Raw genomic sequence first — 72,089 nt, 5'->3', positions numbered from 1 at the left:
GACTCTCCTTGCTCTTTGACTCTAACTTGCTGAAGGGAATGGAAATTGACTCTTGTAGAGTCAGGACCGAGGGAACAGGAATTGAAATGTAGCTTCCTGCATCTCAGTAGTCAGATCTTAGAAGAGGCAAAGATCCACATGTTATGATCAGGGAATATTAATCAGATTATTATCCTGTGTAGAACCTCCTTTTTTCCTCACCTCTCTGTATGTACTCAGTTGACAGGTTATACTAAGATGGATTCACCTGGAATAAGATAAATGTGGGTTCACTGGCAAGAGCTGCAGGGATGCCTCTCTCTGTTTCAGAACATTTTCTCCTGAGAGTACTTCAAAGGAAACGTATCAGAGGACCTAAACCCTTGAGAAAATCTTCACACTCTCAAATACAGCCCATTGCCATTCAGTTGAGCTTCATGGAAAAGGCTGAGTATGGATCACTAGTTAGAAAGATGGGTAGCTCCAGGGCCATGTGAAGCTGCTGCTTTCTGCATGTGCCCTTAGATATCTGGTACAGGATCAGACCTCTAGAAAGCTGAGAAGTTGTAACTAGATACTAACAGCCCTTGGGTGCCACTTCATTTTACTTATTCCTCCTGGATTCTATGCAAGGTGTAATATATGGTCCAGAAGGCAGACTCCTATTATGAATGAAGCACTGTTTTCCCTGAGGCTATGGATGGGTTAAATAATCTCTCAAGCTCACTTCCAAATTTTACTCCAGGCTGACTACAGTTTTGCTAAACTCTAGATTGTGTTTGTGATAACATTTTTTTAAAAAAATAAGAATGTCCAGATAATATAATCTGACATATTTAATCAAGTATTTGCAGAGGTCTCAATATCCAATAACTTTAGAGGTCAAGTAAATAAAGTATGTGGATAAAGCAGCCAGGCAAAAACAATAGAGTGTAGGAAGAACTGCAGAGTGCACACCCTGCTTAACAAATGCTATTCTGCCCAAACAACATATTGACAGGCCATGTTTATAATGGTGTGCAATTCCTGGTTTAAGGTAATTGTTGAATATCATTTATAGCATATATTCATTAGTTCAACACCTAAATATATATTGAAGGGTCATGTGCCAAGTGCTGGGCTAGACACCGGATAGACAATAATGAAGTATACAGGTCTGGAGTTTAAACTATTTATGCATATTTACCAGTTACTTCTTTCAAAGCAATATCAATTTGTTGTTGTTGTTGTTGTTGTTTTTTGAGACGAAGTCTCGCTCTTGTCCCCCAGGTTGGAGTGCAATGGTGCGATCTCGGCTCACTGCAACCTCCGCCTCCCAGGTTCAAGCGATTATCCTGCCTCAGCCTCCCGAGTAGCTGGGATTACGGGCGCCTGCCACCCCGCCCGGCTAATTTTTGTATTTTTGGTAGAGACAGGGTTTCACCATGTTGGCCAGGCTGGTCTCAAACTCCTGACCTCAGGTGATCCACCCACCTCGGCCTCCCAAAGTGCTGGGATTACAGGCGTGAGCCAAAGCGCCCGGCTCAATTTTTTTTTTAATGTAAAAGAAATAATGTAATATTTATTGTGTAAGATATTCAAACATTTCCAGTTTAAAGATGCAACACAAATGAGCATTTTCTCCTTTTCTTTTCAGAGATTATCTAAAAGCAGCTGAGGAGCAAGCTAAATTCCTACAGGCAATAGTGGGACCAGAACTCATAGGCTGGCACCAATAGTACAGTCTGGTCCCAGGGAGAAGCAGCAAGGCCATGCAGGGAATCATATAAACAGGCCAGATTTGTTTGAAGTAGTTTGACAGAGGAACAGACTATAAATTGTGGAAAACTGCACACCTTTGTTTATTCTTTGACTGTGGGGAAACCAAGGATAAATAATTTGCATACCAGCTCCTGGGAATAAGGAAAATTCTGGCTAGCCTGAGACACGGTCCTGACTTCTCCCAGCAGAAACCTCCAGCAATTGCTGGTTTAGGTAAAAAACAAAAACAAACAAGCAAAAACAAACAAACAAAATCCTCCTTTAAAGATGAGTGTCCCAAAGGAACTGATAGAGGACCTAAAAATGATGATAAAGTATTTTGCCCAAGTAATAATAATAATAAAAAAAAGCAATCATCTTGGTGAAATAACACAAAAAAGTTATACAAGAACTCAAGGCAACAGGAGGATCTGAGACATGATCTATAGAACACAACAAAAAACTAAATGGCAGAGAAAATCCATCACAGCAAGGAAGTTCAAACTGAAAGGAAGGCAAATACATTCAAAAGCTGATTTTAAAATAAAATAAAATATATAAACAGTTTTAAAAGGAAGCACAAACGCACAAAGTAAGAATTGATTGATAAGAAGTAGCACCAAAGGCACAGAGGAAATTTAAATAAATTACCTAGCTCAGTTTTATACAAACTTGGAAACATAGATGAAATGGAAAGTATACTAGACAATATACTAGAAATATTAAACAGACCAGTTCCTATAAATTAAATAAGAAAGCTATTAATATCTTCCCTCTCCCACACACCAAAGGCATAAAATCCAGTTTCAGAAATTCTACTACACCTTTACAGAACAGAATTAAACTAATTTAAACTATTCCAGAGCGTGGGCAGAGTGGTGACGGTGGAAGGAAAGAAAACTACCAAACTCTTGGGATAATCTTTATATAAAACTGTACGTCAAAACTTGATAAAGATTGCACAGAAACATAAAACTACAGATGAATTCCATATGCTAATATGATGCAAAAGTCCTAAATAAATTAAAACTATAAACCATTCTGACAAAATGGGGTTTATTCTGGGAATAAAAAGATGATCCTTAGGAAACATACTACCATATTTCACTATATTTAAGGAGGAAAAGAGACTATCAGATAGGTTTCTCCATAGGTACTGAAGACAGGCACTTTACATTTTAGATTTGCTTTTTTAAAAAAGAAAATAAAAAGAGAAAAGTCCATAAAATAGAAATAAATTAAATTTCTTTAATATAATGTATTGCAACTGCAAAGTCAGCATTATGCTTATTAAGAAAACACTAGAAGCATTAATAGTCAGAAAGTGTTAAAATTAGGAATAGAGCAAGAATGGCCTACATCACCAGTGCTATTCAACATCATCTGGAAGTACTAGCAAATGGGATCATACGAAAGGCAGGAATTAGAGGCATGTAACTTAGAAGTTGTAGTTACCTATTTGCACATCATATAACTAAAAAACTGTTACAAACGAAATTCAATGAGGTGAAAGGGAAAGGAAGAAAATAGCTTTCTTATGTAAAAACAGTAAACAGCTAAAGCTCTACTAGAAGGAAACACACCATTTACAGTTGATTTTCAAAATATAAAATCATTGTTTCTCAGCCTTTTGGCTAAGATCAAGTGTAAAATATAAAATATCTTGTAATAAACTTAAGAAGTTGTGTATGTATGCACACGCTCATAAAATACTCTACTGAGGAAATGTTGCAACCTACACAAATCGCTAGACATACCATATGGTGAGATAAAAGGACTCAACAACATAAGACTATATCAATTATTCCTGAGTTGAACTTTTATATTTAACATGATTCCAATACAAGTGTCAATAAGATTTGTTTCTGGAAGCATACAAGCCTATTCTGAAATTCAAATGGAAAAACAAAGAAAAGGAACAAAATTTAAAAATATGTAAAATGGAGTGAGAAATACATTATCAGATATTAAAATATCGTTCTGCAATAATAAAATTTTGGTTCTGGTACATGAATAAACTGGCAGCCAATGGGACAGAATTGAAAGTCTAGAAATAGGCCAAAAGACTTATGTGACTTTAGTATATGATAAATTTTCATTTCATATTAGTGAGAAAAGATGGATTATTCAATAAATTTTGTTGGAAAACTGGGTCACCATCTGGAAAAAAATTTAAGTTGAATTCATACTTTAAGTTTCATACCAGAATAAATTAAAACTGGATCAAAAGAATTAGGGGTAAAAAGTGAAACCATAGAGTTACCAGAAGAAACCAAGAGAACAAATTATAATCTCGTAGTATAGAAAGCAGGCCTTTTTAACCATTTCACAAATCTCGGAGTTAAAAAAAACTTAATACACCAAACTACAGTAAATTAGAAAACACACATTTAAAGCAAAATAATTATAATCGGTCAAAAGCTTGTGATAAACTCTGAAAAAATACTTTAAAATCTTATGGACAGAAGACCAATTTCTGTAATATAAAAAGAATTCACATAAGCCTTTAACAAAAAGACAAACATTCCAAAAGAAACAAAAAAAAGGATGAAAGACGTGAACATACAGTTCAGAGAAAAAGAGATACAATTGGCTATTAGTCATGTAAAAAGGTCCTTGACTTCATTCACATTAAGAAAACAAAAATCAAGCTACAAGGAGAGATACTATTTTTCACCTCTCTTTGTCAAAGATACAAAAGTTTATTATAAAAAAGACATGGGGAAATAGGATCTCCTAGGGAGAATATAAATTGGAGCTACATCAAAGGAGGGCATTTTGTCAGTATTGAACATACCTTTATACCGATCAAGTTCACTGCTGGAAATGTCTTCTAAAGATATATTGCACATGAATAAGATGGTGAATACACAAGATCATTTAGCAAAGATGGTTTGCAATAGCAAATGAGTGGTAACACCCTAAATGTCTGTCAGCAGGAATCTATCCAAATGTCTATCAGCAGGTATGTAAGCAGAGCATCCATACCGTAGAATACCATGCTGCCATGAATAAGACCAGGAAACTCTCTACAAGCTGATATGGAGAAATCTCAAAATGTATTAAGTGAAGAAAGCGAGGCGAATAAAAATTTGTATGGCATGCTATCATTTGTATAGTGAAGACTAACACACACCTACACAAAAGTACACACAAACACGGAAAGATTTGTGTGTGCATAAAAGTTCTAGAAGTATACACAAAAAAAATGATAAACAATTGCCTGTGAGAAAGGGAGCTGAGCAGATGAGTGACCAAAATGGGAAAACTTTGGACAGAACCTTCTTTTGTACCTTTTAAGTGTTAGAACCACATTGAATATATCATTTATTAAAAATACAATTCAAAATATCAATTAAAACAAAGTTATTAATCAAAAGAAGGAATTTTCCATGAATTTAATCTTCATTTATTTCAAAGGTTCTTGCTTTTAGAATATGATGGTGATAGTTAATAGTAGATATTGTTTTTTAGTTAATAGTAGATATTCTTTTTCATTTTTGTTTAACGTATTTAGTTTTCAAAACGGAAAGAAAAAAATCCATTGAAAAGATAGTACATTCTGATTTATGAGTCTGGAACACCTACCTACACATGATCTTGATATTTTAAAGCACTGGAATAAATAATCAAAGCATACACATTACAAATAGAAAAATTTGAATAAGGAACAAAAGTGACTTCTCACATCTTCATATCATAGAGAGTATTTAAAAGCATCAATATATTCCTTGGTGATGAAGATGGGGACATCCAATTATTGCAAAAAAAGCATAAAATATGAGGAAAACTCAAATACCTCAGAAGAACTATGGAAACAGCTGTTGCTGAATAGTCAAGGAATGTAAAATCCTGAAAGTTAATTATATGCTTTTTATAGCAATTTGAAATGGACCCAGTGATCTGATTCCATCGTTTTAAAAACATTGACATACTCTTTTTTTCCAGCTCTGCAGGGTTGGGCCGTTAGCATTTGACAGGGGCTGTGGTAAAATTAGCTTGTAACTCTCTCACACATTTCACTTTACAGTTTACAAATCACTTTCATTTACATGATTTTATTTGATGCTTCATTCCAATATAAAAGTTATTCAAAGCAACTATTTTTATTTCATTTTTACAGATCAGAAACTGAGGTTTGGCTTGCTTACGTGACTTGCTCAAGGTCACATAGCTACGAATTGTAGACCTAGAACTAAAAACATCCTGGCTCCTTGTCTAGTTCTTATTGCTCTATCCCAGGTTGTCTAGCTTAACTATCTCTTGCTTCGTGGAGCTTGTAGGAAAGGCTGCCCTGCAAATGCAGGACGTCAGCATCTGGGGAACACATCCAATAATTGTTGCACTAAACCCCAATAGATTTCTCAAACACAATCTTCCTCTAATCGTGTCATCTATGTGAGCAGTCATTTCTTTGGTGTGCAAGAGTGTGTGTGTGTGTGTGTAATGATGTTATCTATATGCCATCGGGGCACCTGCACATTTGCATGTGGGGAAATAACTGAATAAAACATGAAGTGTTTTATTCCAATGGGATGCAAGATCCTCAAAGGGTATTTACAAATGTACTCAAGTGCCTCAGAATCAATCAATCTCTGAATCAACAAATGTTCTTTGATTCCTTAGTATGTGCCTAGCACTATGATAAATGCTGTAGGGGAAACAATGAAGCAAAGAAAGAGGCACCTCCACCACCACCTTAGAAGCCTCAATTTAGATAAGAGAAAATAATTAGATACATGGTTGTCTCTAGCCAGTGCCCACAGAGCACAACATTCCCTGAGTCTCCTCCAAAGGGCTCCAGCTGGACAGAGAAGAGGGCAGGAAAAGCTGCCGAAGTTCAGTGAACTACATCCTAGTGACCATTCATCAGGAGGTTATTTGAAGGGGAATTTTGGACTTCCTTGATATTGGCTGAAATCTGGAACACTACCAGCAGGGAGAGCTACTCATAGGACTTTTTCTACGCAGAACCCTTAAGGCTATTGCCTGTTCTGCTCCTGCCTCTGTATGCTATTCTTTACCCAGCAGATAGAATGTTTTTAAAAGTGAATGATTGTGTCTTTCTTTTGCTTATAATCCTATGTGATTCCTCTTGCTCTTAGAATAAAATTCAAATGCCACCATGAAAGACCTTTATTGGGCCCCTGCTTCTTTCAGACCTCTGCGCCACCCTCTCTTTTCACTCATGATGCTTCCAAACATCCTTCCGATTTTCCCCCTGTCCTTAGCTGTTGTTTATGCAGTCCTTTGTGCTTGCTGTGCCTTCTCCATGGAGCATCTGATCCCCAGATCTTTCCATTTCTGGTTCTTTCTCACTATTCAGTTTCACTTCAGATATTGATGTTAAGAAAGACCTTCCTTACCCAACCAGTCTAAAGTAGCTGCCCCACCTCTTCACTACACTCTATAGATCCTCAATGTGTTCTTTTCTTAGTTAGCCCTATATGTAATTCATTACCTTATACGTTTGTTTTCTTGTTCATTGTTTGTCTCTCCCAACTAGAGTATAAAAGCTTTATGAAAGCAGCAGCCTTGTCTGCCTTGTTTATTGCTGTTTATGCAGCTCCTTAAACAGCGTGTAGTCAGTGTTTAACAAATATTTATTGAATGAATGAATGAGAAGCCTCAGAAATTGAGCGTTTATGGCTTTCACTATCAACTGCATCCCTTTATTGCTTGATGACTATTCTGAGATATTACCCAAGAATCTCCCCACCTCCTGTGCCTTCCTCACCTCCACAAGTTATCCTGCCATCCTTCTCCTATTAAATCAGAGGCACCCTGTGCCCCAGGGGAGATTAAGATTATTAGAGCAGTAATGAAAAGGGAGGGAAAACCCAGTAAGTTCTGGGCTTTTTGAGTTTCTAAATAGATCTTTTAAAATTATTGCTTCTGATTTGTAAGAGCCAGGCCCTTTTCAGTATCAGAGGTAAAGCCCTGAAGGAATCATGGCATAAAGTGCATGACATAAGCAAGTGACTTAAAAAAGAATAGAAGAGCCATTTTATTTAGCCCCGGAGACAAGATAAAAATGGAGCCCTAGCAGGGGGAGGGAGAGGAGAAGCATGTAGGCAAGGATCAGAGGGGACGTGACGAGACACCAGATGATAGCTGACAAGGGGCCCAGTGTCCTGCCAGCTACCCAGTGGGGCAGGTCCTGAAGGAACAAGGGGTCTCAGATTAGAGATGATGTAGGCTTCACTGTGCTGGTAAAACCTGAAGAATCAGGAGAGAATTCCCACATGCCAGCATGGGGCAGCAGTACTGAAATAGTAAAGTGGCATTGTGTGTCTAGCAAAGTTGAATTGAAACAGCCTCCTAGGTTTCTTTAGGAGTAGCAAAGGGAAGCATACAGAATTTTCTGAGCTTCCAGGAGAGAAGTGGAAATGGTTGAGGGATACCTTATATATTTAAAGGGGCCTGATAGCATTAGGACACAGAGATAGCCATGAGTTCTGGTACTGAGAGGTAACTGCAGGACTACGGACAAGGGCAGTACATGCCCTAGGGATCAAAGCTAATGGTCAAAGAGTAAACGGCATCCTAGGCCAACAAAGGGCGAGAGCAGGGAATGGCAAATGCAATGTCTCTAGCCATTTTTCCCTCATCACCCCTTGGTTGCTTGTAAGACCCTCCTTCAAACATTAGATGGGACCTGGCCAGAAAGGAGACAGGAATGAACTCTTAATATGGCTGAGTTTATGCCAAAAATGTTTCATTTCAATTTTGTAAGACTATACGAAAATATGCACATTTCTTTTGTCATCAGGTGGAAATGGTATTTTTTTCACACTTGAGTTTTTGATATGAAATTATTACACATTACACATATTTGAAAGATGTCCAGAAGCGTCAGAGATAATACACAGTCAGTGGCTGTATGGTGTAGCAATAAAAGGTACAGTTACCTCACAGGGCACCTGTCTTGTACCTGACTTGGGCTGAGAGCTCTGAGGCAAGTAGCAACCCTATCTGAAGCACAAGCTTCAGGTCAGGAGTCAGATAGTCCTGGGTTCAAATATCTGCTTCTAGTTTTTGCAAGGTGGTTATCTGAGACAGGGCATTTAAACTTTTAGGGTTTCAGGTACCTCATCTAGAAAAATAAAACAATCTTCAAAAAACTATTTTGGAAATTAAATGAGGTAATATATGTAATGGTTTAGAACATTTATTGTTAATAGGAGGTCAAAGTGGAAATTACCATTGTTCTCATAAGTGAGAATAATTTTTATTTTGATCAAATTTGAAGTGAGCTTTTAACCACAATCATTTTATATTTTGTTTATGAATTTCCTATTGCATAAAGCAATATTTCTATTAAGTGTAGCAATTCACTGAGGAGCAAATTAACAACCAATGTGGTAAATACATTGGTTTTATACTTTGAATTAGCAAAATATACACCAATTATCATAAGCTATAAATTATAACATTTGTAGTCTTACATTTAATTTAATCTTATCCATGAGGAAGAGAAAACAATAATAACAAGCAAAAATTCACTGTTTAGTTCAGTTCTCCTTAGTAACCAGCAGCATCCATTTACCAGAAGTTTTCCTAGCAATTTATGCCATACATTGCAGACACTAATTTATAGAATTTGAAGAGATTTTGAAGAGGATTTAGAAATTACCTGGTTTAACTCTTGCCTTTTACAGAGGAGAAAACAGAGGCCTTGAGCAGAAATGACTTGATTAGTGTTAACTAGTTATTGACAGGATTTAGATAAAGCCTAGAGTAGTCAGTCTTTGCTGTGTAACAAACCACCCCAAAAGTTAGTAGCTTCTAACCAGTATTTATTTTTTGCTCACAGACCTGCATGTCAATTGTGGCAGCTGGGCTCTGCTGGTCTTGGCTCCAGGCTTCTCCTTGGATCTAGTTCTGCTCCACGAGTCTCTTACCCTTTTGGATCAGTCACTGCCAGGGGCATGTTTGTGTTATAGTGGAGCTTAGGTGTGAAGGAGGACAGGCAGAAAAATAAGATGCCTAAGACCTCAGCTCAGAACTGAAACATTCTCTCTTCCATCTACATTCTATTGGCTAAATAAAGTTAGATGAGCTAAATCAAAGAAGCAGTGGGACAGGAAAACAAATTGCATTCATTCTCGTGGAAGTACTTCTAGGTCACTTAGGCCAAAGATATAAATACATAATTCTAATGAAGCAACTGTGGTGACTCAGTTTACTGTAAGATCTCATTCTTCAGATTCCCAGGTAAGCATTTTTTCCCCCTCCACCATGTTCTAAGCAGGCCTCTAACCTAGCAAGCTAACTAATCAGTTAAAACTCTTTGGCGCTGAGTCACATAGGATTAATAACCTAGGCAGTAAGTTATCAACATTGCATTTAGAGAAAACAACTGGAAAATCTGGGATCAGTTACACAGAGATGAAGAATAAAAGAATAATAATAATAATCAGCCAAGAATGTTTTCTACCTCCCTTCTGCAAAACTGAAACTCTTAGAAAGTTTTCTCTTTAGCAAAAGGGGATTTACAGTTTCAGTCCTTTCAATTGTTTTTTAATTAAAAATGTATTGAGGTCCTCACGATGGTAGCATATAAACCAGACATGCCAATGCTTGGCACAGGTGGCCCAGTATGTGTGTATAAATTATATCCACGGTGACTTGGGTCTGGCTGAGACATACTGCAGTAACTCTAAGTTATATTTTCTCTTAATTAGAACTACTAAAACAGACATTCTTAGAATATTTAAAACACTGATCATAGGCCTGCAAATGGATGACTTCTCCACCTCATCAGGGCTTCTTCTGCCTTCAGCAATTTCAGTTGATGATCTTATCTGCGTAAATTGTGTTCGCTTCCATCAGCCCAGCAGACCCCAAGCTGGTCCAAGAAGAGATGACCCAGATGCCCTTCAGTGCCTTGTACTAAAACCCAAATTAGCAGTCAAGCTCTGGCTATAAATGCCTTCATTACCTTTGGTGATGTTAAGGACATCAAGGATAAGACCTGATTACTGGTCTTCTAAGACACACAGGTGCAGCCCAGTGACTTGTAATTCTCCATTTATCTATTCATTGACATCAACATGGACTGGGAGCTTGTGATGGACAGCAATTGTGAAGGAGTTGAAACTTGAGCCCAGCTATGAGGTTCATCTCCTAGCAAGAAGGGAGAGTGGGCAGCCAAGGAAGACAGCTGAGAGTGAATCTGAGGAGTATGGCAGTCTATCTTCAAATACGATGAAGAAATATGTCAAATTTTTCTTGTTCCTATTTGCAAAACCTGATGAGAAAGGAGTAAATATTTACAATTTGCCTGTGCCTAGGATTGATATTGATGACTCTTGGTATACAAACTTTGCGGTCCTTTGTCTAAATGTTAACAATTGTCAGTAGGTAAAGAGGGGATTGCCTTTCTGGCTTCTCCAAAAGAGTGCCGGAAGTTGTTGGCTCCAATAAAGAACAGGTTATAAGACAATCTTGAATGTGAGAAAGAAGAACCTGCAGGATCACAGAACAAGAAATGAGCTCATATAGTGAAAAATGTCCTATACTGGAAGTCACAGCACTGTGACCTTAGGCAACTTTCTTCCCTTCTCTGGACATCTGTTTCCCAATATGCAAAATGAGGGGGCTGGATCTGATGAACTCTAAGTTGTCTTCCAAATGTAATAATCTCTGGATCTAAATTTTTTCTTGACAGCCTCCCTACAGAATGGTCCTTACAACATCGACTTAATGCCATGCTATGTAGTATGCAGAAATAGCACATAATTTGGAGATATAGCCTTCAAATTTGGAACAAAGTTTATGGCAAATAGGAAGCAAACTTGGGCAAATCAAATCAAAGCATCTCTGAAGTCCACTTGGAGTCAGAGGTCATAAATTTAAAAGAAGGGAGCTGAAGATAACTTCTATTGGATCAACTCATGAGTACTCAAGAACTGATGAAATAAGAGCTAACCAGCTCAAAATTGCCATGCATTTTTTGGACACTTGATTTCATGGTTATCTTTTAGGATAGCATGGTTAATCACTTGAAGCAGGAAATGAACCAAATGCCTTTTGGACATGGTACTTGGCCCTGTTTGGGATCTTAAGTGTCCCTTCCTTCACCCCCAGCAAGAGTTTCGGGCAATAAGGAATAGATACAGGGAGCTGCAATGGCAACAGCTTGGATTTGGCTGTCAAATCCACATGGTTTCAAATCTCAGCTTCACCATTACCGAGGAGTGTGATTCAGCTAAGTCCTTTTCTTCTTTTCTTCCTTCCTTTCTTTCTTTCTCTTTCTGTCTTTCCCTCTTTTTCTTCCTTTCTCTCTCTCTCTTTTTTTCTTTCTTTCCACAATTATTTACTGAGTGGCTGCTGTGCTCCAGATGTTGCTAACCAGACACTGGAGTGGCAGTGGCAAATAAAAATAGAGTTTCTATCTTCTGGCGATTACCATTGAATAGGAGAGGCAGGTGGGTTTACGCTTATATTACAATGTGATCAGTGCCAATTTTGAAGTCAGCACAAGATGCTGTGGCCTAATAGAGTGGTGTCTCTTTCTTTCAAAATTAAAAAAAAAAAACACCTAAAAATGAAAACAACAGAAAGAAAACCCCCAAGAATCCCTTTACTATAATGTTAGAAAGCCACTCAGCAAATAACATTTTGTAATGCCTATTGTGCCTAGTAAGTTACATACAATGTCACTAATCCTCACAAGTTTTTAAAAAATCATTGCCCCATTTTATGCATGCAGTAACTGAGGTACAGATAAATTATATAGTTTTCTACAGGTTACACAGCCATAGTGGAAGAACTGGGGTATGAAGCCAGTTCTATGTGACTATAACACCCATACTTGCTCTTCATAAAATGTCACAATGCCTTCTCTTCTAAGTATGGGCCCTCCTCTTTGTTACCCAGCATATATGACACAGAGGTCACCAAAAGACAGTTGAGATAATGTGGTCAAACCATGTGAAAAGCCAGTCTCTTTGGTTGCCTTCTTTTTCCTGAGAGTTCACTCAGATTAGGGGTGAGAGGCATCTGTAGGGAAAGAAGGTGAGGAGACTTGGCTGCAATTTAATGTAGGTTTTGATGGCTGGGCTTCCCACTCCAGGAAGCCCCCGTTCACATTTCTCAGTGTTCTCTAGTTTGCAAGAAGTGCTTCTCCATGTTGTGTGTCCAGTGCACTCACAGTGACTGAGCTGCTGTGTTTTATCCCTTTCCTGATGCAGAAACTCTAACAAAATGAAAGAGTATGTAGAGAAAGCCAAGTACAAAACATAACTCAGAAATGGTAATGTAACAGGGCCCACCACGGCTGCTGACTAGTCGTATTCGTAATGATTTTCTCCAAATAATGCAAACACTATTTTTTCCCGAGAAAATGAAATATGTGAGCGCCACATTCCACATATGAAGGGGGAGAACTCATAAAAGATTTTAATCTTTCCTTGTCAAGCTTCAGAAATGCATACGGCCTCGTCCTCATTTTCTTTATGCCCTGGACTTCTAATTGAGGAAGCTGGCATCAATTATGCATGTGGGCACGGCTGGGGAGGGAACCAGAATAAATATTTGGGGGGTATCGTTAGGCAGAACATCACTTCATCTTTGTGTCACCATAATTTCCCATATCGTAGTAGTTTAGATTAGAACATATGGCAATAAGGTAGGTAATGAGAACAACAATTTTCTGAAACAACATTATAACTTTTCCCTCTTTATGATCACATTTAGTTACAGTACATGCTGCCATTTAGGTATAGAGCTTTATAAAAGCAAATCTCAGAGAGAAGGGAATTCAGGAACTAGGGCCTAGGAAGTCTCAACCCCTGGGACCAGAGCAGACACTGCAGATGAGAATTCAAGGTTGTGGACTAGTGAACTTTTGCTGCAGTAACAATCCCAATTTCGAAGGGGCTTATACCAACAATGTTTCTTGCATTTTCATGTTCTATGAGGACGGTGAGTAACATGAGCTGGCTGAGCTCTTATTCAGAAACCAAGTCTGAATTCAGTGTCCACAGTCTGAGATATACTTGTCATCTATGAAAGAGTTTGAGACCAATCACCCAAGTGCATTTACCACTTCTGTTTGAGAGTGCACATTTCATATTCACCCCCGATTCACTATCCAAAGCAAGTCACAGGAAAAGCCTGTAAATAAAACAGGAAGGCTTTGCAAAGATGGAGATGTATATTACACACTTATGGGAGGAAGCTGACAGTGTGAACAATATAATCAACCACAGGGTGATTCCATAGCTTCAACCCATCATCACTGGGGAAACTGCATTGGGGAAATTCAGTAAATCAGCAAGTGAGCAAAGAAAATCATCACCAGTGGTGCTAATGTGGATTTAGAGTTCATATAAATACAAATTTACAAGTATCTTTAAAATACCACTCTAAATGCCAGGCACCGTACAAGGCATTTAGGGGAAATAATGCTAAATATGATGACTTCTGCCATTCAGGAACTCTCCATTTTGAAGGGATAATAGCCAGGCTAAGAGTTAAGCAAATGAGTGTGCAGAGTTAAAAAATACTATAGAGGAATAAAAAAGAGGGAGGATGGAGAGCATAACTGCACTGTTAGGTGTGTTGGACATATTATCTCATTTCATCAGCATAGTAACGTGAATGAGACAAGAATTGTGCAAAGGACCTAACCTGAGTATCAGACAAGTTTAATGATGTGCCCACCTACAAGCTAGTAAGAAGAGAAGCTGGGTGTCAAAACAGCACGAGTGGGAATGGAAAGGTAAGGACAATCTATTCTGCCTGAGAGAGATCAGGAAAGGAACAATGCCACAAAGGTGGCATTTCAGATGGGCTTGCTGAGCGAACAGCATTTCAGTAGACAGAAGAAGACAGGCAGACAGAACATGCAGCCTTAGGGAACAGCATGAGCAAAGCCCAGGAAGCATGAAAGAGCCAAGATTCTGGGGAATGGACAGAACATTGATCTTATGTGGTTGCTGCATGAAGTAAAATGAAGAATCAGATTGTGCAGGTGTGTGCAATGTATGTCATGTTAAAGTATTTTGAACTTTACTGTGCAGATAGTGGAACCATTAAAAACGTCTAAGCAAGGATATGCTCTCACCTGGATCTTTTAAAAGTTCATTCAGCACTTTTAGAGACCAAGGTGGGTGGATCGCTTGAGCCCAGCAGTTTGAGACTGCAGTGAGCTATGATCGCACCACTGCACTCCAGCTTAGACAACAGAGTGAGAACCTGCTTTAAAAAAATCATTCAGACTGGGCGCGGTGGCTCAAGCCTGTAATCCCAGCACTTTGGGAGGCCGAGACGGGCGGATCACGAGGTCAGGAGGTGGAGACCATCCTGGCTAACACGGTGAAACCCCGTCTCTACTAAAAAATACAAAAAACTAGCTGGGCGAGGTGGCGGGCGCCTGTAGTCCCAGCTACTCGGGAGGCTGAGGCAGGAGAATGGCATGAACCCATGAGGCGGAACTTGCAGTGAGCTGAGATCCGGCCACTGCACTCCAGCCTGGGCGACAGAGCGAGACTCCGTCTCAAAAAACAAACAAACAAACAAACAAACAAAAATCATTCAGTAAAAAGTTCTCAGGGCACACTCCTAGGACAGGCTGCCTGACCCCTCATAGGATATTAGATAACCCTTAAAGCTGCCAGCCTCTCGGTGAAGTCTTTACCCCTTCAAGGCTTCAAGGAAGAGGGAGACTTATTGCATGTGTGTTTGCTGGGGGCGGGGGGTGTACACACACTTCTGAATTTATGGCTATATTTGATATGATTTTAATCAGATATTTAAATTGTTAATATATGAGGTGATACTGCCCACGTAAGTGAGTTTAAGCTCCACTGCCCAAATTTCTTAAAGTTGCATTGTCTGGGTTTTCATTCTTGTTTTATTAATGATTTTCACTTTCCAGACCCAGACTAGCTGCTAAGAAGCAGGGCCCACTGTGAAAATAAAGCACAAACATGGGCATTTCCCCAACCACCCTGCAAAATGCACATGTGCATGTGTGTGCACACACGCATGCACACACACGCACACACGCACGCACATGCACGCACACACACATGCACGCACACACGCACGTACGAACGTGCACGCACCCCCACACACACGTGCACACACATGCACACACCTGCGTGCGCACACACACGCACACGCGCGCACACACGCACGTGCACACACGTACACACACCCACACGCATGCATGCACACACACACCCGCACACACGTGCACACGCACGCACAGGCACGCACACACACGCACGCACGCACACACACGCATTCATCACAGGGATACAATATGAAGAGAGAAAAACTAGTGGAAAGAAGCTCCATATGAAAAGAGGCAGGATTCTAGGGGTTCCTCATTCTGGTTCAGGCAACTGTCTTTATGCCAGGCACTCAGGGATCTTGTGTTTATAATCAACACCCAGTCCAAAGGTAGGCAAAGCCTTTTCACTTAACTCCCTTTACTGGAAAGATAAAGCTGGCATTTGAAAGGTAACTTTATTTTACATTAAGGAAGAAAAGACTTGGGGGACAGGAGGGAAGCAAAACCACTTTTCTGATTCTGAGAATCCCATAGGATTCTGACCAGCTTTCCTCTGTCCAATGCCTCTTATGCTAAGAAAACCACTAAAGCTCTTGATGATTGAATGTAATCTTCCCTAGTGCCTCCTCTCTGAGTTTTCTGCTCATGAGGGTGGGAGCCACCATTCTTCACACCATGGTCAACCTCAACATTTTTCCTCTGCCAGGACAAATCTCAGGAACTCCAGTTCAAATTTCTAAATGACCTACAGTCTGCCCACCCAGTTCCAATTTTCAGAGAGGAAGTTTTCTATTTCTCTTTTTTTATGCAAAGAATGATGATTCGTTGAGCTTCAAAGACTGAATAAGTCAATGGTTTTCAAACATTAGCCTGCCTAGAGGACTTAATAAATCTGGATCTCTGATCCCCACTGGCTGGAGTTTCTGCTTCGGGTGTTCTGAGAAGGGACTCAAGAATTTGCATTTCTAGCAAGTTCCCAGGTGATGCTAATGGCTGCTTCCCCACATTTTGAGAACTACAAATGTGGCCACTTGGGCCTATGACACCAGCCCTACCCTCTTCTGGCATGTGTGGGTGAACAAGGGGTGCACTGGTGGGGGAAGTTCAGAGCTTTTTAGACCTGGCTTTTTTTTATTTGACCTAGTGATCTTGTTATCATTATTATTATTCCAATAGGTTTTTAGGGAATAACCCAGTGATCTTGGACAAACTGCTCGCCTCACTGGGTGTCAGTTTTCAAATTAAAAAAAAAAAAATAGCAACAATAATCTCTCTCAAGTGTTTTGTAAGGAATAAAGAAGATAACATTATAAAGTCCTTAGCACAGGATCTGATACATCAATAAAACTTATCTCATTCCCCACCTACTGCTTGACCTGATTCAAGTTAGAGTCTTCCACACTCTCATATAGGAAGGTGGTCCTGCACTAGTTCTTCCATTAAGACTGTCAATGGGGCAGTCTAGTGACCAAGTGACCATAACATGGAATCAAAAATGATTTACATGTAATGTTGATATATTCTGTTTGAATATAGCATCTGCCAGTCACCATTTTCTTGCTCAGTCCAAAGAAATTATACTTCCATATGGAAGATGCAAAAAAGAAAGCCATAAACCATGCTAATAGAAGTCTAAATTCTGGTTTAATGACTGCTGTATCTGCAACATTAAGTACAGAATGGCAAGGAAGGGTGGCTCTGTTTTAGAGAGCGGGGGTTGGAGTTTGTTTACTATTGAGTAAATCCTAGATGAGCTCTACACATTGAGGACTTGTGAGTTGGGGTACAGCACTGAGAAGGGTCGTCGATGGCCGCAACACCAAAGGTAGCCTGGGAAAGCTGTGCAGAGCTATGACGTAAAGAGCTGTGGGTGGTTCGGAGGCTGAAGTTTCTCAACCTTAGCTTTGGAGATGGAAGAGACTAAGGTAGATATGTTAACATTAAAATTCAAGCACATACAAAAAATATATAAAATATCCAAGTGATTGCGAGTGCAGCATATGACTGAAAAAGTTTTAACTATGTCTCATCTTCTCATTTAGGATAGAATTTCTGGAGAAAAGATTAAAGAATTAAAGAAAGATTAAACCTAATTCATAGCATTTTGTAAAGGTTAATAAGATCATGCATTAAAGGTGCTCACCAAAATTCCTGATGCATAGTAGCCTCTCAATACATGTAATTATTGGTTACTATCATCCTGAAAAGCATTTCTATTATAATTAATCAATGGTCAGCTGGGCGCAGTGGCTCACACCTGTAATCCCATCACTTTGGAAGGCTGAGGTGGGCAGACCACGAGGTCAAGAGATCGAGACCATCCTGGCCAATATGGTGAAACTCTGCCTCTACTAAAAACACACACAAGGGGGCGGAGCAAGATGGCCGAATAGGAACAGCTCCAGTCTCCAACTCCCGGTGCGAGCGACACAGAAGACCGGTAATTTCTGCATTTTCAACTGTGGTACTGGGGTCATCTCACTGGGGAGTGCTGGACAATTGGTGCTGGTCAGCTGCTGCAGCCCGACCAGCGAGAGCTGAAGCAGGGCGAGGCATTGCTTCACCTGGGAAGCGCAAGGGGGAAGGGAATTCCTTTTCCTAGCCAGGCGAACTGAGACACACAACACCTGGAAAATCGGGTAATTCCCACCCCAATACTGCTCTTTAAGCAAACGGGCACACCAGGAGATTATACCCACACCTGGCCGGGAGGGTCCCACGGCCACGGAGCCTCCCTCATTGCTAGCACAGCAGTCTGCGATCTAACCGCAAGGCAGCAGCGAGGCTGGGGGAGGGGCGCCCGCCATTGCTGAGGCTTAAGTAGGTAAACAAAGCCGCTGGGAAGCTCGAACTGGGTGGAGCTCACAGCAGCTCAAGGAAACCTGCCTGTTTCTGAAGACTCCACCTCTGAGGACAGGGCACAGCTAAAAAAACAACAGGGGAAGCAGCAGAGGCCTGTGCAGACCCGAACGACTGTCTGACAGCTTTGAAGAGAGCAGTGGATCTCCCAACACGGAGGTTGAGATCTGAGAATGGACAGACTGCCTGCTCAAGTGGATCCCTGACCCCTGAGTAGCCTAACTGGGAGACATCCCCCACTAGGGGCAGTCTGACACCCCACACCTCACAGGGTGGAGTACACCCCTGAGAAGAAGCTTCCAAAGTAAGAATCAGACAGGTACACTCGCTGTTCAGCAATATTCTATCTTCTGCAACCTCTGTTGCTGATACCCAGGCAAACAGGGTCTGGAGTGGACCTTAAGCAATCTCCAACAGACCTACAGCTGAGGGTCCTGACTATTAGAAGGAAAACTATCAAACAGGAAGAACACCTATACTAAAACTCCATCAGTACGTCACCATCATCAAAGACCAGAGGCAGATAAAACCACAAAGATGGGGAAGAAGCAGGGCAGAAAAGCTGGAAATTCAAAAAATAAGAGCACATCTCCCCCTGCAAAGGAGCGCAGCTCATCGCCAGCAACGGATCAAAGCTGGTCAGAGAATGACTTTGACGAGATGAGAGAAGAAGGCTTCAGTCCATCAAACTTCTCAGAGCTAAAGGAGGAATTACGTACCCAGCGCAAAGAAACTAAAAATCTTGAAAAAAGAGTGGAAGAATTGATAGCTAGAATAATTAATGCAGAGAAGGTCATAAACGAAATGACAGAGATGAAAACCATGACAGGAGAAATACATGACAAATCCACAAGCTTCAGTAACCGACTCGATCAACTGGAAGAAACAGTATCAGCGATTGAAGATCAAATGAATGAAATGAAGTGAGAAGAGAAACCAAAAGAAAAAAGAAAAAGAAATGAACAAAGCCTGCAAGAAGTATGGGATTATGTAAAAAGACCAAATCTACGTCTGATTGGGGTGCCTGAAAGTGAGGGGGAAAATGGAACCAAGTTGGAAAATACTCTTCAGGATATCATCCAGGAGAACTTCCCCAACCTAGTAGGGCAGGCCAACATTCAAATTCAGGAAATACAGAGAACGCCACAAAGATACTCCTCCAGAAGAGCAACTCCAAGACACATAATTGCCAGATTCACCAAAGTTGAAATGAAGGAAAAAATCTTAAGGGCAGCCAGAGAGAAAGGTCGGGTTACCCACAAAGGGAAGCCATCAGACTAACAGCAGACCTCTCGGCAGAAACTCTACAAGCCAGAAGAGAGTGGGGGCCAATATTCAACATTCTTAAAGAAAAGAATTTTCAACCCAGAATTTCATATCCAGCCAAACTAAGTTTCATCAGTGAAGGAGAAATAAAATCCTTTACAGATAAGCAAATGCTTAGAGATTTTGTCACCACCAGGCCTGCCTTACAAGAGACCCTGAAGGAAGCCCTAAACGTGGAAAGGAACAAGCGGTACCAGCCATTGCAAAAACATGCCAAAATGTAAAGACCATCGAGGCTAGGAAGAAACTGCATCAACTAACGAGCAAAATAACCAGTTAATATCACAATGGCAGGATCAAGTTCACACATAACAATATTAACCTTAAATGTTAGTGGACTAAATGCTCCAATTAAAAGACACAGACTGGCAAACTGGATAAAGAGTCAAGACCCATCAGTCTGCTGTATTCAAGAGACCCATCTCACATGCAGAGACATACATAGGCTCAAAATAAAGGGATGGAGGAAGATCTACCAAGCAAATGGAAAACAAAAAAAAGCAGGGGTTGCAATCCTAGTCTCTGATAAAATAGACTTTAAACCATCAAAGATCAAAAGAGACAAAGAAGGCCATTACATGATGGTAAAGGGATGAATTCAACAGGAAGAGCTAACTCTCCTAAATATATATGTACCCAATACAGGAGCACCCAAATTCATAAAGCAAGTCCTTAGAGACTTACAAAGAGACTTAGACTCCCATACAATAATAATGGGAGACTTCAACACTCCACTGTCAACATTAGACAGATCAACGAGACAGAAAGTTAACAAGGATTTCCAGGAATTGAACTCATCTCTGCACCAAGCGACCTAATAGACATCTATAGAACTCTCCACCCCAAATCAACAGAATATACATTCTTCTCAGCACCACATCGCACTTATTCCAAATTGACCACATAATTGGAAGTAAAGCACTCCTTAGCAAATGTAAAAGAACAGAAATTATAACAAACTGTCTCTCAGACCACAGTGCAATCACACTAGAACTCAGGACTAAGAAACTCAATCAAAACCGCTCAACTACATGGAAACTGAACAACCTGCTCCTGAATGACTACTGGGTACATAACGAAATGAAGGCAGAAATAAAGATGTTCTTTGAAACCAATGAGAACAAAGATACAACATACCAGAATCTCTGGGACACATTTAAAGCAGTGTATAGAGGGAAATTTATAGCAGTAAATGCCCACAAGAGGAAGCTGGAAAGATCTAAAATGGACACTCTAACATCACAATTAAAAGAACTGGAGAAGCAAGAGCAAACACATTCAAAAGCTAGCAGAAGGCAAGAAATCACTAAGATCAGAGCAGAACTGAAGGAGATAGAGACACAAAAAACCCTCCAAAAAATCAATGAATCCAGGAGTTGGTTTTTTGAAAAAAATCAACAAAATTGACAGACCACTAGCAAGACTAATAAAAAAGAAAAGAGAGAAGAATCAAATAGACGCAATAAAAAATGATAAAGGGGACATCACCACGGGCCCCACAGAAATACCAACTACCATCAGAGAATACTATAAACACCTCTACGCAAATCAACTAGAAAATCTAGAAGAAATGGATAATTTCCTGGACACTTACACTCTTCCAAGACTAAACCAGGAAGAAGTTGAATCCCTGAATAGGCCAATAGCAGGCTCTGAAATTGAGGCAATAATTAAGAGCCTACCAACCAAAAAAAGTCCAGGACCAGATGGATTCACAGCTGAATTCTACCAGAGGTACAAGGAGGAGCTGGTCCAATTCCTTCTGAAACTATTCCAATCAATTGAAAAAGAGGGAATCCTCCCTAACTCATTTTATGAGGCGAACATCATTCTGATACCAAAGCCTGGCAGAGACACAACAAAAAAAGAAAATTTTAGACCAATATCCCTGATGAACATCAATGCAAAAATCCTCAATAAAATACTGGCAAAGCGGATTCAGCAGCACATCAAAAAGCTTATCCACCATGATCAAGTGGGCTTCATCCCTGGGATGCAAGGCTGGTTCAACATTCACAAATCAATAAACGTAATCCAGCATATAAACACAACCAAAGACAAGAACCACATGATTATCTCAATAGATGCAGAAAAGGCTTTTCACAGAATTCAACAGCCCTTCATGCTAAAAACGCTCAATAAATTCGGTATTGATGGAACGTACCTCAAAATAATAAGAGCTATTTATGACAAACCCACAGCCAATATCATACTGAATGGGCAAAAACTGGAAAAATTCCCTTTGAAAACTGGCACAAGACAGGATGCCCTCTCTCACCACTCGTATTCAACATAGTCTTGGAAGTTCTGGCTAGGGCAATCAGGCAAGAGAAAGAAATCAAGGGTATCCAGTTAGGAAAAGAAGAAGTCAAATTGTCCCTGTTTGCAGATGACATGATTGTATATTTAGAAAACCCCATTGTCTCAGCCCAAAATCTCCTTAAGCTGATAAGCAACTTCAGCAAAGTCTCAGGATACAAAATCAATGTGCAAAAATCACAAACATCTTATACACCAGTAACAGACAAACAGAGAGCCAAATCATGAATGAACTTCCATTCACAATTGCTTCAAAGAGAATAAAATACCTAGGAATCCAACTTACAAGGGATGTAAAGGACCTCTTCAAGGAGAACTACAAACCACTGTTCAGTGAAATAAAAGAGGACACTAACAAATGGAAGAACATACCATGCTCATGGATAGGAAGAATTAATATCGTGAAAATGGCCATGCTCCCCAAGGTTATTTATAGATTCAATGCCATCCCCATCAAGCTACTAATGAGTTTCTTCACAGAACTGGAAAAAACGGCTTTAAAGTTCATAGGGAACCAAAAAAGAGCCTGCATTGCCAAGACAATCCTTAGTCAAAAGGACAAAGCTGGAGGCATCACACTACCTGACTTCAAACTATACTACAAGGCCACAGTAACCAAAACAGCATGGTACTGGTACCAAAACAGAGATATAGAACAATGGAACAGAACAGAGTCCTCAGAAATAATACCACACATCTACAGCCATCTGATCTTTGACAAACCTGAGAGAAACAAGAAATGGGGAAAGGACTCCCTATTTAATAAATGGTGCTGGGAAAATTGGCTAGCCATAAGTAGAAAGCTGAAACTGGATCCTTTCCTTACTCCTTATATGAAAATTAATTCAAGATGGATTAGAGACTTAAATGTTAGACCTAATACCATAAAAACTCTAGAAGAAAACCTAGGTAGTACCATTCAGGACATAGGCGTGGGCAAGGACTTCATGTCTAAAACACCAAAAGCAACGGCAGCAAAAGCCAAAATTGACAAATGGGATATGATTAAACTAAAGAGCTTCTGCACAGCAAAAGAAACTACCATCAGAGTGAACAGGCAACCTACAGAATGGGAGAACATTTTTGCAATCTACTCATCTGACAAAGGGCTAATATCCAGAATCTACAAAGAACTCAAACAAATTTACAAGAAAAAACTAACAACCTCATCAAAAAGTGGGCAAAGGAGATGAACAGACATTTCTCAAAAGAAGACATGCATACAGCCAACTGACACATGAAAAAATGCTCATCATCACTGGCCATCAGAGAAATGCAAATCAAAACCACAATGAGATACCATCTCACACCAGTTAGAATGGCAATCATTAAAAAGTCAGACAACAACAGGTGCCGGAGAGGATGTGGAGAAACAGGAACACTTTTACACTGTTGGTGGGATTGTAAACTAGTTCAACCATTATGGAAAACAGTATGGCGATTCCTCAAGGATCTAGAACTAGATGTACCATATGACCCAGCCATCCCACTACTGGGTATATACCCAAAGGATTATAAATCATGCTGCTATAAAGACACATGCACGCGTATGTTTATTGCGGCACTATTCACAATAGCAAAGACTTGGAATCAACCCAAATGTCCATCTGTGACAGACTGGATTAAGAAAATGTGGCACATATACACCATGGAATATTATGCAGCCATAAAAAAGGATGAGTTTGCGTCCTTTCTAGGGACATGGATGCAGCTGGAAACCATCATTCTTAGCAAACTATCACAAGAACAGAAAATCAAACACCGCATGTTCTCACTCATAGGTGGGAAGTGAACAATGAGATCACTTGGACTCTGGAAGGGAAACATCACACACTGGGGCCTATCATGGGGAGGGGGGAGGGGGGAGGGATTGCATTGGGAGTTATACCTCATATAAATGATGAATTGATGGGTGCCGACGAGTTGATGTGTGCAGCACACCAACATGGCACAAGTATACATATGTAACAAACCTGCACATTATGCACATGTACCCTAAAACTTAAAGTATAATAATAATAATAATAAAAACACACACACACACACACAAATAGCTGGGCCTGGGGGCACGTGCCTGTAGTCCCAGCTACTAAGGATGCTGAGGCAGGAGAATCGCTTGAACCCGGGAGGTGGAAGTTGCAGTGAGCTGAGATTGTGCCACTGCACTCCAGCCTGGTGACAGAGCGAGACTCTGTCTCAAAAGACAAAAACAAAAACAAAAACTGATCAGTGGTCATACACCCACACCCACTAGATTGCAAATTTCACAAAGTCAGGGACCAGATCTATATTACTACAGTGCCCTGTGCATAGCAGAAGTGTGATAAATATTTGTTGAAGGTAGATAGGGAGGGCTAAATAGGAAATAAGAGATCTGAGTAAGGCCTCTACCATGGAGAACAAAAAGGAAAGAATTGGGAAATATGGGGAACTAAGAATACAAATGGGACAGAATATCTCCTTTGACTGTGGGCCTTAAGTAGCATCCTTTTTGACTATTTCCTATCGCTGCATGCTTCTGTTTCCCCCTCCATCACCCGTCCTGAAATGCCAAGTTGAGACCTGGTGTCCTCCAGTCACTGGCAATGGGTTTACTGAGGCCTCCTGAAGCTCTACCTAGGCCACTATTTGCCCAAATAGCACCTTTGTACAAATTAGAAAAAGATGCCCATTTTTCCAGGTGGATGTAACCACAAGCTAAGAGGCTCAGTCTGGTCCATAGAGTGGGGGCTGGATTTCAGCTTCCCCCAACCCCTTCCTCCTGTTGATCCTCAGCCAGGTGCAAGGCATAACCTGTACAACTATAGCTGCTGGGTTGGGGCCCCTTGAGCTTCAGCTACAGCCGCACACATTATGAAGAATGTGTTTACAATGTGTGGGCCCTGGGGCTATAGTGGCATGTAAAATGAATCTCCCATCTTCATGGAAATTATTCTGCAACAAAGGAAGAGATAGTAGCTTCTTCAGGTGGTTTAATCAGTCAAATATTTGGTTAAAAGGCCTAGAAGTGAGACATACCTGGTTTGAACAAGGTAGCATACTTGCCAGCTATGCTACCTTGAGTAAGTCATTTTACCTTTCAAAGCCTCCATTTTCTCATCTTGAAAATGAGGGTAATGACGTTACCTTCCTCAGAGGCCTGTTGTGAGCCTTAAATGAGACACAGGTATAGGTTTCATACATCTTGCTATAATTATTGTCATTCTATAACCAACCTAATGTAATCATGAAGAAAATGGAGATATCATTCTGTACTAGCACATTCAGAAAAAAAAAATCACCACCCAAGCGTGGTGGCATATGCCTGCAGTCCCAGCTACCCCAGGGGCTGAGGAGGAGGACCACTTGAGCCCAGGAGTTCAGGAGCACCCTGAGCAACATAGTGAGGCCCTGTCTTTAAGAGAAAAGTAAAAACATCACCAAAGCAGAGTAATTTGAGCAGGAGTGGCAACATGAATTAACTCGGGGATAAGGCAGAAGCAAAGGTTACTAAAACAGGCCAGTTGTGATGCAACAAGGGATAGTGTGGAATGTGGCGAAACAGAGCATGCGTACCCCATCTATCTAAAAGCATTCAGCTTCCAGCCTTTGAGATCAACCAATACAGTCTGCAATCAAAATTTTGCCTTTGCAGGATGTGCAAAAGCAGGCAAAACACTGGATAAGAAAATTCCCAGTGTTCTTGGAAGGCTTGTCCTTCCTAATAACTGCTGTCACTGTTTCTTCCTATTTCTCTAGGGGTCTTTGGGAGAGACCCTGGGCTCCTGAAAACCCTTCTATCACTCTTCCCTGATGATAGCATAGACCCAAAGCCACAGAAAACAAAGCCACTCTATTTTCAGACTCTTGAATGGTACCCCACGACAGATTCTTAGAAATCCCAGGCCTTTCCTCTTTCTTCTCCCTTCCCTCCCACCAACTAAATCTGAGATGAATTCAGTGCAGTGACTTCTCGCTCAGAGTACATTGCTTGAAAGTTTGTGTCATAAACGCATCGATCCTACCTCACGCTCCCAAACAGAATCTCGATGTTGAAGCACTCCTTTAATCAAAAGTAAATTATGTACAGGCCACGTAGGCCAGCTCAGCTAGCCTCACAAAAAAGGCAATCCATCATTTATTCGTAAATGTCAGTGAAATCTGGGGATCAATATGTGCGCCAATGTGGATTATGTTTATTATTTTTCTGTAAATATCAATGCCGAGATATAGCTGAAGGGAACATGCAGGTGCCATGGGAAATCAGAACCTAACCTAGGGTATATGGTTGCATGGTGGAATCTTTCCAAATATATTTGATCTGTCCTTTTGGTACTTCTTTGCATGTGAGAGCTGGGTCATCTCTAGTCTCATGAGAAACAGAAAAGAAGAACAATTTTTAGAGCAACCAAGGAGTCTGAGAAAATTCCAGAGTTGATCTACCCCACAATGAGGTAGAGATGACTTCTCTTGATATGTTCTGAAGAGTGAGTATGGGCATAGAAAATAAAATAACTCCAAAAGATCTGTTTCATCCACAGGATCCCTGGAGCCAGAGGCAAGGGAATCTACAGCACTGTTCCATCCCTTCTTTTAGCTCATCCTGATTGATGCAACCTCACAGGTGATGTCAGAGACCAGGCAGTCAGGGGAGCAGCAAGCAGATGTTTTAGAAAGGAAGGATCTTGTTTTGGGCTTTCTATTACTTTCTTCCTTTAATTATATAGGCAAAAGAAAGCCTTGGAAGTTTCTGTGTGAGTGAAAAACATGATAAAAGTGGTACTTAGAAAAGACGACAATAAACATTTGAATATCCAGTATCCAATATCCTCTTATCCAATGGAAGCATAAGAGATTAAAGGCTGAAGGGCCAATTGTGAGTCCCAGCCTAGATGGATAGACACCTCTTTGTGGTCCATAGATCACAAGCTGTGAAATCAGGCATGCCAGGGCTCAAAGTTAAAACCTCATTCTGTTAATTGCTAGATGCATAAATGGAGCAATGTATAAGACCTTTCTGAGCCTCAGTGTCCTGCTTTGTAAAATGGGGTTAATAAGAACAGTTGAATTAGTCAGGATAGGCTGGAACAATCCCCTAGATCTCTGTGGCTTATAAAAGGTTACTTTTCCTCTCCTGTTTCAAGCCTATCCTTGTCAAAGGGGTAGGATGCTCTGTGAACTATGTGCTTGGTCTTCTCTAATCAGTCGTGCTTTACTTCAAGGGATTCAGGGAAGTACAATCTTGTATTTGTTCAGAAGGAGAAGAGCTGGATATACTTGGCAAACAGCACTCAACAGCTCACACTCAACAGCTCACACTGAACTCATAGGGCTTGAGGGCAAATTAGAGGCAACTTGCTGACATGAAGCCTGGTGTCTGGTACCTGATGGGAAGGTATTTGATGACGGCTGCTTACTCTGAACCAGCCCTTTGATGTCAGACTCTGAAGGCTGTATTTGATTTGAGAGACAACATAGTATCATTGTGGGTGTCAAGAAGGAGAATGGCTAGCTGGTGGGCTTTGAAAATTAACTTCGTCCAAGTATGGAGAGAGAGGTTGGAAGCTTTAAGACACTCCTGGAGGTGGTGCTAACGACCTAGGCATGTGATGATGAGGACAGTGAATACCTACTGACACAGTTGAGGTCTTGTGGTCCTGCTGGGTGGAAGTGGAGAGCCCTGGGAACAGATGTCATGAACATACTCACTGCCTATTTTAATGGAAGAATCAATTTAAGCTGTAGCAAATCATACAGTTAATATCCAGCACGCTTGAGGACATCCACACTGCTTTCTCTCACTAAAGTTTCTTCCTGTCTTTGTGCCTCCCCTGGGAGCCTTGCAATTGTGTCATTCTGGATTAGGTAACATGAGACCTGAGATCTAGACCTATTACTCAAACTGTCTCTGTGACCTTCATAAGGTAGTCGTGCTCCCTCTCAAGTCTTCAGTAGAGTAAAATAGAAGAGTTTTGTAAAATAGAAGAGTTAAAATCCATCATCTATAAGGTCTCTCTCAACACCAGGTTTACAGTTTCTTGAAGAGCATTGGCAGCGAGCACAGGATTACTCTCCTCGTGCCAGTTAACATTGATAAAATAGTCTTAGAATATCTGATTTGGTTTCCACATTCTTGTGCTTCACAGGGTCCAATCTCCCCAGCCTTGGGAAGACTAGAAAAGAAAAAGGTAGAATAAAATCAGGAGGTACACAATTTATGGGAGTTATGGGGAAAGAGGTGGAATGAAATCAGGATGTGTGTATTTATGGAAGTTTAATATATTGGAAATAATTAAGAAAAAATAACTCAACTCTTATGTTTTTCATTTTCAGATTTGGGATCTCTGCAAAGCCTTCAGTAGGTTCCCCTGAACCTTGGGTAGCAGGACTAAGGGAGAAATATGAGTTTGCTTAGGATCCATGGTGTGCCAGGAGCACATAAGCTCCATAATATGGAGAGGGATGTTTGTCTTGTTCACTCTTGTATCCCCAGCACTGAGAATAATAATGACATAAATAGGTGTTCAACACATATCTATAGAACAAGCACATGAATTATAGAGAGAAAATGAATCACACCTAGGTTCTTCCATCATGGCCATTTCCAATCCTCTTCTTCTAAGCCAAAGTTCTTTTTCTTATGAATGCCTCCAGGGTTTCCCTCTTCATCCTTCCACCAACACACACAAAGCACTTAATCCATGCTTAATCCTAGTACAGGTCCTTAGTGACACATACACTAATCTGCCTTTCGCCACCTAGTGCCAGATTTGTAAATTGACTCCTGCTTAGCCTTCCTTTCCAGAGACATGGAAGGTTTCCCCTCTTCACTCTGTGGAGTTAGGGGACCTGGGAAAACATCTTTCCCTATCCTCCCCTTTTGAGGGAAAACAATTATTAATGCATCACAAAAGAAAAGTATATATTCTCACCTCAGATATGTTATCAAAGGAAATGATAAGTTATTTTCATAGTGTTGAGCTTTACATATAAGGTAGATTTGGGGACTGCTGCCCATGGTAGGTGTGAGAACTGGCAGGTTACTTTTATATTCTTAGTTTCAGTTCTTTCCCTCCTAACATGGATGAAAATAATAGCAATGCCTCTGAAGGCAATGTGTAAAACAAATCCATGCTAAATATTCATTTATTTACTTATTTAACAAATATTTAGCAAGCTCCTTAGATGTCCCAAGCATTATTCCGTTATGGCCTCTTGGATACAGCAATTGACAAGGCAGATGGCAAATCTCTGTCCTTATTTTGCTTATCAGTTAGTGTTAAATAAATATTAGCCATCATTATTATTGATATGCTATACCAAACATGAACACTCTAGATCTTTTTATCTAGACTAAGTCTTTTCTTCCCCTGTAACTGATGTCAGTGAGTCATTTGTAGTTACTGCACAACTACAGAGTACAGAGCCCTGGCTTGGGTCTATATGGAGGGGGAGGAGGAAGGAGGATAGACTGAAGACATGGCTTCTGCCTTCAGGAGTTTACAGTGCACACGCAAAGACTAGCAAGGATGAAAGGACTTTTGAATTTAAGAAACATGCATAAATTAAACATACCACTCTTTTTTGCTTGTCCTTAGTTACCTCTGAGTAATAAGAACATGAGTGGATTTTCATCACTGTCTGTTGTAATCTTTCCAGAAAAGCCATTGAACCGTTCTGAAGGGTTCAGGAAAAGAAAACTGATGACTTGATCCGAACTCCTTGGGAAAGAATGGAGTTTAATAAGTAAACGGATGCATGTTTCTTAAACTGGCAAGAATCCTCATCAAGTGTCCTGACAAGGCAACAAGCAGATGAACGTCAATGTTACGTATCTGATACATTACCCACCCACATAACTCTGTGATTTTATAGATTTTTAGCCTCTGAAGGAGATTTCAATTGTCCTGACAAGGCAACAAGCAGATGAACGTCAATGTTACGTATCTGATACATTACCCACCCACATAACTCTGTGATTTTATAGATTTTTAGCCTCTGAAAGAGATTTCAATTACCCTCTTACTCAAATCTTTACCTTTACAGAGAAGGAAATACATGCAGAGGGGAAAAGTGATTTCACCCGAGGTCGTGCAGCTAGCGTGTGGACTGCCTGGACCAAAGCCTCAGTGTCCCCATTGCCAGCACAGTGTTTTTTCTAGAACCTCTTGAAGCCTAAAGCCTCAGTGACCCCATTCTCAGTCGAGTGTTCTTTCTAGAACCTCTTGAAGCCTCCTTCTGTCTAACTTTGAGTGAAAACCCTTAGAGCTCAATGGCCTTTTTACCAAATTGCTTGCTCTGAGCTCAGGCTAGCGGCATGTTGTGGGGGAATCTGAGTAGGAGCTTCTTGATAAAGAGGTCCTGGCAGTGAGATTAGACACATTTCTAGTTATGGAAAAAGAAAGGGGGCTTTGCAGGTGCTTTTCCTCATGCTGTTCTCTTCTCAAGGAGTTCAGATAAACCTGCCAGTTTTCTTCTCCCAGACCCCTCCAAATGGTTCCACAGTTGTTTTTCGGACAGACTAGAATGAACAGTGTAATCTCGTATTCTTACTCCTGAGAGAGTTGAGAACAAGCAAGAAAGGGTGGTGTGTTGAATACATCCATGTTTCTTAAATTCAAGAGTCCTTTTGGTTCTTGCAAAAGACCTCTGTCACTGTGGAGGAGACAGTACTCCAAGTTCCCCCAGTATTGACTAAATCCCTGTCTTCGATGCCTTTTGCTTCTGAAAGGATCCAGATTCGCTTGGGAAAGCGGGAGAGAGTTTAAAAGGAGGTGACACCTAGTGGTCACTTGACAAACAGCAGCCTACAGCAAAGAAGGCTGGTTGCTAAGGGTAGCAGCTGCAGCCATTTATCTCCACTCTGACTAAATGGCCGGAAGAATCATAGAATGTTTATATTGGGAGCAACCTCCAGAGATTTTCTGTCAAGACATCTGCCTCCAGCTAGCACGAATAATATGTCTTATGCTTATAGTGTTGTATAAAACACTTTTACAAATATTATCACGTTTAATTCTCACATCAGCCCTGTGAATTTTGTAACATCATTATCTCTTTTTTAAAGATGAGGAGATGATCAGTCATAATTTAGGCTTCTTGAGCAAAATCACTCAGCTAGTGAGCCATGAAGTAGGAGCTAGGAGCCAGACCCTCAGCCCTCACCTTCCCACTTGCGATCAACTGTTGACTGACTCTAGGAAAAGACATGGAAATGTTGAGACTTAAAAGAGACTGGTTTGTCACCAGGCTTGACCCCAACCCTAGTACAAAGATTGGCTTAGTGTTTGCAGCCAATTTTACATGAATATTTTGAGTCAGGAGAGAGTTTCTTCCACCTGCAAATTCATCTCTAAATTCTCTCTCCGTAAATGAGAATAACAAACCTTCTCGGTGGGAAGAAATGAAGTCGGCTTGATATGGACTGGCTGCAGGGAGGAGGGGCTTGCTGGGTCCCTGTGGCAGTGAACGATGGGGTCATCCAGGAATGCGGAAGAGGCTGCTGGTTGTGTCAGAAGAGTCCTTGTAAGAGGAAATTAAGCCGGATATAACCCTGATATGAAATCGCTGGGCACATCTCAGGACCCTGGCTTAAATATTCAATAGTCTTCAAGGAGAAAATGAATTAATGAGTAGGGTCATCTGACAGTAGAATTTTTTTAAAAGTGTTTGAAAAGTAAAAATGTGTTCTACCTTCTACCCCATCCACTCACTCAGCCACTCCCTCTCTACAGAGCCTTTAATTTCTTACAGAATTTCTCAGGTATTATTGCCTCACCTACTCCTACCCTAGCCCAAGCTGCCTGTCATCCCTCCCTGCTACATCTCTTGGTACTTGGACATTCAAGTACGGCAGTCTTTAGCCGCTTGCACAATCACAGGACAGCCTCTGAAAGAGAAGCAATCTTCTGTGGTTTGGTTGTTTTAGAAAGAAGGCATTGTTGATGGAGGTCTTGACTTGTGGGCTGACATAGCAAACGGAGGATGGGTTTGCCTTTTCTGGATGTTACTTGTTTAAAAAATATATTTATAAGAGAAAGCCCTCTCTATGTTCCTAAGGAATAGGCTGGACAGGAAGTTTTGAGAGATTCAAGCCATATGGGGGTGCAAACCTCTCAGGACCAACACAGCATCTTTTCTGAGCTCTCTGCCATGGATGTGCCGAGGTCCTCCACATGAAGGTCAGGAAGGGATATTTCTCCTTTCAGCAAGAGGCTGCTGGTTGTGCCAGATGAGTCCTTAGGAGGAAATCAAGCCAGATGTAACCTCCGCAAGGTATTTTCTCTTATCATTCCCTAACAAGAAGAAAGAAATCCAAGAGACAGAACTAGACTGTATGGTAGTTTCTGTCAGTATTGAGATTATGAGGTACACCAACTACAATATGCAGTATATTCTCAACCTCATTTTCCTATGCCCCAGGCTGCTTATAACACCATGGGAGCCGGTGGACAACCCAACCACTGTGATGCCCAACCCTAACCCACAGCCTATGTGCAAAGGCTCACCTAGGATGCCTAGTGCCTTTCTCATGGGGGAATTTCAATCAATTCCCTGCACTTCCTAATTCCCAGTTACTTCCTTTTCTTCTTAGAGTTCAGGAAATATAAGTCTCCACTGGCACAAGTCTCCACTGTCTAAGCAGACAGACTGATGTGAGAGATCGAATGGGTTAATGGAAGGCCAACATGTATCTTAATATCTTTATTTGTGCTGGTCTTACCTGTTCCTTAGTCTTAAGTACCCCAGAGTAATTACAGAGTCCCCTCGTCTGCCAAATCTCTCTATTGCACTTAGGCTAAAGGTGTTCAGAGCTGGTTCACAGACAGTGATGTTGGTAGGCTGACTAGTCCCTTAGATTTTGAGACTCCCAGCTCAGGTGTCTGATGCTTTACTAATAATAACATCAAGGGAATCTCCAAGGGTACTGACAATAATAATAATGTCACATACTCATTCAGCTGAAGACTTTTTGAAAGAATTTACCCTGACATTATTCTAGTTACTTGGGATTCATCAGTGAACAAAAAGGTTAACATTTAGCTCACAAAAGCTTTTGCCTAAACTTACCTTATTGAAGTCTTGCAAGAATCCTAAGAGTGCTGAGGTCTAAACTTTCTTTTACAGAAGGATAAACTTATTTATCCTGCTCCTCATATCATAAAGCACTCCTCCCCATCTCCAAGTCAAACTTCTGACCAACATAATCATAATGTTTTTCTTGATTTTCTCTGCCAACTATTTATGTTTACACATTGATTTTTTTTTCTACTGTTGGCAGCTTGGTGTCATGGAAAGAAAAAAGAATCCCAAATGAACCTGAGCTCAACTTCATTCTCCACCACTCACTAGATAGTAAACTTTAGTCAAGTCTCTTTATTCCAATTTTCTCATAAGTAAAATGTTACAATAAGGGTAAAATAAGAACTCTGTGAGACCACACTTAGGGAGATGCTGTGTTACTGGTTTTGTGTGTTACACAGATGTGACATAGAGATCCCATGAGCTTAGCAGCAAAAGCTATCCAGTAGAATTCTTTCTGGGTTACAAACATATAAGAATAATACATTCTAAGCTCAGTTATTGAATAAAGTATCGTATTAGTCTGTTCTCATGTTCCTGAGACTGGGTAATTTATTTAAAAAAAAAAAAAAGAGGCTTAATGGACTCACAGTTCCACGTAACTGGGAAGGCCTCACAATCATGGTGGAAGGTGAAAGTCACATCTTACGTGACAGCAGACAGGAGGGAATGAGAGCCAAGTGAAAGGGGAAACTTCTTATAAAACCATCAGATCTCGTGAGACTTCATCACTACCACAAGAACAATATTGGGAAAACCGCCCTCATGATTCAATTATCTCCCACTGGGTTCCTCCCTCAACATGTGGGAATTATGAGAGCTACAATTCAAGATGAGATTAGGGTGAGGACACAGTGAAACCATATCAAGTATGTTTTCTCCTCTGACTAGAAAGAAGATGGGAATGGAGGCCAATTCTCTAACAGACAAGTGAAAATAGAAAGGTCAGTTTGATAAATAGGAATAGCTATTCCTTGTCACAATAGGGAAAGTCTTAGTAGGGAAGAAAAAAGTTCAGTGTCAAAGAAGTGATATCAGAATTTCCCTATAGCCCCAAGAAGCCTGCATCTGGGAGGGAATTTGCATGGCCATTTAATTCATTCCTCCTCCTCAAGGCAGGATTACCATGTGGATATTGGATGGTGCCTGGGAAGTCACACCTGTGATAATTGGCATCGCTGTTGCATTCTTCAGAGCAAAAGGCAAAGAACATACTAGAAGCTTGGGTTTGATTTCTTCATTTCTTCAGTCAATGCCCTAGAATAAATGAAGATCAAATATGACAGATAATAGGCAACCTGCTCTTAGGCAGGATATACCTAATCCAGACCCTGGGGTTCCCTCATCGTAGAAATACCCTGAGCCTGGGATTCCTTCTCAAGGAAGCCTGTTACACACAACCAGCGTCTGCCTTCCCACAAAGCTGTGCCTGTCTAGGCAGAGGGGTACAGTGCAGACATCTCTTCCAAAGAAGAGAGAAAAACGATACGAGAGCAGCTTGGATGGGAACAATATTTCAGGCATGGCTAGCTGTTAAAAATGAGCTAATTCAGAAGAGGCACATTTAAATAAATATAATGCAAAGGCATAATGGCACAAGATAATAGTTTTGAATGGGAAATTCTAATGACTTCAAGTGCATTTCACAGGGCAATTAATACACATGGCAATGCTGCAGCATTCAGCAAAAGGGAGGGAGAAACAGGGTTGGGAGCAAAAAAAGGAGATGGAGGCAACTGATAAAAATAGGACTTGATTTTCTTTGCAGAAGGAGTAGTGCTTACAAATATAATAAAAGAGAAAAATATGTGTGTCAGGTTTTATAATTCAGCTTGTAAAATTCAGAATGATTAGTTTTTGAAGAGGGCAATTACTCCTCTTTTGCATATTCATGAAGATTTAATGAAATAGGGTTGGGCTTTTTCCATTCTTTTCTGGTTACACCCTTCAGTCCCCTTCCCCCACCACCACAAAACTAAAAATATATCTGATTCCCATCAAACTGAGGCCTCATTCCATTCAATTCATGGAGGAGCTGCTGATTGGTAGGTACAAATGCCCAGGATCCTCTAAGAAATTACATGTCTTTATTGACATTGCCTATAAGTTAACAGATGAGATGTGTGGATCTTCAGGGGCTGAGGAAGAGATTTTTGATGACAGCAAAGAGGAAAATTACACAGGGCAAGAGGCTGGCTCCCTGGGACAGATGGAGGATGTCTTGTTTGCCTTGTTTCTTCTTTTTACTGTGGCTAGGGTGTGTGTGTGTGTGTGTGTGTGTGTGTGTGTGTGTGAAGGGAGAGGGAGACAGAGAAAAGAAAGAAGGAAAAAAGGAAGAAAGAAGGAAAGAAAAAGAAAGAACCAAGAAAGGGAGGGTGGCAGGCAGGTAGACCAGGGGAAAGAAAGAGAAGAAAAGAAAAGAAAAGAAAAGAAAAGAAAAGAGAAGAGAGAAAGAAAGAGAGAGAGAGAGAGAGAGAGAGAGAGAAGAAAGAAGAAAGAAAGAAAGAAAAAAGAAGGAAAGAAGAAAGAAAGAAAAAGAAAAGAAAAGAAAAGAAAGAAGAGGAAGGAAAAGAGAGGGAGGGAAGGGGGAAGAAAAGAAAGGAAAGGAAAAGAAGGAGGAAGGAAGGGAAGGAAGGAAGGAAGGAAAGAATGAAGGAAGGAAGGAAAAGAAAGAAAGGAGGGAGGGAGGGAGAAAGGGAGGGGGAAGGAGAAGGGAGGGGGAGGGAGGGAAGGAAGGGAAAAATGAAAGAGAGAGAGAAAGAAAAGAAAAGAAAAGAGGCAGATCAGGTGCATTGGCTCACACCTGCAATCCCAGCACTTTGGGAGACTGAGGTGGGTGGATCACATGAGGCCAGGAGTTTGAGACCAGCCTGGCCAACATGGTGAAAACTGCCTCTACTAAAAATACAAAAATTAGCCAGGTGTGGTGGCATGCACCTGTAATCTCAGCTACTTGGGAGGCTGAGGCAAGGAATTACTTGAACCTGGGAGGCAGATGTTGCAGTGAGCAGAGATCGTGTGACTGCACTGCAGCCTGGGACTCTGTCTCAAAAGAAGAGAGAGGAAGGAAGGAAGGAAGGGAGGGAGAGAGGGAGAGTGGGAGAGAGGGAGGGAAAGAAAGGAAAAAGAAGAGAGAAAGAAGAAGAAAGAAAGAAAGAAAGAAAGAAAGAAAGAAAAGAAAAAAAAAGAAAGACAAGAAGAAAGAAAGAAGAAAAAGATGAAGAATGAGGAGGGAAGGAAAAGAGAGAAAAGAACGAGAGGGAGGAAGAAAAAGAAAAGAAAGGAAGGAAAGAAGAAAAGAAAAGAAAAGAAAAAGGAAAGGAAAAGAAGGAGGGAAGGGAAAAGGAAGAAGAAAAAGAAAGGAAAGGGATAGAAGAAAGGAAGGAGGAGGAAGAAGGAGGGAAAGGGAAGGAGGGAAGGGAAGGGAAAGAATGAAGGAAGGAAGGAAAAGAAAAGAGAAGGAGGGGGGGAGGGAGAAGGGGAGGGGGAGGAGAAGGAGAGAGGAGGAGGGGAGGGGGGAAAGGAAGGAGAAAAAAAAATGAAGAGAGAGAGAAAGAAAAAGAGAAAAGAAAAGAGGCAGATCAGGTGCATTGGCTCACACCTGCAATCCCAGCATTGGGAGACTGAGGTGGGTGGATCACATGAGGCCAGGAGTTTGAGACCAGCCTGGCAACATGGTTGAAAACTGCCTCTACTAAAATACAAAAATTAGCCAGGTGTGGTGGCATGCACCTGTAATCTCAGCTATTGGGAGGCTGAGGCAAGGAATTACTTGAACCTGGGGGGCAGATGTTGCAGTGAGCAGAGATCGTGTGACTGCACTGCAGCCTGGGACTCTGTCTCAAAAGAAGAGAGAGGAAGGAAGGAAAGGAGGGCGAGAGGGAGGGAGAGTGGGAGGAGGGAGGGAAGAAAGGGAAAGAGAAAGAAAAGAGAGGAAAGAAGAAAGAAAGAAAGAAAGAAAGAAAGAAAGAAAGAAGAAAGAAAAAGAGGGAAGGGGAGGGAGGGAGGGAGGGACTGGCGAGAAGAATAAGGGAGGGAGGAAGGTGGGGAAAAGAAAGAAAGTAAGAAAGAGTCTGTTGAATCCTGCGCTGTCCAGTTTCATGGGGGCCTGCAGGATGATTTTTAAGGTAGCCAGCAAGTATAGAGATTTTTTTCTCTTTTTGTTTATATGCTTTGCAAGTGTTGCCTAGAGCGAAGAAAACTATAAACCAATGAACAAACAACTCCAAAACCCACGCACGATCAAAATCCACCTCAGCACAAAAGGGAGAGATCTCGATGCCCTGTCTAGGTTGTTACCATCTTCTTGGTGCACTGATTTCAGTCATGTTTTGTTTTTGTTTTTGGGATGTGTGTGTGTGTGTGTGTGTGTGTGTGTGTGTGTGTGTACTCAACTCATTTTCCTAAACTTTTGTTCTAAGAATCTCTTTGGTCAGCTCCCAAAGCCCTAGATCTAGGCTTCTCCTCATGCCCAGATCCTGTTAAAGGTTTCAGTTTTTCCTGACACTGAATTGACTATTAACACCAGTCTTCCCCCCTCTATGAGGATAAGTCTATTTAATTCTGGGGTTCAGTCTTGGAAAGTCTAAGTCATACTTTCCAATAAATATATTAACAAATAATAAAGCTAGCATTGTGGTCTCCATTTACATGCCTCTAATCTGTCCTTGAATTGCTTTAAAATCAGGTGAAAACAAAGAAGTATTATCTATAAGACCCCTTGAAATGTCAATGCCAATCTTTACTGAAATCTCCTTTTGATCCAATCGTGGTGCTAGACTTTCATATTTGCTAAATTCATCTTGGAATAGTTCATCTAGTGACTTTGGGGGAAAAAAGTACTCACCTCGTCATTTAGTTTCCTGTGGATATTTAAAACACTCATGGAGGTGACCCAGGATCTGAACCTGGAATTTTCAAATCCTGAGATTGGGGTGTAGGCAATTGGGTATGGGCCCCAATATTGCAATTATATTTTGTGTGACTATGAATATATTTATTTTTCTAGGAAAAGCCCATAGCTTGAATCAGATATTCAAAGGGTTTCTGAGCCCCTAAAAGTAAACCCTCAGATTGGAGAGTCACAGTGACTGGCATCAGTTGGAAATAAAAACTATTTTGCCATATATTCAGTGTCTGACAATCACAGCTAGAATGGGAAACAAATTCTCCTTAGCTGTAAATTGCTGTTGAGAGTTCTTTACATCTTTAAGGGCGGAAGATAGGGAGGGTCAGTTTCTAGGCCTTGGAACCCTGCTCTGTCCCCTCCTCTCTGGGTTTCCTTCCCATTACCTATGACTCTGCTGTTTTCCTCTCAACATGAATATATACCTGCCCTGGAATGAAGCATCATTTCCTTTCTCTTGACTTTTTTGGAGACCCATTAAGCAAACCCCTGCAGAGAACTTGCATTCTCCCAAGATGGCCCCCATGCTGTCCTTGAGAGGAAACTAGACTTCATAGTGCCTGGCTGTTTAATTCATAAATAAATATTACATGTGCTACCAGATGGTTCATTAGCCAGTTGTTATGGCAATCAGCATTTCAGCCAATTACAAATCTTTCCCAAGACTTTAAAATATGTTGATTGTAGAAACATGAAGTGCCTGAAGACCATGTAATACACTTGAATGCAAGAGGCATCTCTGCTTTGGAATAAGAGGGAGCTGTTAGGGGAGGAAGGGGGGAAAAGAGGCAGGAGTGAGTCAATGAGATTCAGACACCAGAATGAAAAAGAAAAGATGTTAGAGGAGGAAGACATTTTAATGAATATCTACCCTGTATGTAAAGGACTCTTCTTTTGCAGTCAGAAACCAAAGGGGCTATTTGGCCCATTTTTTAATAGATTCCTTGAAGGCAGTGATTGTACCTTGTTGACTTTTGTGTTTCATTGCCTTGCATACAGCCTGGCAAATAGCAAGTGACAATTTATAGTAATAAAAAATAGTTTAACCAGTATTATCATAATTTATATGTCATAATAAATAGTAGAAAAAATAAAGAACTCTTCTTCTGTTATGCAAACCAAGGGTAAATCCTATTACTGGTTTAAACAGAAGCCAAATGAAGGAGACTGCTGCTATGGTCCTGGGAAATCTGGCTGGGGCCGGAGACCCTGGGGAATTCTGCTGTCATTTGTGACTTGAAGAGAGTGGCCAGGAACAAACCTGTGACTGCGAGTGAAAAAGTACAGGAATGAGCCCTGCATTAGACTTCTAGTGTGTGCTGTCCAGCCAGTTTCAATGATCTGTGCAAACACGGGCATTCTGTCCCCCCTGCTGAATGTAATACTCTCTAGGGCTGCTACTCAAGGGCCACCCTCAATAGGATTGGGGCTGAGGCTGGGCCTGGTTGGTCTCAAGCCAAGAGCAGGTGTCAGAGACTGGATTTGGAACAGTAAAATCTAAACCAAAGCATTTCTACCCAAGGGCAAGAAAATGATGAGGGCCAGAGGTGTGAGTCAAGACAAAGCCCGCAGGAAATTACTTGGATCCACAAAAAGAGTGTGAAGATGTCTATGCGGGCCTGTTTGCAGAGACAAGTATTCTGAATTAATGGAGACAGATGACCAAGAATATAGTCTGAGATAGAAAAGGAGATAGGCCCTGTGTTCCACTCATCTCTGTGTCCCCATCATCTCGGACACTGCCTGTCTCATAACAAGTGCTCAGCAAGAGTTGAGTAAATGGACAGTCATTCCTTTTTCCATCTCAGCCTGTGCTAAACTCTATCACGTATGGGTGACTGAGAGAATGGAAGCTCTGAATTCTATTTTGGGATGCTGCATTTCCTCCGTGGAGAACCCTTTTCTGATTATGCTAACCAGAACCAAGATTTCCCTTTATTTTTACCCTCTGATCAAAAGAATTTCCCAGGGAGGTGGAATCCCCCAATACCAGGAATCCAATGCTTTTCAGGGATCCAGTCCAGGGGACAGTGGAGGGTCTGGGATTCCCACCTCACTGGCTGCCAAGAGGTCTGGCTGTGCTCCCAGCAATTCTTGAGGCCCTCCTTTCCTCTCCCATCTCTCCTCAGAGCTGACTGGACCCCTTCACACAGAAATCTGCTGCCTGTGAAATTGTACAGTGAAGGGAAAGGAAGTGCAAAAAATAACTTCCCTAGACAATCAGAGCAGATTATTTTAATGAGGGCTTGGAAATGGGAAACAAATGACACCAAATTAGCCTCACTCCCATTCATCAACTATGTTGGTGCAAACGCTAAGCCTTCGCCTGAGTCAGCAGTGGAGAGGCTGAGGTGGCTGCCTCTGGTTTCAGGGAGCTCCTCGCAGGAGCTCGACACATCTTTCACAGAGCTCAGTAGTCTCCATTCAATTGCTTCAAGGCTGCTGGGGCTCAGTGCTGCTAGCCCTTGTCTGTTTTAAATTTCCTCTGGATAGAAGTACAGAGCACTGAAGGAAAAGAGGGTCCCAGAGCCCACCTGGGGCTCAGGGAAAGGTAAATGACAGAACCAAGCTACTCACATTTCCCAGACTCTGTTCCTAGACCAGGGAACTTAATTGTGGGTGAACCACATCACAACATACAACATAAGCAGTTTGTCTGTGTTTTCCTCTCGGGCACACACCTCTCCTTCATACTGACCAGTTTTGTGTCCTGGCCGGCCCTGGTTATTGTCAATGAGAGGTCATCAGCTAGGCTGAGGTGGACTTTTGCCCCACAATTCACAATGTAGACTTATAGTAATAATAATGTTCCCACGTGCAGCTGGAGAGGAGAAGCTGCGTTCCTCTGAAACTGGGCTTCCTCGGGTCAGAGTGGCGAACAGAAAAAGACTACAATAGATTATTACATTAAGCAAAACGAAATTGTTTCCCCGCTGGAAGGAAGGAAAGTCATTAACTCAGAGGGTCCAGTTATCAGGGAAAATGATATCACATCTGCAATGTGTTTTGAATTGCAATTTAACAGGAGAAATTGGAAGAGAATTTGATGTGGGTGAAAGGTGTTGGATTGACAGTTCAGGGAATTGGAATATGCTGTTCTCAGTCCACCTCTTGTTCTCTGTCTATCTCTTGGCCTCTGGGTCTCATCTTACCTATTCTGATATTCATTTCTCCCTCTCCACAAGAGACAGTTTCGGACAGATACTGATGCGAATTCAATCCTTTTCTATTTCTAAAGCCTTGGAGGTTCTCGGTTTTCAAATTCATACCAATAACCTAGTTTGGCTTTTAGCTTGCCAAGAAATCCCAGGGTTTCCTGAACTACTGGGTGTCTGCTTCTGCTACTTTCAGCGTTATGTCAGAATATTTGGCTAGTCTTGAGAGGGGTGAGGTTAGCACAGGAAATAAGGAAGTGTTGATGACAGAGGAAAATAACTTTCAGTTAATCATTCAGTCAGAAATTTTCTGCTGAGCACTTACCATGTGCAGAACATTGGGTTTCATGTCATGGAGGACATAAATATGACCTAAACATCCTCTCAGGAAACTTATAACCTACATGAGCAGATAGAATGCACACATAGAGCAATCCACAAATGCCAGGCAGACACTCGTCATAATCACTGAAGAAACTGTCTGCTTTTTGCTATCTTTTCGCATCCTTAGCCCAATCCTAGTCCTTCTATATCCATCCAGGGAATGAGTCATCAGTAAGATTAATCCATTTTCACCAGATGTTTAGAGTTATAAGAACTTACTGTGGAGAGGTCTACTAATCTAAAGATCTACCAATCACACCCATTTAGAATAACTATGTTGTCCAGTTTGATAGATAAATTGGAACTGAGTTTATTGACTTAGTACCACATTCTCAGTCTTTTGTGGCCCAGGGATCTTTGTTACCTGGCTCCTGACAAGGGCACTTTTTTTTTTTTCTAGTTCTACCACACTGCTTTAGCTATGTAATATGCTAACCTGCTCTAACCTTAAATACAGGAGATTAAATAAGGCAGAAATTTAGTGGGAGGCACAGAGTGGACAGGCAGCTCTGCTCCGCAAAGTCACGCAGGGACCAAGGCTTGTTGCTCAGTACTTCCATCGTCAACATGAGGCTTCTACGTTAGGGTCAAGGTGGCTATTCCAGATGTCACCACACTCAGTAGTGGAACAGAGAGAAGGAAAGGCAGAATAGAGGGAAACTTGTTACATTGTGAAGATTCAGATGATGCATGCTTCACTTCCACTCATATATATTGGCCAAAACTTAGGAACATAGGCATATCTAACTGCAAAGGAGACTGGAAAATATGGGGTCTCGCAAAAATTTGTGTTCTCAAGTAGGTTTGAGATTCTATTACTAAAAAGAAGAAAGAAAGGAATACTGGGAGATAATTAGCTCTCTCTTTCATTCCTTTCTCTACCATACTTCCACTAACCAAATCTTCTATCTCTATTACCCTAAGGAATCAATCATATTCTTTTTTCTAATTTACCATTCTCTTTATACTTAACCAAGTAGAATGTCCCCTGACTCCTAATGTGTTTGTCTTTGAAACTTACAACTATAGGGAACCCCCAAAACCCTCTCTAAGCTTCCATCCTTTAATCAAGTACCTTTTCTTTTCATTTTCTGAGTTTACACTGGGATTTATGGAGTGTCCTGTCATGTGCTGGCACAAAAAGAAACAAAGAAATCTGGTTTCTGCCTTCAAGGGTCTTCTGTCTGTCACTGATTTAGTTCAGGCTGCTATAAAAGAGTGCCATAGACTGGGTGACTTAAATAACACACTTTTTCTCATAGTTCTGGAGGTTGGAAGTTCAACACTAGGGTTCCAGCATGGTTGGGTTATTGCTGAAGTCCTTTTTTCTTGTTCTTACAGATGGCTGTCTTCTTGTATCCTTACATGGTGGTAGGGGAGGCGGATGGGGGAGAGAGAGAGACAGGAGGAAGCTCTCTAGTGTTTATTCTTATAAGGCACAGATATCATTCAGGAGAGCTCAATCCTCACACCCTAACCACCTCCCAGTGGCCCCACCTCCTGATGCCGTCATATTGAGGTGTGAGATTTTAACACATGAATTTTGGGGAGATACATTCAGTCCAGAGCATGTTGCCAACACTTGCGGCCTGCTAACTCCTTCATTCTTACTCAGCCCCTATCTCAGTCTTTACTTGGCTTTTCCTGTTGACTCATTCATTTTCCACAAAACAATCTGCAACTGATCTGGTGTTGACTTTGTACCCTGTTTTGTTTCTACCCAAAGAATCCTTTTCCCATCACACATAATCACCTAATTTACACATTTGCCCAATTATTCATTTATCAAAAATCAAGACCCTGAGCCTTCCTTGTGACAACACTGCTCTGGACACCGAGTCCATGGTGGCAAACTGCACAGCCTCTGCTGTCATAGAGCTTACTGCACTGGTGGAGACAGGTGGTCAACAAACAAAGGTATACTTATAATTACAAATTACACAAAGTGCTTAAAAAAAAAAAAAAAAAGCAAGCTGCCATACGAGAGAATAACAAAGAAGATGGAATTCAGTTTGGAGTCAGTCTAGGACATGACACCAATTCTAGAACTTAAAACAGGAGCAGGACTATCCAGGCAAAGGAGGGAGAGGAGTCTTTCAGGTATAGCCCCACCTATGGGAAACCCAGAGATAGGAAAGAAGTTGGAGTGTTTTAGGGACTGAAAGAAAGGCATTGTGACAGAGACACCAAGAGAACAGCAATAAAAGATGAAGCTAGGGACTGCGAGGGGAGAAGAGGTGATGGCATAATATCCAAAGCTTTCTGAAAAGGAAATCTACTGAAGGGTTTTGACACGGGAGGAACATGTTCTGACTTATGTTTTAAAGTTCATTTTGCTGTGGGAAGAAAGGATTAGAGGCTGATAAGAATATAAGCAGAAGGAGACTAATTAGAAAACTATTGTTACATTACTAAGGAATAAAGGTAGCTTGGACCAGGGTGAAGATGTGTGATGGAGATCATAAAGTTTCTCTAGAGCAGGGCTCAGGTAAAATGCACCCTTTGCCTGTTTTTGTGAAGTTTCATTGCTACACAACTACTCTCGGTCGTGTCCATATTGTCTATGGCCACTTTCTCTCTTGAATGGGAGAGATAAATAATTACCACAGAGACCATATGGCCCGCTAAGCCAATTATTTACTTTCTGACCCCTTATAGGAAATGTTCTGCAGAGCTATGAGCTAAACAATAGCCTCAAAGGATATGTAATGTATTGTGGAAGCTAGTCAGCCTATCTGCTCTGTGATTTGCTTAGTTGTTTTTTAAACTTTTCTTTGATGTACAATGGAAATCTCTCTTTTGATCAGCTTAAGGCCAAATAAGGAGGACTTAAGAAGAACCATGGAAGAATTGAATGAGTGGGGAAAAAAGCCAAGGTGAATTGCTACTGGAGTTAAAAGGAGCCACTGATGGTGGAAAGGAGTCAGGCCCACTGGTGTTTTTCCATAACAAATATCGGAAGTAATCTGCATACTTTCAGATCTCCTTGTGGCTGCAACAGCTCTGCACATGGAACTAGCCATCTACCAAATTATTTCCTTTCTCAACAAACATCACGTACAGCCCTATTATGACTGGAAGGCTTTTTAACAAAACTGTCTGTGAAGATTGCAAAATAAACCTACGGAGCAGCCTCCTCACTACTTCCTTCTGTTTTCCACAAATTTCTCTCCCTTTTCCACAGAGTAGGTTTGTATTTCCAAGAAGGTGCATCTTCAGGAGTTCTAATAAAGAACAGCTGAATGCAGCAATCTTTGCCCTCAATACAGACAAGTTTCAAGGAATCACTCTTCACAAATGATCTGATGTGGAGGTATTCCTTTCTCAGAATGCATCTTTCTAGTCAGGGCACTAGGTATTTTTTAATTCAAGTTAGAAGTCAGGACTCATCTTACACTTTCTACTTGAGTCTTTCTTGCAGGTTGTATCCTGTATATTAAGAGTATGTGTAGTTTATCTGTCTTTTAGGCAAATAGCCATCTTGTTCCCACCCAAGGTGAGAGTCCATTTTAGTTCAGGAAAAAAAATCACTTTAAATTGATCAAGAGGGAGATTGATGTGAGAAGAGAGGCAGAATTCCTTAGCTAGAGGAGAGATTCACAATCCAATGAATTGAATAGACACAGAAGGCCTGTTCCTGACTAAATGGAATGCTGGGAGCTCATGCCAAGGAGGGCTGATGAGCAGAGGGACTGGGTTGGAATCCAGGTGGCTGAATTCATGGGAGTGCATGGCAAAATCAGGTCATGTTCCTCTCGGGCTCAATTTCAACCTACATGACTCCTAAGGGGTCTTCTCAAATTACAGATTCTGATTCAGCAGATCTGGGGTGGGCCTGAGCTTCTGCACTTCTCACAGGCTCCCAGATGATGTCCGTGTTGCTAGTCCATGGACCACACTTTGAGTAGCAAGGGCATAAGGAATATAATTCTAGAGTTCAAATGTATGTGGGGTGAAGGTTTTGAGTACAATATATGCTATGTTTATTCACTTGGAGTCTAAATCATTCATTGGTGCTCATGGGGGATAATGATGTATGGGATTTCTAGAGTCCAGACTCAGCAAAGGAGCTACAAAGGCTTGGGAACAAGGTCAAGTTCCCTAGTGGACATGCCGGGGGGGTCAGCTGAGAGAAACTTGATAGAGGACATTGGCTCCACCTACCCAGGAAGAAGAGTGGGTTAGCCAGCCCTGAGTCAGGAGAAGAGGAGCAACACAGAACTAAGCCTCAGACAGTGGAGGGGCTGAGAGCATGGACTTGGCTGCCAGGGAAACTGGACAGGAAACTTGGCTCCACCATTCTGAGCCTCTGTTTTTTCTTCTGTAAAAACTTACATTATGGGCTTGTTGGGAGTAGTAAGTAAGATAGTCCATGTGTTTTGGGTTCTGGTCCCTGAAAAACAGACTGAGATGATGATCTTTATGGACGTGGTTTATTACACAGTGCCCCCTGGCAAAATCCATAGGGGAGAAGGGAAGTGGGACATAGAAAGGGAAGGAAGTCAAGCAAGGATGCAATATGAAGCAAAGTTCTGTGAGTGTAACTTTAGCTCCATTGCCCAAGGAAACACTGGAGAGTAAATCACAAAACTAGGGTTATCCCAAACTAGGAGCAGGGTAGCTGGGTTATTTATACCCTCACACTCATCAGTCATTAAGGGATACCTCCTGAGGGATGTAAATTCCTAAGCTCTTGCAGCTGTCTGCATACACAAGAAAAGCTGAAGTTCTGTATCCCAAGCGAAGTCCTGAGACAGAGTTGGGGACTGACTGTCCCGAAAAGAAACACATCTGAAACTGTATGCACGAATGGTAACCAGCAAAGGATTGAGAGCATCTGAGAGGTGCTCTGAGAGTGTCTGCTAAATCATGGAAAGAGTTTTAGCATGGTCTGTGGCAATCTTAAACCACTGGTAAAATTTCTCTTTATTATATACAGTGTATACAAAAACATTATCTAAGAAGACAAAGAAGGACAAGAAGAACAGGTATCTATCCCATGGCACCCTGGACAGTGGGACTAGAATAAGCAGATTATTCTGGGGTCGACTTTGCAAATGCAACACATTATTAGGGAAACTGGGATCCAGCTCCTGAGTGACCTAAATGATCGAAATCCCAAAGACCACCTATTACTGTTGACAGAGAAGAAAAGTCATGAAAGTTCCTTTCAGTCCTGTGATTGCTGGGCACTGATTCTGCATTGAAGATGTGTTTCTAGATGTGAGTGGCCATACTTTATTGCTTGTGGCTTATGGAATGGATAACCTCCATGGGATCCATTTCCTCATCTTTAAGGTAAGAGGTCCTCTAGCTCTGAAATTTTACGAACTGACAAACCACTAACTACAAGACTAACACTCCATAAATACTAAGCCACATTCTCCACACTTACACATCCCCAAAGTAAGGTAAATTTATTTTTCCATAGAAAGGTCCCAGAGATAGTGTATCTTTGTTTCCTGCATCTGTCCTGTGCAGGTGTACATGGTTGTCACCCAATTGGCTTCTAGTAATCCTTGTAGTTGCCTCTTGTATCCATGTGTCATATGCCTCCTGTGACTGATTATTTAAACTCTCTCTCTCTTTCTGTCTCACACACTCTATAAATACACACAAAGACATATATGTACACATATGTACATATATACAATTTTTTGTGCATAAAAAGCAGTCAAAGTATCTTCTTACTTTAATTTTAGAGATTATAACTTTTGGGCTGACTGGGGTGGGATGGGAGGCAAAAAAAAAAAAAAAATTGTTCAGGCAGGATTCTGATGCTACTAATTACTCACCAAAATATGGATAAGACCATTTTTGTAAGCAATGAATTGGCTCATTTAAAATTCCTTTGTTTTCATTTTTAGAAGAAAGAAAGAGGAAGAAGGAAGAAAGTCAAAAGGATGAAAGAACAAAAGGAGCTCCCCATAGAAAGACAGACTCTTTTGCCAGCACATTTAAGAATCTAAATGAGGCCAAGTGCCAGGCAGATAGAGGGACTCTACTTGCTGCATAGTAAATAAAACAGAGGCTGGGGGAAGCCTGCAGCAAGCAATACTTTCTGAGGGGACGACAACAAGACTTAAGAGAATTCAGACCCTGACTTTCCTGCCTCACCCGGTAACCTAGCACAGAAGGATATCTAAGAGGGTAAAGTAGACTGGAATCAGACCTAGAACAGACTATCCCCTCCCAACACAGTGGGGATGGAGTAGGCATAGTGGAGACAGACCCTGCTGCAGCCAGGTGGATGGCTCCTGGTGGCCAGAGGGCTGACATCAGGCAGCAGGTGGGAGTCCAGGCCATCCAATGGTTCCAGTGAAGGTAGCAAGAAGGCTGTGACTGCTTGTTCCAGACCACAACAGGGAAAGACTCAGGGCAGGCACTAGAAGCGACCCACACAGACAGCTGCTTATCAGCAGGGAAGGCAGATGGGGAGGGTAGGAGTAGGAGGGCCTTCATTACATTGCTGGAGCAATGTGACATTAGGTGGGTCTGGGAACCAGCACCTCAGTCCTGGATGGCAACAGAGGGTAGAGAGGAAGTGACTGGAGGCAGGTTGTTGAGTAGGAAACTGTAGCAATTTCTTAGGACTGCCAAAACTAAGTACCACAAACTTGTCACTTACAATTACAGAAATGTATCCTCTCACTGTTCTGGAGATTAGAAGTCTGAAATCAAGAGACTAGCAAAGTTGGTTCCTTCTGGGGACTCCGAGTGAGAATATGCTCCATGCTTCTCTGCTGGCTGCTGGTGGTTGCTGACAATCCTTGGTGTCTCTGGGCGTGCAGGTGTATCACCCTAATCCCTGCCTCTGTCATCATGTGATGTTCTCTCTAAGAGCCTCTGCCTCTGTTTTCTCTTCTTATAAAGACATCAGTCATGGGAACAGGGCCCACCCTAATGCAGTATGATCTTATCTTACATTAATAAGTTACATCTTCGAAGCCCCTGTATTAGTCAGGGTTCTCTAGAGAAACGGAGCCAAGAGGAGATTGTGCACGCACACACACACACACAGGCACACACACACAATTTATTATAAGGAACTGGCTCAGACAATTATGAAGGCTGAGAGGTCCCAAGATCTGCAGTTGGCAAGCTAGAAACCCGGGGGTGCTGATGTGCTTTTCAATCTGAGTCTGAAGGCCTGAAATCCAAGAAAGCCAGTGCTATAAGTTTCAGTCCAAAAGCCAGCAGCCTTGAAACCCAAAAAGAGCAGATGTTTCAGTTTGAGTCCAAATGCCAGGAAAGATCAATGTCCCAGTTCAAAGCAGCCAGGCAGGAGGAGGTCCCTGTTATTTGCAGTAGGGTTTGCCCTTTGTTCTATCCAGGCCTTCAACTGATTAGATTAAGGTCACCACATTACTGAGGGCAATCTGCTTTAGTTATAAATATATATATGAAGAGATTTATCATAAGAATTAGCTCATGTGATTTTGGAGGCTGAGAAGCCCCACAGTCTGCCATCTGTGAGCTAGAAATCCAGGAAAGCCAGTGATAGAATTCTTTTAGAGTTTAATGGCCTGAGAACCAGAGAGAATGACGGTGTAAGTCCCATTCTGGGTCTGAAGGCCCAAGAACCAGAAGCACAGATGTCTGAGGGCAGGAGAAGAAAGACGTTTCAGCTCTAGAAGACAGAGCAAATTTATCCTTCCTCTGCCTTTGTATTCTATCTGGGCCTTCAATATATTAGATGCTGCCCACCTGCATTAGTGAGAGTGCTCTTTTTCACTCAGTCTACCAATTCAAATACTAATCTCTTCCATAAACACATTCACAAACACACCCTGAAATAATGTTTGGCCAGATATCTGGTCTATCCCTTAACCCAGTCGAGTTGACACATAAAATTCATCATCACTGTCTCTATGTCCAAATAAAGTCTGAGGTTCTGAGTGAACACTAATATGAGGGAGGCGCACTATGTAACCTAGTATGGTTCCCAGAAGAGACTGAGGCTCCAGAGAACAATATCAAAACATCTGAATAGAGCTAGGGCATGAGTTTGTGCTCTGGTCCTGGGAGGAGCCTGAACAAGTCAAATTATAATCATATGATACATACAGAAAAATTGTGGTTCTAGAGCTGATGATGAAAGCCAAGGAATGGCAACATGTTTCAAGAAGTAACCTCAATAGTCAATTTATGTGTTTAGCCTTAACCACATTCCAGCTCCTACTGGAGAGTCCTATTTAAACTAGCACACCTTCTCTTCCTCCCCAAGCTTCTGGTCCAACTGAGGAAATGTATTTCCCCTTACCACCCCTCCTGTCCTCACAAGAATCACTTCTGTACTGAGCTATCTCTTCTAATCTGAGAATGCCAGGTTGTAGGAGAATGTGAGTGTCGCTGTTTTAATGTAATCTCACCTATTGTATGTGAAAAGACTGGGGTTGGGCATTAGGGTACCATTGGAAATGTTGATATATGCTTTCATACCAGACTTGGTTGGAGTTTTGTATTATTTTATAAATTATAGGACATGCCTGAGATTTTGAGAAAGTTTGTACCTTAGGAAAGACATAGATGAAGACTTTGAATCTGTCAAGGAAAGGAATACAAAATTTACCTACTCAACAGCTCTGACAAGCTAGTGGTGTCAACATCAATCAATAAAGTCGGAACAATTGGGGAGAAGGATTGACTTATTAGTCTAGGGGTGTGGATGTGGAGATGAAAAGCTGAGATGATGTTCTGGGGAGAAGCAGATATAGACACCAGGAGCAAAGACCTCTGAGAGACCAAACTCACATAGTTCAGACAAATTCAGAAACTCAGATGGCTAAGTTCATTTGTCAAGTGAACACCAATAAATCCAGAAGTCATAGGAGGGACTCAAGAGTCTCTGAGAGGCAGGCCACCTCCCATGCGGGGACAAGCAGAGCATTGGCCAGGAAACTACCCAGGCTTCATCCAGGGAGTCTTCTTTTTGCCTACTAGATGTGGACTTTCTGGTTAATTCATATCCATCCTGAGCACCTACTACTGTACAAAAATCACAATTAAATGATTATTCCTTTGTGATTTAATTTTCCTCTAGCCAGCTGGGTGGGCTAATGGTAGATAAAACAAAATAGAATGAGGAGACAAGAAAAAACAAGAGCTCATTTTTAAGATGGCATGTGTAACCTAATGTTAAAAATAAAAATATATAGCCGGGCATGGTGGTTCATGCCTGTAATCCCAGCACTTTGGGAGGCCAAGGCGGGCAGATCACCTGAGGTCGGGAATTCGAGACCAGCCTGACTAACATGGTGAAACCCCATCTCTAAAAAATACAAAATTAGCCTGGTATGGTGGCTCATGCCTTTAATCCCAGCCACTCAGGAGGCTGAGGCAGGAGAGTCGCTTGAATCTGGGAGGCAGAGGTTGCAGTGAGCCAAGATCGCACCATTGCACTCCAGTCTGAGCAATAAGAGTGAAACTCTATCTCAAAAAATTAAATAAATAAAAATAACATATATATATATGTCTGTATATGTGAAGACTTCACAAAAATATTATCAATTGGCTGGACGCAGTGGTGCACACCTGTAATCCCAGCATTTTGGGAGGCTCAGGCAGGCAGATCACTTGAGACCAGGAGTTTGAGACCAGCCTGGCCAACATGGCAAAAACCCATCTCTACTAAAAATACAGAGATTAGCCGGGGATGGTGGTGCACACCTGTAGTCCCAGAATTGCTTGAACCCGGGAGGTGGAGGTTGCAGTGAGATGAGATCACATCACTGCACTCCAGCCTGTGACAGAGTAAGACTCTGTCTCAAAAAAAAAAAAAAAAAAAAAAAAAAAATATATATCAATTCACTCCCTTCCATTTGGACCTCTTTCATTTTCTCATCAGCTCTAGTCTGCCTTTCTCTGAATGTTTTCAGTCCAGTTAGGAGTAGTTACAATGTCACGATAATACCTATTGGTTTATAAAACACATATTTATGTTACTTGACCCTTTCAATGGCCCTGTGATGTAAGAATTACTGTTAACTCACTTTACAGAGGAGAAATCAAGTTGTAGCAAGAAGGAAGTTCACCCAGGACTGATATCTGAGACTACTGGATTGCAAATTCAATGCTATTTCCACACACCACACGCCACCGCAGTGGAGGAGAAGAACCTTGAAAAAGAACTTTTGTCAGTTTTAGAGTTGGTGGTGATTATTTTTCACTCTGCCTCAAGGCAGAGCTCAGATAAACCCCTGATGGCAAAGTTGTTAGGACCAGAAGGGCTCGAACTCAGACTTGCCTCTGCTTCTGAAGGCACCAGGGCAACTGAACTCAGGAAGAGCTCTGTTGCCTTCATCACTTAATTAACTGAGCGTCACACTCCATTTACTGTTGTCTCCAAGACACTGGCAATTGTGTGGCTTTCTTGGCTTTTCATTCCATGAAAGGCTCTTTCATCCCAGCTCCTCCAGCCCCTGGGGAGCTGGATGGGAAGGGAAGAAAGAGGTGTAACAGGACTCTGTGAACATGGCTCTGTATTGTGCTCCACTGTGATATCCTGCTTTCTATCGCTTTCTATTTCTGGCTAAGTCCCTGGACAGCTACCTGAATGAAACATATGGAATGTTTTTTAATCCTATCATTACTCACCGAGGTATGGAAGTTACAACTCTGGCACCTCACTGCCTCACTCATTTAAAATGCCTTTTGCTATTTTTTTAAGTGAGAGAAGAAAAGAAAAGAGTAGAAAGAGAGAGAACAAACTCAGTCAATGAAGAAACAAAAGTGAGTCCCTGGGGCTAGCAAGAGACATTGCCAACTCTTCGGAGACTTCCACACACTGACAAAAATGTGGAAGCAACACAACATGCGTCACATACAGGCGCCGAGGAGCACACGGGAGCCAAAGCTATAAAAAACTTGCTCTAAAATTTCAGAGAAGTGAAATTCTCTTCTCAAAGGTGTTGAGAACTGGCCCCGGCAGCCTCCCAAGCTTTAGTAAAAGAAGCATGAAATGGCTGTCAGAGATGAAATGCCTATAAAAATTTGTTAAACTGCAAAGACAGGAACTATATCTTTTTAGCTTTTACTCCATAGCATTGAACACAAAAATACTCCTGGGCCGGGACCTTGAGCAGGGTAGCATGGGAGTGAATTTGATCCAGGCTACAGAAGGATTTTTTTGCTGGCTTTCTAAACTATTGGATAAAGAAAGCATGTGAGTCTCAGCATCTTGCGGCACAAACCTATGTGGAACCATGATGACAATGCACCCCATTCTTGGGTGGAAGTTCCCATGACACCAAGCTTGCGTGCCCACACTTCTTCCCTGACTCCCCCTCCCATCTGCTCTTCTCTCTTCACTCACTCTGGCTACATGGAAAACACAAGAGCAGAAGTAGTACTCCCAGCCCTTATTTCAGAAACCCGTTATGATTCATCTCAAGATTGCAGACACTTGGACCGTCTTCTGATGTGGATGAGAAGACAGGGGAAATGGGGCTGAGAGGAAGGAATAGAATTGGAACCTAGTCATGTTGGGCCCCTGGCTTATTTTTAATTCAATTCCAACTGCCATAAAGAAGAAAATGAGTAGACTTTACTCCTTCTATTTTTTCTGTCCATTTCAGCCTGTAGACCTCCTGTCCCTCAGTCCTCCATACTCCAGGAGTGACACTTGTATTTACCTCTGCCGACAGTGGAGTCTTTGGATACAAAAGGTCCTTTTGAAAGTGGATATGCAACAGCTTAGCAAGAGTTCAAAACTAAGGACTTTGAAGGAACTGATGACTGTTTTTTAAGGATCTGAGAATATTTATGTGTCCTTGATGCTGGTAGAGGGAGTCATCTCCTTTCAGTTGGCCAAGAGTAATAACCAGTCTGCTTAAAGGTTCATGAATAAGAAATTGTATGTAACCTCTGTGCTATGAATTATGCACAGACTGTGGACAGAAAAGAGGTCAGCTACTTCCCATTTGACTCACCTCTTCTGAGTTCACCTTTGCTTCCAACATCCCTGGGTGGCAGCACCCATCATGTCTGCTTCAGTCTATTGACAAGAAATTGATCAGGAAAAGAAGTCTGCTAAGATCAAACATCCTTGACTTTGGTGAATTCATATAATTCTTGTTTTTTTTTGTTGTTGTTGTTTGTTTGTTTTTTTGACAGAGTCTCACTCTGTTACCCAAGCTGGAGTGCAAAGCCATAATCACAGCTCACTGCAGCCTCAACCTCCTAGGCTCAAGCAATCCTCCTACCTCAGCTTCCCTAGTAGCTGGGACTACAGGCACACACTGCCAACCTTGGCTAATGTTTGTATTTTTGTAGAGACAGGGCTTTGCCATGTTGCTCAAACTGGTCTTGAACTCATGAGCTCAAATGATCTGCCTGCCCTGGCCTCTCAAAGTTCTGGGATTACAGGCATGAGCCACCTCGTCTGGCCTCATATAACTCTTAAAGTTTCTTTCCTTCGATAACAATTTCTAATCACCTTAACGAATTTCTACTTCACAACTCCTGACAGAGATTTCAAATGGCAACTCTCAGTTGTTAGTCAAGGGAAAAATAAGGAAAATGGAAAAGAAGCCAATTAAGAATGAAATAGACAGAGAAAAAGAGAGAAATGAAAATATCTTATATTATGACCAGTAAATATATCTTTGATAAGCATCTAGAATTGGAATAACATTCAACTGCCACCTCAAAAAGTAGTGTTTCTAAATCCTTTGAATAAACATGAGTGACTATATCTCACTCCTCTGTGAGCCACACTGTCCACAAAAATATTGTAGTCTGACTCCCTCCCATTTCAGCTCTGATAATAAGCTGAGTGTCTCAGCAACAGCGGGAAGCTGTATACATAGTTCTCCGATGCCCAAGACTGATCAGCTGGTTCAGGCTACGTCACTAGCACAGGCACTCCGAGCAACACTCATTCATAGTCTCAGGACTCTCAGGAAACCAGGGCCATAGGCCATCACCTATTGGATCAAGTTTGTCATACATTCTCCAGCGGATATAACTCTTTCTTCTACTACTGCTTTTCTCTCTAGACAACATTAGAGTGGAGAGAGACAAATGATGCCTGTTAAATTATCATATCCTTGGAATATTTTAGCACTATATATAATTCCAGGAATCATTTTATCCTCCCTTGCCTCTAGGTAGAACTTTTCCTGTATGGTCTCAAAACAACAAGATCTGTTTATATTTTTAAACATAAGATAAAGGAGGGAAGGATTACTACTTGGGGGCATCTAATATGTGCCAAATACTATATTGAACTTTCTCCCTGGTCGTTGAGACAGGAATGAGTTTAGAACTGTGGAAACTAAATTCTGAGTGCCAAATTATTTGCCCTGATCCCACGGCTAAAACATCTCAGTGTTTGGAACTTCACTGGTATTGTGTCAAAGTTCACGTACATTACAAAATGCTATGGCCTTTCCCTCTAGGGAGTTCTCAACCTTGCTTGGAAGTCTATGCTGGTGTGTGTTTTACCATCTAAAACAAAAACAGTATCTCACCTATGTCCTCTCTGTTAGCAAGTGAATGCTTCTCACTTCTTGCTCTCCTCTGATTTATCTCCAATACATCTTTTAAAATTAAATGACATTTCAACCTTTAGGGGAAATGCCATCTAATCCCTTTGGGACTATTGCTCCTATTAGCTCATCATTCCAGGCATTGATGAGGATAGCATTAGGGTTAGGCCACTGAAGCATAATGACAAGGGTAAAAGGAGGAAGAGTTCTGCCTCATTGCCAAAAGCAGAATGTTCTCCCACTGAAAATATCTTTTTATAAATTCAGGTCCAATAAGCTATATTATCTATACCCCACACTGTAATCCACTCCTGTCTCCCAAGAGCTCCCCATTACATATTGAATATTTGAGTGGGGGTTGCTTTAAAGCCTTTCATTATCAAATAGTGTTAGGGGAGCAGTGTGTAATGAGGAAATTGGCATGCATCCCAGAGTGATTTGAGGGGCTGGGATTCAGAATGCTAAGCCACCATTCAAAATGTAAGTAATTAAAATTAATTAAAAATCATTAAACAAACCTTCACTTTTGCAATTTCAAGGTACAACCCAAGTCACCAGAGCTCATAAAAGATGTGTGTGCTATCACATCTATGTGAAGTATTTCCATGACCCGAGCATTGACTACAGGACTGTGCTGGAGGAAGCTGGATCAAGGTACCAAGGTGAGTCAAAAGCCAGTTATATAAAACATGAATAGAAATATAAGTACATGCCCATGCGTATGAGTCCCAGACTTACATGACAACAGTTGACCCACTCACTCTCTAATCATCAATCAACAGTATTTACTCTGTTACTCTCCAGCGCCCAGCATTCCCTAAGTGTTCTATCATTTCAGCAGCATATAGAGCATCAGACCTCACCTCAAGTTGCTTATCATCCAATTTAGATCGGCAGGGAGAGGGAAGATAGACAAGAAGCCAAGAACAACAGCATACAAAGATGCATCATTCAGTCATTCAACACACATTATAGAGCATCTAGTAAAAGGCAAGCATCATACTTGTGAATAGAGTCCTTGCCTTCAATGACTGCAACCTGCTAAATACAATCAGTACTAGTTGAGGGATAAAGTGTACCACACTCATGGATTTAAGAATGAGCATAGTGTATGTTTAGAGTAGGCTGACAGTGGGAACGACTACTCCCCAGCAATTCTGTGACAGTAAAATGCCATACAAAAATCAACTAAAGGAAAACTTTGAGAACCAGGAAATCCTTCTTCATGATCGCTTCTGAGAGGATTGGAATTCAGCATCACAAATTTTTTGGCTGGTCAATGTGGCTCACGCCTGTAATCTCAGCACTTTGAGAGGCCAAGGTGGGCAGATTGCCAGAGCTCAGGAGTTACCAGCCTGGCCAAGATGATGAAACCTCATCTCTACTAAAAATACAAAAATTAACTAGGCATAATGGTGTGTACCTGTAATTCCAGCTACTTGGGAGGCTGAGGCATGAAAATTGCTTAAGCCTAGAAGGTGGAAGTTGCAGTGAGCCAAGATCATGCCACTGCACTCCAGCCTGTGTGGCAGAGTAAGACTGCCTCCAAGGAAAAAAAAATTAAATTAAAAAATATATATATTTTATAGGCATATATATATATAGGCAAGACTTGACTTCTACAGGTTATGCCCTCTGTCTCAGGACCACAAGTAAATGAGAAAATTAATTATATGATTTCTGCACTGTCTTCATGTTCAAGTGTTATCACTCTCTCTTCCTCATTCCATCATAGACAGATACAGGAGGGTCTCCAGAAACCCTAGAGCTGAATGGAACCCTGTCTGGAAGACATACACTGGAAACTAGGCCTAGGATTATCCAAAGGGTGGTTGAAATCAAGGGTTAAAGTGTGGCTCAAGATAAGGAAGAATCTTCTAATAATTAAAACTGACCATCCAAAAGGAAATGGGATGCTCCATGGTATAGTTAGTGATTTCTGTGTCTTTGAAATAATCAGGTGGTAGCTAGAAGACCACTGTCAGGAATGCAATAAAAGCATTTTCTGCACAAAGAAAGAAAAAATGATGACATTACCTCAAGTTGCTTTACAACTCTCAGGTTCTTTGAGTCTTTGACATGCTCAAAATTAGATTTTGAGAGAGCTTGGCCTATCTCCTGGAACATTCTGCTTCAATTTCAGCATCTTTCTCTCTCCTTTTTCCTGTTCAATTTCTCTATACTTCTGTATTAATATTTTTTGTTTGCTAGGGGTTTCTATCAAAAAGAAAAAAGAACATGTAAGAACCATTTGTCTCCTTAAGTAATAGCTCTTCAATTGTTTGAAAGTAGTCATTATTTCCATTCCACAATCCTTCATTCTCTTCTTCAGAATAAATCTGCCTGGCTTTTTCAACTGAGACTGTAGTTTGATTTCTAGATTTTCCAGATTCTCCAACCTCTATAAAGAATATACTCATCTGGACCACATGTCCTCAGTATAATAAATGTGATAACTCTTGAACATGAGGCAAATTCAAGAACTGAACCTTAGTTTTGGCCTTTAGATTGTGGAAAATTTGAGGACAAGACTGAATTAAGTGTCAAGAAAAGTTTTGAATGCAGGACTCTTCCCAGAAGCAAAGGGACAAATGCCTGTGCCTCTCACTTTATAATACGTGTTGAGGAGATCTTGCTGTTGTCAGGGTCTTCCTACAAGGCCCTGCAGGGGAGTTGGTGCCTGTGAGCCTCTCCTGCCTTGTGAGGAGGGGACCTAGAAGATAGGATACCTGATTCTTGATGCAAACCTCAAAAGTGCATATATATACATTTTTGTTGTTGTTGTTGAGATAGAGTTGTGCTATATCACTCAGGCTGGAGTGCAGTGGCATGATTTCAGCTCACCACAACCTCCACCTCCCAGGTTCAAGCCATTCTCCTGCCTCAGCCTCCCAAGTAGCTGGGATTACAGGTGCATACCACCACACCCAGCTAATTTTTGTATTTTGAGTAGAGATGGGGTTTCACCATGTTGGCCAGGCTGATCTTGAACTCCTGACTTCTTGATCCACCCGCCTCAGCCTCCCAAAGTGCTGGGATTACAGGTGTGAGCCACCGTGCCCGGCCCTCAAAAGCATTTTTAAGGTGCATTTGCCTTTTCATGCTCTGTGATTCCCACGCCCTTGGACCACTTCTTCTCTAAAAGGGAATTCAACTTATTTTAATACCTTTATGAGCTGAATTTATGATAGTCACTTTATGAGTGAACTTTATGTGTCACTGAAAAAAGGATATGTTGAGGTCCTAAGCCCCAGTAACTCAAAATGTGACCTCTTTTGGAAATAGGGTTGTTGCAGATATAACTAGTTAAATTGAGATCATAGTGGAGTTGGGTGACCCCCTAATTCAATATGACTGTTATCCTCTATGAAGACAGCCAGGTGAAGACAGAGACACTGGGAGAATGCCACGTGAAGGTAGAGCATCAGGATAATACATCTACAAGCTGAGGAATGCCAAACACTGCAGGCAACACCAGCAGCTAGAAAGCAGCAAGAAAAAAGTCCCCTACAGTTTTCTGAGGGAACATTACCCTTTGAACACCTTGATTTGGCACTACCAGCCTCCAGAACTGTAAGACAACAAATTTCTGGGTTTTTTTTTAAGCCACCTAGTTTGTGATATTTTGTTATGGTAGTACTGGGAAACTAATACAGTAAACCTTCCCATGATGGCCTTCTTTACATAGAAGCAGAATTTCCACTTTCTTCCAAAGTCCTGTCAGAGGGCTGAGGGTGAACAAGACATTGGCAGGTGGTGTATCCTGCTTTGGGTCTCATCTCCTATGTTACTGCAACAGGATTCTCCCAAATCTTGAGAATATTGGCAGAGAAGAGAGCAGGAATGAGTGTCAGGGGAAGCTGGTACTATATTAAGCTGATCTTAATTTGATGAACATAGCCACCTTAATGTTTTAGATTTGAGTCTAGCTTTTTGTAAAATGGAAACAATACTCTTGTTCTACTTTCTACCCTTCTTGCAATTACTTCTTATTGGTAACGTGAGGGAATAAAAAAATGACAAAAACTCTGAGCTGCTCAGGCAAGAGTACAAGGGAATCTAACCCAGTCTGGCAGAAGTAGTAGCAGCAGCAGCAAAGTAGGACTTCTCTCAGAAAAGGCCAGAAACCAGAGCCAGGCCAGAAGAATGGCCCTGGAACACCAGGGAAAGCAGAAAGTGCCCATTGGTACCATGAATCCAGGGAAGGAAGCCAAGTTCAGACTTCAGCATGTGAGCCCAGCCATGAGAGAGCAGGCATGGTGTGCACTCCAGGTCAGTAAGTCCAGATTAGCAGATAGCTATACAGCTAGGCATGGGCCTGATCAAAAGCAAAGACAGGCTACACAAGCAGAACAAATGGAACAAAGTGGAGGGTTTGGAGACAAGCCAACTCCAAGACAGCAACTGGGGTTCTATGAGAGAAAACTGGGTTGAACCACTGCTCCTCAAGCAGAATTGTTTTCCTTCCGCTCATGTTTGTTTTTTAATTTCAATTTTTGTAGGTACACAGTATGTGTATATATTTATGGGGTATAGGAGAGGTTTTGAAACAGGCATGCAATGTGAAATAAGCATATCATGGAGAATGGGGTATCTCTCCCCTCAAGCATATATCCTTCAAGTTGCAAACAATTCAATTACACTCTATTTTAAAAGGTACAATTAAGTAATTATTGACTATTGTCTGTTGTGCTATCAAATAGTAGGTCTTATTCATTCTTTCCAGCTATTATTTTGTACCCATTAGCCATCCTCACCTCCCTCTGCCACCGTCCCACCCCCCTTCCCAGCCTCTGTGATCATCCTTCTACTCTCTATGTCCATGAGTTCAATTGTTTTGATTTTTAGATACCACAAGTAGGTGAGAACATGCAATTTTGTCTTTATGTGCTTGGCTTATTTCTCTTAATATAATGATCTCCAGTTCCATCCATATTGTTGTAAATGACTGGTTCTCATTTTTTATGACTGAATAGTACTCCATTGTGTATATGTACCACATTTTCTTCACCCATTCTTCCATTGATGGTCACTTATGCTATTTCCAAATCTTAGCTATTGTAAATAGTGTTGCAGCAAACACAGAAGTGCAGATATCTCTTTCATATGCTGATTTCCTTTCTTAGGGTTATATACCAACAAGTGGGATTGCTGGATCATATCGTAGCTCAATTTTTTTTTTTTTGAGGAATATTCAGACTGTTATTCATAGTGGTTGTAAAAATCTACATCCCCACCAACAGTATACAAGAGTTGCCTTTTCTCCACACCTTTACCAGCATTTGCTATTGCCTGTCTTTTGGTATGAGCCATTTTAACCGGGACGAGATAATGTCTCATTGTACTTTTGATTTGCATTTCTCTGATGATCAATGATATTGACCATCTTTTCATATGCCTGTTTGCCATTTGTGCATCTTCTTTTCAGAAATGTTTGTTCAAATCTTCTGCTCATTTTTTGGTCAAATTTTTAGATTTTTTCCTATAGAGTTGTTTAAGCTCCTTATATATTCTAGTCATTAATATACTTTCTCTCATTCTGTGGGTTGTCTCTTCACTTTGTTGATTGTATCTTTTGCTGTGCAAAAGCTTTTTAACTTGATGTGACCCCTTTTGTCTATTTTTCCTTTGGTTGCTTGTGCTTGTGGGGTATTGGTCGAGAAATTTTTGCCCAGCTCAATGTCCCAGAGATTTTCTCCAATGTTTTCTTATAGTAGTTTCATAGTTTGAGGCCTCAGATTTTAGTCTCTAATCCATTTTTATTTGATTTTTGTATATGGTGAGAGATGGGGGTCTAGTTTCATTCTTCTGCATATGAATATCCAGTTTTCCCAGCACCATTTATTGAAGAGACACTTTTACCCAGTTTATATTATTGGCATCTTTGTCAAAAATGAGTTTGGTATAGCTGTGTGGATTTGTTTCTGGGTTCTCTATTCTGTTCCATTTGTCTATGGGTCTGTTTTTATACCAGTACCATGCTGTTGTGGTTACTATAGTTCTGTAGCATAATTAGAAGTCAGGTAATGTGATTCCTTCTGTTTTATTCTTTTTGCTTAAGATAGCTTTGGAAATTCTGGGTCTTTTTTGGTTCCATATAAATTTTAGAATCTTTTTTATTTCTGTGAAGAATGTCATTGGTATTTTCATAGGGATTGCATTGTTAACATATAAATATGCTACTGATTTTTGTATGTTGATTTTGTATTCTGCAACTTTACTGAATTTTTTTTTCAGTTCAATAGTTTTTTTTGAGGAGTCTTTAAGTTTTTCAAAATATGAAATCATATCATCTGCAAACAAGAATAATTTGACTTACTTCTCTCTAATTTGGATGTACTTTATATCTTTCTCTTGCCTGATTGCCTTAGCTAGAACTTCCAGTACTATTTTGAATAACAGTGGTGACAGTGGGAACCCATGCTGTGTTCCAGATCTTAGAGAAAAGGCTTTCATTTTTTTCCTATTCAGTGTGATACTAACTGTGGGTCTGTCATATATGGCTGTTAATATGTTTGCATATGCTCCTTCTACACCCAGTTTTTAGAGGGCTTTTATTATGAAGGGATGTTAGATTTTATCAAATGCTTTTTCAGCATCAGTTGAAATGATCATACAGTTTTTAATCCTTCATGTTGTTGATGTGATGTAGCACACTGATTGATTCGCATATGTTGAACCATCCTTGTATTCCAGAGAAAATCCCAATTGGTCATAATGAATGATCTTTCTAATGTATTGCTGAATTCAGTTTGCTAGTTATTTTTTGTTTGTTTGTTTTTTGTTTTTCTTAGATGGAGCCTTGCCCTGTTGCCCAGGCTGGAGTGCAGTGGCATGATCTTGGCTCACTGCAAGCTCCACCTCCCAGGTTCATGCTGTTCTCCTGACTCAGCCTCCCAAGTAGCTGGGACTACAGGCACCTACCACCATGCCCGGCTACTTTTTTGTATTTTTAGTAGAGATGGGCTTTCACAGTGTTAGCCAGGATGGTCTTGATCTCCTGAGCTTGTGATCTGCCCTCCTCGGCCTCCCAAAGTGTGTTTGCTAGTACTTTGTTGAGATTTTTGCATTGATATTCATCAGAGATATTGGTCTGTAGTTTTCTCTTTTTTTTTTTTTTTTTGATGTGTGTTTGATTTTGGTATTAGAATAATACTGGCTTTGCAGAATGAGTTTAAAAGTAGTGTCTCCCTACTCTATTTTTCAGAATAGTTTGAGTAGGATTGGTATTAGTTCTTTAAATGTTTATTAGAATTCAGCATTGAAGCTATCAGGTCCTGGTTATTCTCTATTGGGAGATTTTATTACAGCTTCAATCTTGTTACATGTTATTGATCTGTTCAAGTTTTGGATTTTTTTTCCTGGTTTAATCTTGGTAGGTTGTATATATCTACAAATTTGCCTATTTATTCTAGATTTTCCAACTTATTGGCATATAGTTGCTCATAGTAACCATTAATGATCCTTTGAATTCCTGCAGCATCAATTGTAATGCCTCCTTTTTCATTTCTGATTTTATTTATTTAGATCTTCTTTCTTTTTTTTTCTTAGTCAGGCTAAAGATTTGTCAATTTTGTTTAACTTTTCAAAAAAACAACTTTTTGTTTCATTGATCTTTTGTATTTTTTCTCATTTCAATGTAATTTATTTCTGCTCTGATCTTTATTATTTATTTTATTCTACTACTTTTGCATTAGATTTGCTTTTGCTTTTCTAGTTCTTTAAGATGCATTGTTATATTGTTCATTTGAAGCTTTTCCTTTGTGTTGATATAGGTACTTATAGCTATAAACTTCCCTCTTAGTTTGCTGTATCCCATTGGTTTTGGTATGATGTGTTTCCATTATAATTTGTTTCAAGAAATTTTTCAATTTTCTTCCTAACTTCTCCATTGACTCACTGGTTATTTAGGAACATATTGTTTAATTTTCATGCATTTTTAGAGTTTCCAAAACTCCTCTCGTTATTAATTTCTAGTTGTATTCCATGTGGTCGGAGAAGATGCCCTAATCATCTTAACATTTTAAAACTTGTTTTGTGACCTAATATATGGTTTATCTTTGATAATGATTCATATGCTGAGGAAAAGTGTATGTATTCTGCAGCTGTTGGACGAAATGTTCTGTAAGTATCTATTAGATACATTTGGTCTATAGTGCAGAATAAGTCTGATATTTCTTGTTGATTTTCTGTCTCAAAGATCTGCCCAGTGCAGATAATGGAGTGTTGAAATCTTCATCTATTTGGACCTAGCTCTCTCTTTAGCTCTAATAATATTTCTTTTACATATCTGGGTGATCCACAGTTGGAAGCACATATATTTAAAATTGTTATATCTTCTTGCTGAATTTACCCCTTTATCATTATATAGTGACTTTTTTTGTCTCTTCTTATAGGTTTTTCTTGAAATCTATTTTGTCTGATATAATATAGTGACTTCTGTTCTTTTTCGGTTTCCATTGGCATGGGGTTTCTTTTTCTATCTCTTTATTCTAAGTCTTTGTCTGTGTTTGTAGGCTAAGTGTGTTTCTTGTAGGTAACAAGTCAATGGGTCTTGTTTTTTTAAAATCTATTCAACTAGTCTATGTCTTTTGATGGGAGAGTTTAGTCTATTTACATTCAGTGTTATTATTGGTAAGTAAGGACTTACTCCTGTCATTTTGTTATTTGATTTCTGGTTGTTTTGTGGTCTTCTCTTTCTTTTTTCTTTCTTTTCTATCTTCCTCTAGTGGAGGGGATTTTCTCTGGTCATATCATGTAGTTTCCTACTTTTATTTTTTGTGTGTCCGTTGCGTGTTTTTTGGTCTGAAGTTACCACGAGGCTTGCAAATATTATCTAATAAATAACCTATTATTTTACCGAATAACAACTTAGCATTATTTGCATAAACAAGCAAACACGCAAAAAGAAAACTAATAAAAACTCTATGCTTTAATTCATCTCCTCACTTTTTAACTTTTGGTTGTTTCCATTTATATTTTATTGTACTGATTATGTCTTGAAAAGTTATTGTAGTTATTATTTTTTATTGGTTTATTTTTGAGTCTTTTTACTTAGGATAAGAGTAGTTTACACACCACAGTTACAGTGTTATAATATTCTTTGCTTTTTAGTTTACGTACTATTACCAGTGAGTTTTGTACCTTCAGGTGATTATTTATTGCTCATTAATGTCTTCTTTTTCTTTCTGATGGAAGTACTCCCTTTAGCACATCTAGTAGGAAAGGTCTGCTATTGATGAAATCCCTCAGCTCTTGTTTGTCTGAGAAAATACTTATTTCTCCTTCATGTTTGAAGGCTGTTTCTGCCTGATATACTATTCTAGGGTAAAATATTTTTGTTTTTGTTTTTGTTTTCCTTCAGCACTTTAAATATGTCATGTCACTCTCTCCTGGTTTGTAAAGTTTCCCCTGAAGTTTGCTACCAGACATATTGGAGTTCCATTTTATGTTATTTGTTTCTTTTCTCTTGCTGCTTTTAGGATCCTTTATTTATCCTTGACTTTTGGGAGTTTGATTATTAAATGCCTTGAGGTAGTCTTTTTTGGGTTAAATCTGCTTGGTGTTCTATAACCTTCTTGTACTTGGATATTGATATCTTTCTCTAGGTTTGGGAAGTTCTCTGGTATTGTTCCTTTGAAAAAAACATTCTGCCAATATATCTTTCTCAACCTCTTCTTTAAGACCAATAAGTCTTAGATTTGCCCTTGAGATTATTTTCTAGATCCTGTAGGCATGCTTCATTGTTTTTTATTTTTTTAATTTTGTCTCCTCTTACTGTGTATTTTCAAATAGCCTGTTTTCAAGCTCTCTAACTCTTTCTTCTGTTTGATAAGTTCTGCTATTAAAGGAAAATATGATGCATTATTCAGTATGCCAACTGAATTTTTCAGTTCCAGAATTTCTGCTTGATTCTTTTTAATTATTTCAATCTTTTTGTTAAATTTATGTGATAGAATAGAATTCTGAATTCCTTCTCTGTGTTATCTCGAGTTTGTTTGAGTCACCTCAATGCAGTTATTTTGAATTTTCCGTCTGAAAGGTCACATATCTCTGTTTCTCCAGGATTGGTCCCTGGTGCCTTATTTAGTTCATTTGGTAAGGTCATGTTTTCCTGGATGGTGTTAATGTTAGTAGATGTTCTTTGGTATCTGGGCATTGAAGAGTTAGTTATTTATTATAGTCTTCACTGTCTGGGCTTATTTGTAGCCATCCTTATTGGGAAGGCTTTCCAGATATTTGAAAATAAGTGGATGTATCTAAGCTGTATCTGCTTTAGGAGGCACCCCAGGCCCAGTAATGCTGTGATTCTTGCAGACTTATAGAGGTACCGACTTGATGGTCTTGGACAGGATCTGGGAGAATTCTCTGGATTACCAGGCAGAGACTCTTGTTCTCTTCCTTTACTTTCTCCCAAACAAATGAAATCTCTCTCTCTGTTCTGAGCCACATAAAGCTGGGGGTGGAGTGACACAAACACCACCAGCAATATGACTGGGCTAGGTCAGACCTGAATCCAGCACAGCTCTGGGTCTCGCCCAAGGCCTGCTGTAACCATTCCCTGGCTACTGCCTATGTTCTCTAAAGCCCCTGGGGCTTTACAATCATCAGGTGGCAAAGCCAACCAGGCCTGTATTCTTTTTTTCAGAACAGTGAGGTTCCCCAGGCCCCACATGGGTCCAGAGGTGCTATCCAAGAGTCAGGAACTAGAGTCAAAGACCTTAGAAGTCTATCTAGTGTTACTGTATTACGGCTGAGCTGGCACTCAAACCATAAGACACAGTCCTTTGCACTCTTCCCTCCCATTTCCAAGGACAAAGGAGCCTCTCTCTGTAGCCACTGCCACCCCAGGCCACAAGGAGTACTGCTGGAATACCTCCCATGTTTCCTTAAGGTCCAAGGGCACTTCAGTCAGCTCATGGTAAATGCTGCCTGGCCTGGAACTCACCCTCTAGGACAGTGGGCTCCCTGCTGGCTTCAGTCAGGTCCAGAAATGCTGTCCAAGAGTCAAGTCTTGGAATCAGGAATCCCAAGCGCCTGTCTGATGCTCTGCCCCTCTGTGATTGTGCTGGTATCTAAGGTTCAGGACAAATTTCCCTTTACTTCTGCCTCTGCTTTTCTCAAGCAGGAGGAGTTTTGCCCCATAGTCATTATAGCTGGGAATGGCTGAGTCTCACTTGAAGCCAGCAAGTCCCAGAGGCTGACCCAAGGCCCTTGATGTAGTACCTGGGTATTGCTGATCGTTATTTAGGGTCCAAGGGCTCTTCAGTTAGCAGGTGATGAATGCTCCCAGGACTTGGTCCTTTCTTTTAAGGCAGTGGGTTCCCTTCTGGCCCAGGATGTGTTTAGAAATGTTGTCCAGGAGCTAGGGCCTGGAATGGTGGCCTCACAACTCTGACTGGTGTCCAATCCTGTGTGGCTGAGCTGGTATCCAAGATGCAAGACAAAGTCCTATCCACTTTTCCCTCTCCTCTCCTCAAGCGGAAGAAGGGGGTCTCTTTTGGAGCCATGACCTGTGGAGCCTGGGGTTAGGGGAGGGGTGATGCCAGCACTCCCTTGGCTGCCCCAGCTGGTGTCTTAGTAGGTTGCATCCACCTGCCCTCCACCCCAGTCCACTGCTTCTGGGCCTAATTCAACACTAGGACTAGTCTGAGAATTGCAGTCCTTATGGCTTAGGCTGCCTTTCAAGTTTACTTGGAGTCACAGAGCACTGTAGCCCTCTGTGGTAAGATTTTCAGGCACAAGTTCTGACCGCTTGGGTCCATGGTTGGCTTCTGTTTAGCGCTGGTTTAAATGCTCTCTGTGTAGGCAGACATCAGCTGAGTTTGACCCAGTTCTCCTTTCTGCTCTAACAAAGCAGCACTGAGTTCAGTGTCTCAGAATTGCTGTGTTCTCCCTGACCCAGCACCCAAAGAGGATCTCTGCACGAGACCACTGCTGCCAGGGGTCAGAGAAGGGTGGCGTCAGTGACTCAGGACTGTTTCTTTCTATCTCTTCAGTGCCTTTTTCAGCACTAAGAAGTTAAAACCAGGTACTGTGAGTGCTCACCTGTTTATTGGTTCTTATGAAGGTGTTTTTTTCTGTGTAGATAGCTGTTAACTTGGTGTCCTTGTCTGGGGGGATGATCAGGAACCCTTCTCTAACACCATCTTGCTTCACCTCATATTCTGCCCAGGTTTTAACAAGCCTTCTTACTATGGGTTGATGAGGGCCGGAATATCATGCAGATTTTAATTCTAAGAGATTAAGATGTTAAATCCTTCTATTCAGCTAGAGCACAATAAAGAGTAGTTTTTGCAATTGTAATTAGTCTTCCAAGTAAGGCAGGTACTATGGGTCTGGTGGTTGGTACCTGCTTTCCAACTCCTATAAGAAACTGTATTGTTTGTCTTAGAGTAACAAACACAAACTGCTTTTACAACTTGGAAAAAAAAAAAAAACTCAACAAAATCCAATGCAGCTTGAAAACAGCCTGAAATTCATTGTCTTTCTATGTTATTTTCCTCATTAGAGCTTTGGCCTACTCATTTCTAACCCATGAGCTTCAGGTTTTTTAATCTACAAAATAGAGCCATTGTGGTAAATACCAGTCCAACAAGACCTGAGGTTAACACATCTCAGAAGAAGTAAACACCTGCCATGAGCTGCTTCTGTGTGCCATTGGTATTGATGAGGGAAGGACTTAATGACCCAGAGTGAGCACAACATATCTGGAAGTGGGGCATGATATTCCCCCAGAGAGTTCAATAGGAAGCATCAAGCAAGCCAGAGAGAAACTGTAGTATTATACAGTCAGTTGGTAGGAATGTTGTTCATTTCATCAAAAGAGGCAATGAAAGAGATTTTCAGGAATGGAGACAAACATCTGTAGGAGCACAGAGAAACTCAATGCCCTCCCTCTCTAGGGTGCACACATCTTCTTTCATTGATAGCTCACTTGTCAACATTTTAGATGAAGCAAATTATTTGTCCTCTTTGTTAGTAAAAATCCCATAAATGCTAGCCAAGGTAATTGTTTTAGCAGTCACTCCTGCAAGCCAGCTGTGCTTAGGGAAATCTGCCAATGACACCATTTATTGAGTACCACTGTATGATAAGCCCTCTCCATGTGTTATCTCATATGATCATCCTAATAACCCTCTGGTATAGGGGTTAACATCTCTATTTTATATATCAGGTATTTAGCCCCTGTGTGGTTAAGTCACGTACACAAGACCATATGCTTAATAAACAGCACAACTGGTATTGGAAACCAGGATTGTCCTAATTAAAAGAGAATCAGGGGCCAGGGGCAGTGGCTCACGCCCGTAATCCCAGCTATTTGGTAGGCTGAGGTGGGAGGATCACTTGAGGCCAGGAGTTCGAGACCAGCCTGGGCAACGAAGTAAGCATCCATCTCTACAAAATAAATAAATAAAATAAGAATTTAAAAAAATTAGCTCAGCCTAGTGGGCATGTACCTTTAGTCCCAGATACTTGAGAGGCTGAGTTGAGAGGATCACTTGAACCCAAGAGTTCAAGGCTAGGATTGTGCCACTACATTCCAACCTGGGAGACAGAATAAGGCCCTATCTCTTAAGAGAGAGAAAAAATCAATAGTGGTGGCTTTGAACCTAGTTGTGAAAGAATTGTGAAGTAATTTCAGACAAAAAGTATTCCCTATTGAGAACAAATTAGTGAAGTGAAAGATGGAAGTAAGAAAAATGAACCAACATGTATTGAGTGTTCCCTCTTCACCTGCCTTTCATTCCCACAACATATCAGGCTCGTCTAGCACTCAACATTAGCACTTTCTCTGCTACGTTACATTGCCTCTCAGCAAGAAATGTGTTCTCACTTGTATTATTTTTATTCCTACCATTACATCTCCCTCTCCCTCCCTCCATGTCCAGTGGACTTCCCAGAAAGTTGGGTCTAACAGTTATAGCAGATAATAATTCTATGTAACATTTATTGATCACTTTCCAGGTACCAGTTTCTGTGTTGAGCTCTTTATGTGGATCTTACAATTTAATCATCAAAATACCCATAAAGAAGATGATATTTTATCCCCATCTTCTGGATGAGAATATTGCACCATATTTTTTCTTCTCTCCACCTTACTTCCCAATTGCATTAAAATATTTTTCCTCAGATTCAGGGATCATGGCCTGGGGAGAAACCCAGCATTTTGTAGAAGTAAAAATGTGAACACAGATACAATGCTTCATTTTCCCGAACACACCATGCAATGCAAAGATGCTACCTTTTGTCTGCAATGATTCTACCTATTGTTAGTTCACTGCATCCTCAGAGTCAGTGCACAGGCAGGAGAGGCTGAGATTATTTAGATTCTCATAATACAGCAGATAATGAGGAAGACAGGCTAGGATGCCATGGGTGCCACATTAGTGCCTTCTTTAAGGTTCTGATACACAAGCAGCCCTGCCCCAGTTGGTTTGTGTTTAAAAGAAGATCATTTATTAAGGTGCTGATATACAAACTCTGTCCCACCCACGTTGGCTTGTGCTTAAAAGAGGATCCTGACAAGTCTGCCTAAAGAAGATGAAAGAGGTATTGGGGGCAGGGGACAATGGACTGGCTAATGTGCAGAAATAAACTTTACAGCTCTAGGCCAGGGCCACCATAAACCTCTTCCACACTGTGCAGCACACATTATGATGGAAACAACACGCCTTGGCTGGTGGCTTTGCTCCGTGTTCCTCAAGGGAGCTCTGGGTTGCAAACCTGCCTGCTCCCTGGCTGTCTCGTCTTTTCCATGTGAGGACCACAATTCCTGACCTTTGCAGTGGCTGTAAACTTTGAGACAGGGAGGCAGGATCTGCAGCTTCCCAGGGTCCTCGGCGGACTCTAGTGGCCCATGCAGCTCTGTGGACTTGGAATTTGAGCTCACTGAGGATGTCACATACAGATAAACAAGCGACACATTGCATCTTGAACACATTGCAAACAACTTTTAAAGGTCGTCTCATCCATGCCTCTGTCTCTTCTTTGGAAGAGTTCAAAATTATTTCAGACTGAAAATGTCTCCTGTTTTCAAAAATTATCAAACACAAATTATATGAATAATTTTGTTTAAACAACTTAGAGGACCCAAATCAAAATTTTTCTTAAGTCCAATTACTCGTGCTTCAGGAACATAGGATGTTTCCTCTTGTTCTGCCTTTTGGAATGGTGAAGGGTATTTCACTGACATCTTGAATCATTTAGAGGGACTTAGGATTCAATTTAATACAATAAATATTTACTGAGCTTCTATGTATCTGATACTGAAATGGGGCCAAGAGGGTTACAAAGTTGATGATCTGGGCTTCTTTCTCATCTCAAGAAACATAATTCCCACATCACTCATGATGCAGAGTGTGGTAAATGCCATCTAGTAAGGCCACAAGGAGAGGGTTTGGAGCCACTGATGTTACCTGGAATCAAACAATTCTGTGGTGGAGACAAAGACACTCAGGAGAGCACCTGCATCTCATCTGGATCAAAAGGGACGAACACAACTGTCTGGATGAGCTGTGGCACAGGTGTTCTGCCAAGTAGAGGAAGCTGGCAGAAGAGGCCTTGGTAAGTCTGAATTCTTGCCTCACTTCTGGTACTGAGTTCTCCCTGCACATCACATTCTTACTATGTACCATTCATGCCTCCCTTCCTCCATTAATTTATCTAATTGATATCTATTAAACAAATGCCTACCATGTTCTTGACCCTGAGCCACATGTGAGAGATTCATCAGGGAACAAGACAGATGGGAGGAGCCCATTGCTATGGTCAAATGTTTGTGTCTTCCCAAAATTCATATGTTGAAACCTAACTCCCAAAATGGTGGTGTTAGAAAGTGGGACCATTGGGAGGTGATTAGGTCATGAGGGATTCACGTCCTTATGGAAGAGACCCCAGAATGTTACCTGGCCCTTTCACCATGTGAAGACACAGCTAGAAGGCACCACCTATTAACTAGAAAGTGGGCGTCAGCAGACACCAAATCTGTTGGCATTTTGATCTTGGACTCCCCAGGCTCCAGTACCATGAGAAATAAATGTCTGTTGTTTATAAGCCACCAAGTTTATGGTATTGCGTTATAGCAGGCCAAATGGACCAAGACACCCCACCCTTGTGAAGGGGACAGAGGACTCAGAATAATTAACAAATCTGCACTGAGCATAATCCATAGTGCATAGTACCGCAGAGCAGTACTGTACAGTGCTCTTGAGGGCCTCCCAGGAAGTGCAGGTAATAAATGCGACAGTCTTAAGATCATCTTAAAATGTTGCTTCATCCCTGCTTCATCCCTTCACTATCTGTCATCGTGTACTCTTCAGGGTTTTTTCATAATAATTATATATATCTAATATTTTAATACATTGTTTATTGCCTGTCTCTGTCATGTGAATAGAAATTCCATAAGGGCAGACTTTTTGTCTCATTCAGCACTCTATTCTTATTGCCTAAAATCATGTCTGGCACATGATAGGAACTCAAATTTCTATCTATCTGTCTACCTATCTATCTATCTATCTATCAATCAATATATTTATCCATCCATCCACCTACCTACCTACCTTCCTACCTATTTATAATTTATTTAATTCTTTATTTACTTATGATAGCCTAGAGAAGTTAATGAATTCTTAGAGGCAATTAATTATCTAAAGAATTCAGAGAAGAAAGAAGAAGCATATGAAAAGATGCTTAATTAACATCATCAGTCATTACAAAACTGCAAATTAAAAGCACAATGAGAAATCACTATACACCTATTGGAATGGCTAAAATTAAAAAGACTGGCCATACAAAATACGGGAACAAGTGGAACTCTCAAACATTGCTAGTAGAAGTGT

This window comes from Trachypithecus francoisi, unplaced genomic scaffold, assembly GCF_009764315.1.
Source record: "Trachypithecus francoisi isolate TF-2019V2 unplaced genomic scaffold, Tfra_2.0 Lachesis_group5, whole genome shotgun sequence".
NCBI classification, from domain to species: domain Eukaryota; kingdom Metazoa; phylum Chordata; class Mammalia; order Primates; family Cercopithecidae; genus Trachypithecus; species Trachypithecus francoisi.
Note: the sequence above shows the minus strand (reverse complement) of the source record.